General features: G+C 29.0%; 4 protein-coding genes across 4 annotated transcripts; 2 read left to right on the forward strand and 2 right to left on the reverse strand.

Annotated features, from left to right (window-relative positions):
* Positions 1–366: 366 nt before the first annotated feature.
* Positions 367–4,834, reverse strand: LOC123305445 (U2 small nuclear ribonucleoprotein auxiliary factor 35 kDa subunit-related protein 2; the record flags this gene model as incomplete). Its single annotated transcript, XM_044887159.1, has 4 exons — positions 367–702; positions 1,455–1,953; positions 3,669–4,139; positions 4,741–4,834. Coding segments are annotated over 4 exons (1,332 nt in total), but the record flags the coding sequence as incomplete, so codon positions are not given.
* A 1,957-nt stretch (positions 4,835–6,791) lies between these two features.
* On the forward strand, positions 6,792–21,828 carry LOC123294629 (maestro heat-like repeat-containing protein family member 1). The gene is made up of 12 exons (XM_044875764.1): positions 6,792–6,842; positions 8,405–8,757; positions 9,586–9,775; positions 10,736–11,352; positions 11,428–11,994; positions 13,150–13,526; positions 14,688–14,841; positions 15,587–16,087; positions 17,743–17,957; positions 19,422–19,755; positions 20,625–20,759; positions 21,439–21,828. Exons 1-12 carry the CDS (start codon positions 6,815–6,817, stop codon positions 21,712–21,714), a joined length of 3,747 nt encoding a protein of 1,248 aa, XP_044731699.1. The 5' UTR covers positions 6,792–6,814; the 3' UTR covers positions 21,715–21,828.
* Positions 21,829–28,245: 6,417 nt separating this feature from the next.
* LOC123304977 (zinc finger and SCAN domain-containing protein 2-like) lies at positions 28,246–35,016 on the forward strand. The gene is made up of 5 exons (XM_044886554.1): positions 28,246–28,403; positions 29,554–29,938; positions 31,825–32,710; positions 33,532–33,736; positions 34,384–35,016. Exons 1-5 carry the CDS (start codon positions 28,311–28,313, stop codon positions 34,996–34,998), a joined length of 2,184 nt encoding a protein of 727 aa, XP_044742489.1. The 5' UTR covers positions 28,246–28,310; the 3' UTR covers positions 34,999–35,016.
* Positions 35,017–39,512: 4,496 nt separating this feature from the next.
* Positions 39,513–50,969, reverse strand: LOC123294720 (transmembrane protein 26). Its single transcript, XM_044875883.1, is given in 10 exon segments — positions 39,513–39,609; positions 41,906–42,349; positions 42,503–42,513; positions 44,530–44,611; positions 44,673–44,766; positions 46,628–46,790; positions 46,860–47,013; positions 47,717–47,732; positions 50,776–50,797; positions 50,799–50,969. Coding segments are annotated over 10 exon segments (1,254 nt in total).
* Between the last annotated feature and the right edge of the window lie 7,183 nt (positions 50,970–58,152).

A 58,152-nucleotide genomic window follows, 5' to 3' on the forward strand; every position in this document is an offset into this window, starting at 1 on the left:
TATCGTGCTTTCGGGCGGACGGGCAAACGAAAATGGACTAATTAGATGATTTTATGAACACCTATATACCAAAAATTTGTTTGACCATCAATATTTCTAAGCGTTAAAAACTTGGGACTAAGCATAATGTACTTGATATATTTCATATGTACAAACGGTATAAAAATTAATACATACTCCCCATGCATCAAAAACTTACCCCCAAAAAATTACATTATTAATATTTTTATTCACAATTTCCTTTCACTTTTCTTCCAACGAAATGGCGCCCTTTACTCACCTTATTTTGATATTAAAGATTCCTTATTATATGAAAAAGCTGTACTTATTTATTATATCATGATGCATTTTTACATGGTCGGTAAATAATGAAAAAATATTTTTAATTAAAAGAATTATCAATACAAAAAATATATACAAAATGAAAAAGTAAGTCATCTTTTCTTCTTATTTCGATCGTTTCGTGATTTTGGGCTGTGACTTCTACTTCTACTACGACTTCGGCTTCTGCTACGACTTCGACTATGATTTCGATATTTTTTTGATTTACGTCTTTGATAATCACGTTCACTACGTTCCGTCGAATGTCTTGATCGTTCTGTGGAATGACGATTTCTTTCACGTGATCGATGGCGTTTTTTACTTTTAACTGTTCTATGGTGTTCTATTTCCATTTCTGGTGATTCGGACCATCGACAATGGCTGTAATACAAATTATTAGATGATAGTTTTTAAAAATTTTGGAGTATAAACTATGGAAATACTAAGTGATTGGTTGAATCGGGATATAAATTACGGACTATTAACTAGTAGAAAGAATCAAACAATGGTAATTAACTAAGAGAAACAAACTAGTTGGGGGTGACAAACATTTTTTGCTGGATTTTCGGACAAAGCAAATGAAGGAGAACACAAATATATATTAACTATTACAGTTCGGAGGCGAAATTCACCTCACCCATCGATTATTTCGTTAAAGATGATCTTATTACGGATATTGTGGCCTGAATTAAATAAACTGTTATAAAAATTTGTTCCGAAATTTGAAGTTCATAAATGAGTGTTATTGCAATTAGAAGTATTAGAATTTTTGCTGTGTATTTCCCACTAAGCTACTGTACCAAGCAAGTCAGGAATGAAGAGATCAAAAAGCTAATGAACTTGCTAATGGGACTTAAAAATAGGTTATAGATTTGTAACAGCCCACAAGTACACAAATCAGAAGACCAGTTATTCGTTGTATCACATTTCGTGACAAAGTCTTGTATTTTGTCTATACGCATACTTACGAGACGTAAAAAATGATAAACTAAATTATAAGCTTAGCGGATCAGGAGTTTAAGACTCGTTAACGCTAATTTTTTAGAAATGTCAAATAAATAAAAATATAGTATTCTAGATAAAATAAGGCAAACGACGTAAAAATAGATTCGCTAAATAAAAATTTACTATACCTTAAGGTTCGTGGAGCTGTAATATTACTCTCAAAATTATTTCGATTATTAAAATCAAACTTCTTAAAACGTTCCCCAGGATTTAAGAACACATGTAAAAAATTACAATTTCGACCTTTGGGGCATTTATTTTTGAAAAATAATCCACAAATAGCTGCTGTCCAACTCGGAATTGATGTAAATTCAACAGTTAATTGTTTTCCACCATACCAACGTCCATGAAACATACGATACGCTTTTAATGCACTTTGTAAATGTTCAAATTCCACGTAAACATTACCGCGTAAATGTTGCTCAAAATTTTTACACACACGAAAAGTAATAATAGGACCACATTTTGCAAATTCTGGATAAACATCGGAATAAAACTCTGTGAAATGTGCATAAGTATCGTCATCGTCGAATTCTAAACTAATATCAGCATCGTATTCATTTTGATTTGATTGTTCCATTCCGAAATGTGAATAGAAACTGTTTATTAATAGTATTCTACTGACACCTGCAAATCAAATTATAAGTGTTTAATATTAAATCATATTAAAAATTAAATTATCTTATGATTAACAGACTAATATTCCAGGAATGCCAGATTTCCGCCAGCCATTTCACTTCGTCTGATATGCTATACTATACTTTTATATTATGGTGCTGATTGAAAAATAAATTACCAAGAAAATAAAACTTGAGGAGAAATCAAAAAGACTTAGAATCAAGTTCCTTGGTGTTTTTTTTTTCGAGGCCCCATGCTCCCGTTTGGATAAGCACCGTGAGCGACAGCTGGCCCAGTATCAATTGGTTTTTGGTGATAGCCAGGCGCTAAATTGCGAAAAAGAAAAAAATTTAAGTCGACGAGCTATGTTAGGGACGTTCCCAAAAAAATCACGTTTTCTTAGGATCATTTTTAAATCGTGCATATGCATATATATAAGCAGGTAATTTTTTTTAATATCCCTTACGATGTCAAATTGAAAGATTTAAGCTGTTAAAGTTTGCGTTTTTAATATGTAAATCCTATATCGAATTATTTTTAAAAGTATGCTTTATTATGTAACAAGGCTAATTTTCCTACGATTAATTTGGAAAACTAATATTCATTAGTTAAAAGCATGACAAATATTTTCCCATAAAGAAAAGCGGTACTTGTTCTGTTCGGTAGTTTACTCTTAATTTTCGTCTAATTTTCCCAAGTTCTAACAGAATCCACCCTCAAAAATTGAAATGTAAGTATCAATATTTTCATACACTCATTTTTTTTGGGTACGTCTTTAAGTGGGATATCATTCATTGAATAGGTATTTGAAAATCCTAACAAAAAAGTGAAAAATAAAAAATTATTTTTTAATTAGAAAACTCAATAGCGTTAAATAAAAACAAGTCCTTTAATAGTCGGAATCCATTAAAATCATCCCTCCGGCTAAAATCATCCCCATACTGGGTTCCAACTGTTAAAGTCGCCATGTAAACTACTGTATTTGTTTTTTTCTTTTCAGTTTTAAATTTATTTTTTTATTACGTATTTTGAATAAAATAATTAAACAAAAAAAAAAAAAAAAAAAAAAAAAAAAAGCAGACTTCAATGCTTATCAATATATTCAAAAAAAATTTGTTTAGCGATTCTACCCCGGTTCACATGATACTTAAAAAAGATTAGATGACTATAAAGTGGTGATTTATGCATTGACTGTATATGAAAGTATGCAAAAAAGTTTAATGATTCCAACCCGATTGAAAATTGATAGTATAGGGGTTGACTTAATACTTGGCACATCAAATATAGTGAGCTGACTTTATGGTGAGGAAAAGGCCATCAGCTGACATGATAAAAATTATGATGTAAAACATCAGCAGTGACAGTAATTAAAATCATTTTGATTGAAAATTGATAGCAAAAGTCGTAAAGCCACCTTCAATGACCTGTAATTTAGAGTAGGATAAGCATAAGTATATACTAAATGATATATATTAAATCAAAAAGTGCAGCGCACTCGAATTTGGCAAGTATAATGTTTTCTTAAAGGATCATGAAAATACAGGCTTTCCCGAAACTATCGATATAGAAAAGCATAAAAGAAAGTTTCTTTACATGTTTTAGATTCAATGTACTACTAACGACCTAGAAACCGTGGATTATAAATGTAGTTTCAATATGCAATAGTTTCGGTTTCCTCGTATGCAGGTTGGTATGTTAGAAAATAATAATAAAATCTTATCAACCTGGTTTAATATGATTTCGTGAACAAGTATCGCTAAAACGACATACTCCCGTCTTCTTAAAAAATGGACAAATTTCCTTCGTCGGATTTGTCTCAAAATTTACGGTTAAACTTTCAGGTAATGCACCATCATTTTCAATAAAATCTTCAATTTGTTTTTCCAATTCTTTTTGTTTCTGTTGTGTAGCTTCTAATAAAGCTTCTTTCTCACGTTTTTTCTCTGCAATTAATTTTTGTTCTTTTTCCCATTCTTCACGAATAATTCGATCTTGTCGCTCTCTTTCGCTTCGTGCATTTTCTAATTTTTTTTGTAATTCTTCCCATTGTATTTGTGCTTCCCGTTCTCGTTCTAACCATTTTTGATGTTCTATTTCTGATTGTCTTTCTTGTTCCAACTGTTCCCATTGTTCGATTGCTTCCAATTCTTTTAAATGTTGAATATAGATTGGAGATTGTTCTAATCTCTTTTGTTCTATAAAAATGTTTCATGTTTAAAAAATTTTGGTTCATGCAGAATTGTCCTCGTCCTCATAAAATAACATAGATGTTTTTCAGAGCTTCATAATGGTAAACATTTAAATAAACCCATTGCTAGGTTTAGACAGGAATCGATTTAGGAGTAGGGTAAGATGACGGTTAATCAATTTTACCCTCAATCATTGCAAAACAGAGACAGATATTGAATACAAACACATTTATCTTTTTCTGATGAAATGGGTGCAAATTTTTACTTAAGACCAAAGACTTAATATTAAGCATAGACCAGAAAACAATACTCTGCTGTATATTATAAAAGTATCTCGTATATAAATCATTATAACATTATGATTCGTATGTTTATAATGTTATAAGCGATGGAAGATTTTTATTCAAAATAACAATCACATGCAAAATTGTCTGCAATATTTTTTTATGGTGTCAGTCTATATTTTTATATGTCTGTTATACTGACATAGAGTTTAGTCATTTAAATCTACGAACTTCGAATAATCAAAGTTGCTCCCGTCTACATACAACAATTATGTTAAACATCCGTTATTTTAGGAGAACAAGTACAAGTTGAATTAAAATACCCTCAGCTTCTTTAGCATCACGTTCTTTAGCTAAAGCCTGCCGAATTCGTTTACGTCGTGCTTTCTTTGCTAATCTCCGCCAAATACGATGTCTAATCACAAAAAATAATATTAAGGAACATATTTAAAAATAATATACAGAATGTCACCCAGAAATTTGTATTCATTACGAAAAAAAACTTCCAAGGCGCATTCTGTAGGTATATAACTATGAATTATGGTATATTTTTAATACAAAACTTTACTAACTTTCCCATTTATATTTAAAATTTATTTAAGGATACAAATATCAAAATTATTGCAGAAATTTCATTCGATTTCAAGAAAAATATTAATTTATTATTTTTATTTATCCGGCATGCATGCCTCTTCCATTTGACAGTTTGTTTATAACCTTAGTAATGCTCTAGCGGTACAATATTAAACCAAAGTTTTGACAGCGTTTAAAATAATGCTGAGCAGTATATGCAATGAAGTACAGAATTTATATTCCCGACTCTTTTTCTTAAAATATATATCCGAGTGAATCGTATCAATTTCCCCGAAATTTTTTTTATCGATTATAGTAATCGATCTAAATCTTTTTTATTCGTTTGGAAATCTCTTGATTTTTTTTTTATCTTGGTTGATTTATTTTGCTGTAATTGAAGACCAAGTTTTATGCAAGAAATCGAAATTTAAACTATTTTCAGCCAAGAAAATTTAAAACTTTCTTAGCCATTTTGATGATCTTCGCAACAGTTGACAAAAGCAACTGCCTTGATTTCTAACTCGGCAGTATTGACTGAGTACAGTCCAACAGACCGTTCGTTGGCACTATGCTAGAACCGGCAAATACCATAGGGAGCGTGCATAAACTACCCAGATCAATTCCAGCTTCTTTTGAATCCCTCGCTCCCTCTATGTAGTCCACCGTAACTTTTATTATGACCTCTCCCCCTCCAGATAGATAGTAACTTTTTTATTATCGCATCAAGGAGACATTTTGTATTTTCTGAAACACTGGCATTACGGCATTCTAAAAGTTTGACGTTCTTAAATATATATATAAATACATATAACGCAACTTAACTGCAAATTATTTTCATTGTATCAAAAAAATATACATCAAGAAAATTACGCAAATTGATTTCATTACCATCCTCCCCTGATGTAGCTCGGCGTATCTATTGAACTAATTAACTCCCGCTTTTGACTGTGCCAATCGGTTTAAGGATGTTCCCTTAAATACAATAGTATATTACACATTTAGGGAGCAAAAGTAAAGAATGTCTCAGATCTCGGCATCGCCTCGGGCAACAATGAACATGAGAGTTGAGACATTATTTACTTGCTCTCGTGGTGTGTATACTATTTTTCTCCCTGCCGGAAGCAGAAAGTGGCAACTTCGTTTTGAGCATAGGGACGAAAGATAACACTTTCCGCTCAAAGGTGAGAAAAATATTTTGTATGGGATGACGGTAACAGCTAAGTCCAGCCATAAGCACAGCTATTGTTAGGTACAGAAATATATAAACCAAGTTTGCGGTCAATATCTGTCTCTTCTATTCTTTAGATTTAGTCAAGTGAAGAATAAAGGACAGAAATTAACGGCGATTGCGATTTTTCGTTGATTCGTTTATGTATTAACCAATATTCTTCAAACTTATTATTTTGCTCAGATGTACATCGTCATGGAATGGAATGTCTAACAATAAATAATTTCGGAATGAATCATTTTTGAAAAGTAAAAATAAAATGCAATATTTGCACTTACAAGACAAAATATTGAACTGAATACATAAAACAAAATTATTTGCAAATATTCTAGATTCACGAAAAAATTCAAATAAATGCTTCATTGTATCTAATAAATAATTCACTAAAAATTTTCTTCTATTGTCATGTGTTCTTGAATGTTTATGTAAAACGTCATATCACTTTGACATTTCGTGACAAGTCATGTAAACTAAGACAAAAGTGATTAAAATGTTTATTATGATGTAAACTAATGCAATAATTAATCTGAATTATATTAAAACTTTAGTGTTGTGAATTTTTATTTAATTAATTGTAATTAGTGGAATAATTAAAAATGTCTATTACCGATACACATATTTTAAGTAAGTTAATTATAATTCGATAAGCTCGCTAGTATATAAATGTAATACCTGCTAAATATACGTGCAAAATTTTCAAAAATGTTAGGTTTTTATATCGCCACGTTAATGTGGTAATTTAAAACTACCATACTTTTAAAAAATGTAAAATTTTTTAAAATTTTCACATATTATAAATAGCTTTTATAGCTACAGGGTACTGAATATGTTGTATCTTAAAAACTTTAGAAATTTAATCTTTTTCTCTCTTCATTTCTAAAACTAATCTTCATGAAATAAAATATAAAGTACTTTTTCCGCCATATTATTCAGTCAAATTCCATGTCGTAATGTGAATAAAAAGTTGATTTGCTCATACACAGTTTGTACTGTATGGATCATCGTTAACAATAATAGCACTCATGAAAGCGTCGCTGCAAATTAACTAATCGTTAAGAAAATCTCCTAGTAGTAAGGAGTTGGATAAAAAAATATGTAAGATTGGTCAGATATCTCGTATGTACATATCTCGATAAACACGTAGGTTTTCTGTTCGGGTGAGGGTCCTCTAACACCACCATCTATCTCTTTCGGGTCATAAACATACCGAAGCGTATAGTAGCCTCTATTTGAATACCATGTATATATGTAATATATATCAAGGTATACTAAGTTTAGTCCCAAGTTTGTAACACTTAAAAATATTGATGCTGCCAACAAAATTTTGCTATAGGTTTTATATACACCTTCATTAGTCCATTTCCGGTTGTCTGTCTGTCTGTCCGTCTGACATCACGATAACTCAAAAACGAAAAGATATATCAAGTTAAAATTTTTATACCGTACTCAGGACGTAAAAAATGAGGTCGAGTTCGTATATAAGCAACATATGTCAATTGGGTCTTGGGTCCGTAGGACTAACCTTGTAAACCGTTAGAGATAAAACAAAATTAAAACGTAAAAAATATTCCTTATAAAAAAATAAACAAGTTTTGTTTGAAACATTTTTTCGTAAACATTACTGTTTACTCGTGAGGGCGCAAATTGTATAGTATTTATTACATGGGAATATTAGTTATGTATGTGTGACATGTATGTATGTGTAATGTGACAGTGTAACAAACAATTGACTGAGTTAATTGTTGAAATACCATGTATAAACAGTGTTGATTACTCTGTCACATTACACATACATACATGTCACACGTATATAACTGATATACACATGTAATACATACTATACAATTTGCGCTCTCACGGGTAAACAGTGATGTTTACGAAAAAATGTTTCAAACAAAAGTTGTTTATTTTTTATAAGGAATATGTTTTACATTTAAACTTTTATTCTACCTCTAACGGTTTACAAGATGGGTCCTATAAACTTAGTATACCTTAGTATATTTCATATACATGGTATAACAATTATTTTAATGTATGGTATGCAATATACAACATTGTAAACAACATTTCCGTTAAATATTGTATATCTTCTTTTTTTTCTATCGCTAGATAGAGTATTTCTTAGAATTAAAATCCCCTAGTAGTTTTAGAATTCAATTAATGAACTCGTTTTTAATTTTTTTTAGATGTAATACAAAATCTAATAGAATCGACGTCAGATATTAATGATAATGTAAAAAATGCTGTAAAATCTTCATTGTATAAATTATCTGATAGATACGCAAATGATATATTAAAAATCGCACATGAATATTATACAACACAAACAAAGCTACACCAAACACAACAGATATGTATTTTAGAAATTATAGCACATATTGTATTAGAGCAGACAAAATGTATTGATGGGGATGTTGTTCTAACGTTAATTGAATTCAGTGTGCATGAAATGATTAAACCAAATACAGTTTTACATAATGAAGAAGAAAAATTTGCATCAGATATATTGGTTGCTCTTGGAAAACATCATTGTATACAGGTAATTAATTTACCTAGTGATTGAGTAAACTAGAACCAATGCTGGTCACTGATGTCGCGAAAAACTGGCAAATTCGTCTCAAATCGAAAATTATCAGAATTTTTAATTGCACGGAAATTATTATGGAAACCTCATAAATCTAAGGAATAACCACAAATCTTGGAAACTATCCAATTCAGGTTTGCCCTTAAAAAAATTTGTTGTGTCCAATTTGATAAAACTTAGTTCTCACTTACACGGAGTAATTTCCAAAAATGCAAAATCCCAAAATTACAAAAATCGAGTTCGTAGGATGATTAAATAGATATTTCTGAGATACCGTTCAATGTCCTATACGAAGCGCAATTTCAGGTACATAATTATTTAAAAATATAAGTCTAGCAGTAAGTTGAACTAGATTTTCGTGACTTTGCAAAATTAATAAACTGAAACAAATTTTGTTTAATTTTATTTTTATTTTTTAAGTTTAGTGATTAAAACACGAAAAACCGAGTGCAAGTAAAATCGTAAAAATCACAAATTTGGTTTTCGTCATTCTGCGCCATCTAAACTTTTGTTTAACGTGTAGTTAATTCAGTCTCTGGCAAGTACGTGAAGGGATTAACAAGAGATTCAGATCATTTCCTTATGTTGTTTGACCCACAGAATCGATTTCTTATTTTGGATAAAATCTTCAAAATTGAATTATACGCTTCAAAAAACGTAGGAAATCGTCTGAATCTCTTGTTATTATTTTTATAACATTGCTGGAGTAACTGTACGTTAAAAAAATCTGTCACCATCTACATCTTCATTCTTATTGAATCATTTAAACTTTTTTGTAATTAGGTAATGGAAGGATTAATGAATAAAGTAGTAATTGGAACTATACCTCATTATATGATTGTACATACCGTTGGATCATTGGCGTTAACAAATTGTTATGGAACAATTCCATATGTAAAAAGTTTATTAACAAAATTATTACCAATTGCACCCATGTTAAAATTTGATCATCATAAACAAGCTTTTACGTATGGTTAGTATTTATTTAAATTTAGATCGATACCATGCGCGCTTTTTTTTTGTACAGCAACCAAAGGCAGTTCTTTATTTTTCCGCCCAAGCTTTTATTTCCTAGATCAATTATTGTATTATATAAATACGTATTTCGGCTACAATATAGTCATCATCAGTATGAATTAGGTAATCCGTAATTACTCTTATAGTTTATGTTACGCGTTACTAATTTACTGACAGTCGCATGCTGGTAGATTGGTACATAAATAATAAATATTTATATTATACTATAGTTGTCTATGGTTTGGTGTGTGCACAATTTATGTTTTTTTAGGTATCTAACAAATTGTACCGTCGACCAATCAGCTTCGATCCTAAATAGGCCAATTCTATTAGAGTATTTTACCACCTGACTTTGACACTTAAAATAAAAATTCAAATTACAAACCAAAATTGAATTATGAAAGTAAATTGTCTTTCAATTTCAAAATCCATTATTAATTCTTAAAATTCAACAATAACTTTGCAATTATTATTAAATCCGAATTATGAATAGATCCCCTATTCAAATTCATTGTTTCATTACCCTATTTTTGATTATAGATTCTTTCATAGGCTTCTAATTCGCTAGGGTTGGGTAATGATTTTAAAAGTTTAAATTTAGATTTTTATCGATTGTATGATTATTTTCGAAAAACAGTTTGTCGTCTGTTTTGGCCCACATATTTCTTCGAACAATTTTGATATCCAATAGATTCCCGCCGACTGTTCGTTATTTACTTCATCATTTGAATTTCTAAGAAAATAGCAAATTTTAAGCATTTCCAAGTTTGACAGAATTATTTTAGTATACAATATCATGATAATTAAATTACGAACCAGACTCGTTTCGAATTTCCCCAAAAGTCTTCATTAGGTCCAAAGTTATTGCGTTATTATGACGAGAATAAAGAATAATATAAGTATATATTTTTTTTAGTAATCGGTAGTATTAGTACTGGAATAATCGAATACATTTCAAATGTTCAAAAAGCACCAGATCCAACATTATCAAAAGAAACATTCTACAATGAATTATCGAAATTCTATGATATAATTGTACATTCGTGGCTACCCGCATCGCGAGAAATAAAAGTTATCATATGTATATTAAATGCAATAAGCTCACTAATTTATGTACTACCAGATTCAAAAATTAATGAACAACTACCAATAATTATACCACAACTATTAAATATTTACAAGAAATTACAAAATAAAATTGAATCACACTTTTTAACAAAATGTATTTATAGTTTAATCGTTTGTACACCACCAGATAAACGGAGCATTTTATTGGAACAACGTTTAAATGATATTGTTCATACTTTAGTCGATAATTTAACAGTAATTGAACCAGATTATAATAATATTGATTTATTGAAGAATCATACGGAAATCTTACGATGTATGGAAACATTATTTTCATATTTTCCATATCAAATGATTGATATTATAAAAACTGCCTTAAATAGCGATGTTAACAAGTTAAAAGCTTTAATTATTATCTGCCATATGATGAATACACAAGATGAAGCTTTAAAAGCTCAATTAAAAGCTTTTATAAATATTTTAAAGAATTTATTATCTTCTGATATTAATTTTCATAATCAATATGGAAATCGTGCAAAGAAAATTATGTTAAAAATTATTGTATTATTAATTTATCATCGATATCTTGAGAATGAGGATGATTTACGATTATTTATTGGTTATATTATTAAATTAACGTGCATCCAATCTGATACAGATAAAGAATTTAAAAGTGTTTGTGATAATTCTTTATATTTGATTACTTCCACAACGAGTTCTGTTGAATCTCTCTTATGGGAAATGTTAAATGATTGTTTAATTAATCTCGAATATCAAAATGGCGTTTGTAGTATTTTACGATGTTTAGCATTTTTATCTGCGAAATTTAAAAATGATAATGAGGAAATAAATTTATCAATTGAAAAATCTTCAAAAATATTTATACGTTGTTTAAGTTTATTATCACGCCCTTTGGTTAATTATCAAGGAACATATATATTAAATTATTTAAAAAATTTTGCACCGTTTATTAGTTCAAAATTAACTCAATTATGGGATAAACGTTGTAATGAAATTTTAAAGTACTTAGAATACACGTCCGATAATTTTAAAAGTGATGAATGGTGTACTATTTTATTACAATTTTGTTATGATACAACGATTATCGTACAAAATGAATCATGGATTTTTGATTTAATTACTGATTTACAGTCTACCAATTTAAATATAAATATTCAAAATGATGATAAACATTTTTTATTATTGACTCTAGCGACGATTTTATCAGCCACAAAAAAAGTTGAAATAACGATTGATGCTGTTCTAAATTTATTAAATTCTCAAAATATGGATGATTTAAAAACATGTACAAAAATGTTAAAAATTTTAGCAAAAAATAATGAAAAAGTAATTTTAACCAAATTAAAACAAGTTATCAAAATTCACGATGAAAAAACACAACACCGTGGTAGTAAAACTGCAAAATTTTTACTTAATTTTATCAATAAAGATTCTCGGGATCAAAATGAAATTTTTGAAAAATATAGAATTGGTATATTAATGTGTTTTAATGAATTATCGCAAATGTTAAGTGCACAGATTTTAATTGAATATGATATATTAAATTATGTTTTAAATGAATTAAAATTAAATGCTAATAAAAATTTACAAATATGTTCAATTGCTCTAACTACAATTACAAATATTATAACTACATTCAATCAAAATCGTAATAATATTATTATTAAAACCGTTATAATTGATGAATTTGATTTATTTACAATATTTGATCTTTTAAATAATGATGAATTAATTTTACAAGTTTTGGACGCAACAATTTCAATTATAAAATTTCAATCGAATGTTTTATTAAAACCAGAACAGAAAACACGTATTTTTAAAATTATTTTTGAAAATATTTTATCAACAAAAAATATGAATAATGATTTAATTATTGAAAAATTATTAGCACTGTTTAATGAAATTATTTTACAAGAAATTCAACCAAATATTTTAGAAGAAATGTTTTATTTATTACATCAAATGATTTTAAGTTCAAATGATACACAACGATTAATTGCATTAAAAATATTCAAAGAAATTTTATTACAGTATTTAGAAATGTTAAATGTTCAATCGCAATTAGTTAATTTTAAATTTGAGCTAACTGGATTTATTTGTGGATGTTTAATACCACGATTGTACGATACAATTATTGAAGTGCGAATTTTAACTATTTATTGTATTAATTATATTCTACAAATTGCATTAAAATATGAAAATAGTAATTTAATTGATAATAATACAAATAAAATGACGGTTATTATTGAAAATATACAACAAAATGATGATGCTTTAATTGAAGAGACAATTATTGATTATACATCATCGATAATTTGTGTGAATTTATCACATTTTCAATTAATGAATTTTATTGAAAGTTTGTTGAATGGTTTGTTAGATAGTAATTTGAATTGTGCGCGAGCGTGTACTTATGTTTTGAATACATTTATACAATATAAAGGTTTAGATATGTATCATTATGTTGATGATATTGTTGTTAAAATTATAACGATCGTGGAAAAAATACAAGATGCAAATGTGAAATTGTTAACGTTAAAATCAATTGGAATATTAGCATCGTTACATACAAAAGTTGTTATTAATATATTGTTAATACAACCATTAGGTTATGACACGTAAGTATTTTCTGTATATTTTCGTAGTTTAGGTACAGTAGTAGTTGCATAGCTCCCCATAATCAACTTTTACTTAAATCGTCCCTTTCCTTCTTTAGTAATAGACTTAATAGTTAGTGGAGGTAAATCAGGGATCGATCTAGAAATTTAGCCGCTCCAGGTAAAAATAATATTCGCCTAAGTCTACTTGTGTTTTTGAACAAGATACAAAAGTTGATGAGAGTATTTTTGTAAATATATATTATGCCTGATAAAGAGTTTCTCAAAAACTACTGGTTGAATTAAAATTCATTAATCCATCAAAGTCATTTCATGTCGAAAGAGTTGATTTCTTACTTTCTATTTAAATATTTCTTCTTCTTTTTTTCGGCTTGGCGTGCTTAAATGCTGTCTTATAATATTCGTAGGAGACAGCATTAAAAAAATTATGAGGCAAGTCAGCACCTAGATTATTGGCCTAGATTTACAGCGGTAAAAGTAGCATTTTTTACAGAAAAGTCTTAGAAAAACTACTTCTCCTATAAAGAAAACTGAGGACTTCTATTCTTATATAAATGCAGGGTGGCGCTGAGATGTCAGAGATGCTTCATATATAGATTCTATGACTAATTTTAAGCAAAAACAACAATTCACTTTCTCTGAAATCCTAACGCTTCTTAAAATAGTTCGAATGTATAAGTAATATAAGTGCCATCCATCATTAAAGCTGTTCAATATGACTTGTGCAATACATAATTATTATCGTTTGAAATTTTTGAAAAGTTAATAAAATCATTGTTGTTTAAAATTAGTCATTGGATCCGTATATGATGTACTTCGGATGCCTCGGCAATCACCCAGTATATTTAAATACTATTAATCAGATGTTCCTGTTCCTGGAATAAAAAGTGGCCCATATCAATTTCGGCAATTCAAATATCTCTTCAAAAATTTAACCAAAGAATTACGTTTCTTCGTTTTGACCTATCAGAAGTTCAAATAAACGATCTAATCCACTTTCACATTTAAGTTAATAATTGTAAACCAGGTGTTTCATGGTAAACTATTTATTTTGTTTTTTGAAAGGTTTAGATAATTTCCTATCCTACTACAATATGTACCTAAATTGTACGTAAGTTCTCAATAAATTGGGAAAATCACAAATTTAGTTTATGGTTTTAGTTGTATATCGGAATGTTGGAGAATTTTAACTAAAGATCCAGTATTGGCAACAACAATTTTATCCCATTTTATAAAATTAATATCTGGTACAGGAGTTTATGATGAACAAGTCAGCAGAGATCGCATGCGTATTGCAATACATCAACCATTAGCAGTAAGTATTTTTAAACCTTTGACAAATCTTGCCAAACACTTTCTTTTAAGAAATTAAAAAATGTGTGATCGATTTAAAGAAATAAGTACTTTGGAAGATACTTCCAAAAATTTATGGTTGTAGTAAATTGTTGCAGTTAAGATATGAGAGAAATTTTCCGAAAAAAATTGAGCATTATTGTTAGAATACTCGCTATTTTATTTCTCTTTACGCTTTTTTACATCATGGTTCTCCGGAGATGAAAATTTGAGCATTCTTGCTTGCTCTTTTTGTTACTATTTTTTTTAATAGTTAGTAAGTTTCTTTTGGCAATTTTTTTTTTTTATTTTTTTGTAAAGAGTACCAGTTAAATACTGTCCAGAATCAAGAACCTAATCTATGCAACAAATAATCTGTTTAATCTATCATAGGGTTAGTTTTTTTTTTGCCAATAGCTACCAATTAAATACTTTACAGATCCAAGAACCTTATTTATGCAAAAGATAATCTATCTAATCTATCATAGAATTTCAGAAATAATGTTATTTAGAATATTTTATCATTAATTTTGCAGATGTATCTAATCTATCATAGGGTTTCAGCAAAACATGTGTATTTATGTATCAAATTTATTTATACTTACAATCTATTTGTTAATGAAATTTTATTACTCTAATTTAGATAAGAGAATAAAAAAATTCTGACTTAGTTAGTTGAGACAAAATTTCTTGAAATTTGAATTTTGAATCTTGAATTTTATTTTTAGGCCATAAGTGCAATGTCAGATATATTTAGCTGTTCACATATGGAGGAATTAGCATCAAAAGAATTTACTGAAATTTTTTGTACATTATATATTTCGTTAGCATCGTATATTGATGTTTCTGCACCGATTGCAGTACCAACATCAACATCAGGAACTCGTGGTGCTACCAACATAAATAATGAATACAACAATAGCGCAAGTGATAAATTAACGAGTATAATTCCAAATCGTAATGCATATAAATTAAATCCGATAAAATTAGTTTTAAATGCATTTAAAACATTTTTAAAATGCTCAAAAAGTGAACATATATTAGAATGTATTAAAAAAATTGATACATTAGAAACAGTTCAACAATTTATTGATCTGGTACCAAAATTAATGTTTGCAATATGTACAACAATGTATCATATTTTACCAAAATTGTTAACACATTTAGCTAATTATCGCTCGTCTGTATATGAATTACAACGAATTGCTGTTTATACATTTTATTGTGAAGTAAGTACCTTTAATCTAGTTGGATAACGGGTGATTCATCGTGAGATCCAGGAAAATGTTGTTAACAAAAAATTGAAACCATTAATTTTTTTGAAAATTATTTCAAAGAAAGACTTGAAACATTAGCAAGTTTAGACTTTTCCAAACATTTCCAAAATGGCTTGGCACACAGTACGTGAAACTTCCAATTGATATACTTAACCTTTCGTCCACCGCGTTAAATTTCAGCACAGAGTTAGTCGCGTCGCGGCGATGTGCCGCAATGCTAATGTATTTACTGCGTTGTCACATTATGACAGTTTATAAGTGCGCTGATTAAACATAAACAATTACATCGTAAAAGTCGAAAAATTTTTTTTAATTGAATTATTTTATAAAAAATAAATAAACATCACATGTGAAAATTATAAATGTAATCCCTTAACATTACTCAAACATTAATTACATTGATAATATAACCTCAAAGTAGATTCATAATCACATTTTATAAAAAAAAACAAGTGAAAACAAACAATTGACTGAGTTAGTTGTCGAAATACCATGCATAAATAGTGTTGATTATCACATTGCACATACATATTTATGTAATATATACTATACAAATTACGCCTGATTTGCGCCCTCACGGGTAAACCGTGATGTTTACGAAAAAATTTTTCGAATAAAAGTTGTTATTTTTTGATAAGAAACATTTTTTACATTTAAACTTTTGTTCTATCTCTAACGGTTTACAAGATGGGTCCTACGGACCCATAGGTCAAGACCCAATTGACCTATGTTGCTCATTTACGAACTCGATCTCACTTTTTACGCCCTGAGTACGCTCTAAAAATTTCAGCTTGATATCTTCTTTCGTTTTTGAGTTATCGTGCTCACAGACGGACGGGCGGACAACCTGAAATGGACTAAGTAGGTGATTTTATGAACACCTATACAAAATTTTGTTCATAGCATCAATATTTTCAAGCGTTACAAACTTGGGACTAAACTTAGTATACCTTGCATATTACATACATGCATGGTGTAATAAAATACAGACAAATTTATTAGTTATAATTAGATATAGTTCAAATATAAAACGTAGATGGACCTAAGGCTTGCTTGACAACGCTGTACTCGAAATCAACTACCAGACTTTGGCCGTGTAATAGGCAGAGCGCCTTTTTTATTGTCTCAGTACATTGAAATGAAATTTGTTTTAATGAATACTAGAATATTTAAAATGTACTGCATTTATTGTGAGCTTCTGACGTTCAAAGCCATTTTATAATATTAGAGAAACTTTTAAATGTGTCGCCGCGCTTATCACGCGATGGATGAAGAGTTTACAAATAATCCGTTTCTATAGCGTAGTAGTGAATGTCTCTCCCAGATCTCAAATCTGGCAGTTTTGTTAGTCATAGTATTTAGTTGCTAAAATTGTGAGACGACTTGAGTTTCATATGCTTTAAAGTTTTGGAGTTCTGTTTTTCTATAATTATTCAATATCATTTCACAATGCAGTGATGGCTTTATCTTAAAAAGAATAAATTATAAATACCTCACAATGAACCACCAGAAAACCACAAGTGTGCAAGGCAGCAATGTCACTGTGACTGTTGAACAGATATTTTATTGTAGAGATCCTTCTTTAATAATTTTTTTTTTCTTTTAAGTATATACATCAACGATCACATATCGATGTAATATTATTAGAAAGTACAATAGCAGGTTTATTGGAAGGACAGAGTGATGCCAATGCAATTGTACGGCAATTAAGTTTACGTGGCCTTGGTTATATTGCATATCATACAGATACATTAATTACGCGCCATTCTTCGGCTGTTTTAAATGCATTTATGAATGGTTTAGATGAACATAAAATTGGAGGGTAATTATTTATTTATTTTTTTGTGTCCTGATTCATTCATAACGAAGCACTACAGAATATTTAAAATTAAATATTTATAAAGTTTTATAATACGAATTTAATGCGAACGAATTTTCTGTATTACACATCAAACAAAGTTTTAACCTTTCAAAGATTATTGTCCGTCTCTTACTTGCAAAACGAAGTTTTATATGAAGTCTGTAAATCGATACGTAGGCATAACGTCTTTTCTATTATATCTCCTTCTCTGTCTAATTAGGAGTCTTAAACGTTCATTTTGCGTATTTCAAAAGATTTTAAAAAGACCAAATACACTTTTCTGCTATACGTGAAATAAAAATTTTTCACCTAATGTGATAAAAAAAATTCAGTTATTATCCCTGTTATAATTGTTTTATATAAGCAAGCAGTTATACTTCTATAAGACAAGATCCCCACTCTATAATACGTACGTTGTTAGGCCCAGACCGATAATCATCCTTAAAATTGTCGGGCCAACAGCTTAATTATACCTCATCATCAACCTTAATGATATTATTTTTTATTACCAATTTAGACACGTAAAACATTGAAAAGGTCAATTAATCATAGAAAAATATTTTTTTTTTTTGTAAAATCTTTTTTAATTCAGTTTTCTATTATCGGCAGCTGCACGGAAATGAAAATGATTTTTAAAAATTTTGATCTCGTAGATAATTGAAAATTCTTAAACCTTAGATTTAAATATCAAATTAAAAAAAAAATGATACCTTAAAAAATTTTCTTGAAGTTTTCAATTTTTTAACAATTTTATAACCAATAGCTCCAAGGAAGGAAAAAATTTTCAGATTCATAGCAATTCATTTCAATTATTACACTTGCAATGTTCATGCTTAAGCACTAAAAAATTATTGTTCATTAATTCATCCAGTGCATGAATTTTTTTATTTCTTAATTTTCATATTTAATATGATTAAATAATTTCTAATGATTAAGTGTCTGAAGTTGACTTGTCTTGCCCAAGGCAGAGTACCCGTTTTCGGCCGTATTTTCACCCCCTGGTAAAATTGTAACATTGGTTTTAAAATTCCGGGTGTTGAAACATTTTCTTTAGAAAATCTCTTCTTTTTGAATCGTTTTATATATTTCTAAAATCTCTATTACTTTTTGAGATACTTGCAAAAAAATAATCCACCCAAACTTTTTTCACCAAATTGATTATAATAAATGCAATTTTTGCAAGCGGTACTTTATTTTTTCAAAAATTATCTACATGCTATTAGGAATCGAATGATACCTTGTTCATTATTTCCTAGATTCTTTAAAAAAGTTGAACAAAAAAGCACTTGTTGACTATACTATTAAGAAAACCAGCTTGACATTGAATTTGCATTGGACTACTTTTATTGAACAGTGTGTATATCCCCTTAAGATGCAAAATTAAAATATGATTATAAGTATAAATGTTTTATTTTGAATATATAGATACACAACAATAAAAGACTCAACAATGAACAATGATACAACAATAAATATTCCCTTAGAATCATTAAAAGGTTTATATAACATGTTACCAACATTAGACGATGAACAATTCAATGGTATACAAGTGAATATGAGTATACGTATTAAACCATTCTTTGAAAGTGATGATCCTGAATTACGAGCACATGCTATACAATTATTTGGTAAATTGGTTGCATACAGTAAAATTTCATCAAAAAATAAACAAGAAATATGTCCACTACGTGAACAAGTTAATCATAATTTAATATGCTTTTTATTACATTTGAGTGATCCAAATTTGGAAGTAGTTAAGGTCAGTATTTAAAAATATTTTTTTAATTGGAATTTTCTTTATTTTCGTACATGAAAAATCTTTAATTAAATATATATAATAAAAAAACTTAGGAAATAATTTTTTTTAAATAATTATTCGTGTTCGATATTTTGGTTAAGAAGAACATAATTTGGAAAATCAACTTTGCAATGATATCTACAACCCTTGGATGATGAATCCGGTCCTACTTTCAAGAAGTGTAATCCCACTTTTTGGAAATTGAAGACACAGGCGAGGTTTCTATCTCCTCCTTAAGTTCTCTCATGTTATCAGAGGCGACATAATTTTATAGAGTTCCAACTTACATAGATTATAGTTCAGTAAACCACATCCATCCAGGCATCACCGTTCATAGCTATGACTTCGTCAAACTTAACCAAACGGCTTATGGTTATTATCTCAGTCACTCTCTGATTTGAAATATTATCGAAACTTTTGCTACGGAAATTCCTGAATATCTATCTCGTATCAGTGAGCTTACTCAGCTTAACTCAGCTGTTTCAATCTTTTTACGCTAGCTCAACTCGATACTCAGATGGTTCAGTTCTCAGAAGCAGTCAAATCTGGATCGGTTAGTCCTAAAGATTGCAATCAGGTGTCTGGCTATCAACTAACGAACAGTTAAATGTTTATATTTTATCATGGATTTCCGAAAAAAAGTTATTTTCGGGTATCTATGAATTTTATTCAAATACGATTAATATGCATTATTTTTCATCATAAGATGGTAGATCGGTTGATACCCATATATACCACAAATATTTGCCCTAGTCTAAAACAATTCACGATTAGTAATCGAAGAACCTGAAGATAATTTAAAAAAAAATATAATCTTTATATTTTTCTAGGCTTGTAATTCAGCATTACGTGATGTAGTTCCAGTACTAAATACAAAAAAATTTAATGCATTAATTCAAGATCATTTAATTGATGAAGCGAAATTAAACTATAATACATTTATGCCAGCGTTAATTAAAATAATGGTAAGTTGAAATAAAATTTCAATAATTAACTGTTTTCTAATGTCAGTGGCAGAGTCGCAACCAGAGTTAAAGGGGCCCCGGGGCCAGGCTAAGTTCGGAGCCCTATTTCTCTATTGAGTTTGTCAGCTCAATTTTTTCGAATTTTTGTAAAAAAAGAAACAAGGCATTATTATTTCTATTCATAAATTATTAGTTCGATAAGTTTTTCTGTTTTTGTCCTTCGCTCCGGGGCATCGCCCCATTGTAATTTCGGTCTTGGTCAGTGAAATAAAATTTCATCTTATTAATCGTTTTCTAATGTCAGTCGGTTTATAAAAAATATTGTGAGAATATAACATGACATGCTTGTACGCCAAAAGGGAGAGATGCATATAACTAGTTACAACAATCCTAAATACAAAATTTTAACATTCTACGGCTAATCAAGAAATGCAAGATATGTACACACGTAACTTCCAAAATTATAAAAAATGAATTCAAGTAATTCAGCATCAAAAATCGATATTTTGGTTGAAATTTTAAATTTAAAATTTTTCGAAATTATAAAAATCCCTTTACAAGTAAAAAAATGTTAAATTCCCACATTTTAAGTGTATACCAGAAGTCACTGACAAAGTTTGGCTAAACCATGCTGAAACTGTGTCCATGATTATAATTATTATTCCATTTTTTTTTTCAGGCAACAGAAATACCAGAAACATTTTCATATTTGTTAATGAGTTCCTTAACATATTTAAAATCAAAATGTCCTGTAATACGTGCAAATACAGCATTCGTAATTGGTTTATTATGTAATAATTTAAAATTAAACGATAATCAATTGAATAACAATGAAAAATTATTGGAAACAAATAAAAAATCATTAGAAACAGTTACAAATCGTTTGATAACATTATTAAAAGATAATGATTCTAATGTTCGTACACAAACAGCATATGCATTTAGTTATTTATGAATGTCCTTCTTGCGATATGATGCTGTGTTTAATGTCGTTAATGGATGATCTACGAGAAATTCATTCTTTTTTATTGATACACCATATGCTGTGACTGGTTTATAGCCACCATAACCAAATTTATACGTTACATGTGGTAAACGTATTTTATCTGTTTTTATTAAGTCTGTAATTTGATTTATTCGATCTGATGTTAATTTTCTTTCATGTTCATGTGATAATTCTTTTCCTCTAGAAATAAAACATATTTTATTTTACTTAATTAAATTTTATTTTTCCTTAGTCATTAATTTTGCGTCTGTTGTAGAAGAATTGAAAATGGTCGTGATTCTATTGTTGTATAAAAATATATTTATATAAATCATTATATATATAGAATGTCCCAAAAAAATGTATATACTGATCAAGTTCCGACAAGAGTTACCAACGAGATACACAATGACTTATTTACGATATTGGTTTTGGAGAAGAAAGAACAGTCCAAAGTATTAGTAATCTCCTAGAAAATTATTTTTCCAATGTTTATAGCCCGCTACAATCAGTAAGATAAAAGCGGTCATAGGAAATAAATGTGCCCAAATACCATTAAAACGATTAAAAAAATTTTTGATTTCATTGGTCAGCGTTATCGCCTGTGCCTGGACAACAATGGCCACCAATCTGAATACTTTCGATAAATGGCTATTTCTACACTCTTTAACATTATTTTGAATTTTAAAATTTTCCGCATCATAATAATTATAAATGTTACAGACGTAAAAGAGTGTATCCATTTTTTTTTTTTTTTTTTGACACACTGTGCCTATATACCATAGACATAAAGGTATCTTTATATTCCTAGGATATCCTTATATGTCTATGATATACACTTAATCATTGGTGCGTTTGTTAGTACACGTATAATTCCAAACGACTTGGCCAATTAATGTAATATTTACACAATTTATTTGTTTGGCCAGGGCACCAATTCATAGCCTTGTGAAGATTTGATATGTGGCTCTGCGGTCGAATTATTAAAGTGGAAGTATATACCTCTAATACATATTAAGTTTAGAGTATATTTAGCATGAGTCATTATCTGACGGACCAGCTAATATTATTAAAAAAATATTTTGATTTAGATTATTCCTTTTTGCAAACCTAAACTATGCTAAAGTCGAAATGTTTTATTAAGCAGTGCATTTGAACTACTTTACACAATAAAATAAAATTGTTACTTTATTACTTAACTGTTGTTTTTCGTAATATTTATCCCAAAAGAATTTATTACGGTCACTTAACCAACGTGCATTTCTATCATCCCAATCTTTTGCCATTTCTATATATTTTGTTGGAAGTGCCCCATATACTTCTCTATTAAATTTTATCTAAAAATGTTAGAAATATTATTTTATATTATAAACATATGCGGAGCAGCTTTTAAATTCAAAAAGTTTATTACCCTCTCTTACATCGTTTTACGGTTGAGAAATACTGAAGGACAGAAAAAACAGAATATTTATTTGATGCTTTAAAGTCAGTAGAAACAAGAAACTCTTTTGTCGAGTAGGGAACATTTAATTATGTCAAAATGTGATATTATTCAATCACTGATTTTCAGTAAGTTAATTCTATTGTTTCAGAAATGGCTGCATATACAGGAATTTATTGTTGGCTCCCTCAACCAGCTCCCCACCCCCATCGTGCTCACGGGGCTGTTAATTAGTCGGGGCCCGTAAGTCACGGGCCTGTTAAGTTATGTAATATAAATAATTTTAAATATAAATTACAGGATTTGATGTTTGATAAAAACATGAATCGCTATTGAGACGTGGTTGACATAATTTTTCAACATCCTTGTCTGCTTTAAATTTCGTTGAAAGATACATATTTTTAACAATTGTTTCATATGTGTTCTCATCTGAAGTTTCTTCTGGTGGCGTACACGGTGATAAAACGGTTGTCATTTTTACCTTATTTTTTTGTTTTTTTGGTGGATCCTATTAATACAAAAAAATTTTATACATCTACTTTGCCACAACTATTTTAAATGGCACGTTTGAATTTGTATGCAACTCATAAACGCCCATTATTTGATCTTTAATAATTAAATGAGAAACGGTGCTATTATATTGTAATTGGTATTATTTATGTCACAGTTGTGTGTAAACAGTAGTGTATTTTTAATATCGTCTTGGATGATTTAATGTCGAAATCGTTGATCATTTTTGTTAAATCCAACATTTTCATTTGAATTGGCTTATTATACAAGGAAAAAATCAGCTCTTAAAAATTGAAAGTGTATTATAGATTATAAACATTGATTAATATTAAAATTTCTTAGAAAACAAATTTCGAAAATTAAATCTGCTAGAACTCTGCGAGATAAACTTTAAGTATCAACAAATATTGATATTGGTTGATAGATAAATATGCCTGAATAAATTTAAATTTAATACTTTTAGTTTTCAAGAAATACAATAGATGAACCACTTTATGAACCATTTTCATAAAAGCATCGCGATTACGATATTCGTGCCGCCACGATTTGACGATGGAATATTATTAAATATAATATAATAAAGCAACAATGAAGAGTATCAATGTTTAACTTTCGGCTTGATTTTCAAGTAATCGAAGCCTAATGTGAAATTTGAAATCATATATTAAAAGGAAATTTTTCTGTTGAATTTGTATGTATGTACCCTTGGAAACCAATAATTCATGTATTACTTACTCAACAGCGTTAAAGGCATGGTCAACCCGTGGATAAGTGAATGAACGCAACCATACGGCTAACCGAAAAGCCAAAAAACCCGCAAACCCTTGCTAACTCGGTCCCATTAAAGGCATGTACTCCATGGTTGTTTACTGAAGTAAAGAAAGATTAAACCTCAATTCTTTTCTATAGCTCCGATTGGCATACAAATTTGACATTAAGAAGACTCCAAGAAACAAAAGTTATACCGTGTCGAGTGGTGCTTTTTCCCAGGGGATGGTAGCCCTCCCTTCTAGAGGATGGAAAATGGTTATAGTGAAAATGACACTAGACATCGAATATCTAAACAAAAAGTGTCATCTATGCATGTTTCGAAAAGTCAATACTTTCCGAGCTATTGGCGATTGAACATCGCCGTTTTTCATTGAAAAAATTACGTTTTTCATCAGTTTTTGTCAAACTACGAAAAAAACTTTGTACAGAAAATCTAGTTTATAAATAGAGGAAAATATACTGTACTATTTCATCCGTTTTCGTGGAATATTTGTTGAGATACAGCTAGTTAAAGACAACTGCGATTTCGCCGGCAACAACTATAAAAAACCTTCAAAGTGAAAAAGTTTCAATTGTCATTTGCGCGAAATTTAACGGAGTTATAATGTAAAGAAAGTGGCTCGTACCTTTTTTTTTATGTTTTATTCAGTACAAAAACTGATGAATTTGCCACAACATGCTCAAAAAGTTTTAGCAGTTTCGGATATTATATTTTTTGAAATATTACAATTTAAATGCAACAAAGATTTTCGAGAAAAACAAACAAAATGCCTGTATCGTTAAATAACTCGAAAAATAATAAAGAGCCAAATATAAACCAATATAAACCAATATTCCACTGAAAATATCATTCCCAATATTTTGTGCAATTCAAAAAATGGTAATATTGTAAGAATGTGATTTGAAAGAATGTTTACAAACATATTTAAATAATTTATAACTCGGTGATTGTCCAACAATTGGTTTTGGTGTCCAAAATAAATCAAATGGTACGTGCGCATTACGATTGACTTGATATGGTGTTAATGACGATACATCAATAGTTACACTTGTTGCTGGTTCGACCAATTTCACTTCTGGTATGATTACTGGTTTACATTTTGTTATTACTGGTTTTGGGGGCTTAAATGATTCTTTGTAGATGGTTTCATCGGCTTGCATCATTTTTTTACAATATGTTCTTCTTTTATTAAACCCTTTCGGGTTTGCTAACAATTTTTTATTTAATTAAATATGAAATTTACTATTTTATAAAAATAAAAATAAAAATGAAGCAAAGTTGTAAATATTTATCAAAATTTGAAATTCAATCTTTCTACAATAAAATTTCGTTCGTTGCTAAGCATTTTCTAAAATATAGAATTTTCCAATAAGATCTGTGGGTTGAGATCGCAGTTAACTATCATCTATAACCATAGAGATAATATCATAAAGCTGCAAAGTCGCCACCAACCCGGTTTATCTCATTTATAGAGAAAAACAGATAAAGTAAGGCGCCATAGTCTCTTATACGTGCTATAACCATAATAGTATACTGTATACACCACGTTTTATTCACACTTACGCATAGTGCATCCTACGAGTGTGAGAGAGTACACACATATGTATACATTAAACAATGTGTATAAGAAAGATATATTATTATAGATATGTTTTCTTGCATGTGTTGTAGCTTCAGTTCTCCATAAGTCGATACAGACGATTATATTATTACAGACACATAGCATAGTAGTGAACCGTCATACAACCGTCACTCTTTCTTATACATCATTGTTTAATGCATACATATATATGATGTACTCTCATACTTGTGGGGTGCATTTGCGAAAATGTGAATCAAACGCACAGTATACAAAACATGTGTTGTCGCCCCGCGCCAGCTATAATAGTATATACAAAACATGAAAAGTTTTATTTTTCATTAGAACTATTTTTATTCATTGGAATGGTTTGGGAAGGTTTAGGAATATCATTTTATAATTAAGGACTGATAAGTTTTCGTGTAATTAATTTGTTTTTTAAGCGTATAGTCAGCAGATCAGAAATTAAATCTATTAAAACTAATTTAAGGGCTTTTTGTTAAATCAAAATCGGTTCATTATCAAAAATAGTTAGTGCTAAAAACATTCATTGACTGCACTATTATGTCGATACCGTCCATTTTAAGCTGTTATAAAGACAATATGACAATGACCAATAATTTATTAATAAAGTAAAAGAAAAGTTGCTTCTACTTTCTTTAATGCTAGTCGGTCAGCGTGCAGAGGGTGACGTCGTGTGGGATTGTGGGAAGAGGCAAATAACCATTAAAATCATGTTAAGATGTTAAGCAACAGAGACAAAGTTGTGGCATCCGTTAGTGAAGAATAGAGGCAAAATAATAAATAATCTACCTATATAGGTACACAAATCCAAAAATATATTTAAGCGTGTCAATCTATTACAAAATATGTAGCTGGTGGTTCATTGAATTTTAAATTTAAGTCAGGTTGATATCTCGAGAATCATAATTCAGAACAGATTTTAAGCAATAGCATCGTTTTTAGTAAACAGTGGTTTACGAAAAAATGTTTCAAACAAAAGCTTAAAATTTTGTTCTCTAAGGGTTTACAAGATGGGATCTATGGACCCACGACCTTGGCCTATGTTGCTCACTTTTTACGTCCTGGGCACGCTATAAAAATTTCAGCTTCGTATCTCTTTTCGTTTTCAAGTTATCGTATCCACAACCGGAAATGGACTATTTAGGTGATTTTGTGAACACCTATACCCAAATTTTGTTCGTAGCATCAATATTTTTAAGCTTTACAAACTTAGGACTAAACTTAGTATACCTTGATATATTTCATATATACATGGTATTAATTAAAATTCTACAACTTTACGTTGAGAAACTGCTCGTTTCAGGATACACTAGCAACCAATTGCCCCAATTGTATTTACTGGGACTATTATAGTATTATTTTTATGAAGGAATACAGAAATTTTTCAAATGGAGGATGTTTACCAAACGTTTCAATGTAATGAAAACCATAATAAAATCTTGTATTGAAAGAAATTAATGCCAATTCATTACTTATGTGTGAAATTAACTTTAAATTAAGTTGGTAAAACTAAATAGTTTCGCGGAAACGTTTCCGGAGACTAGTTTTCTTGAGCCCCGGAATTGTTACATTTTCAATCGGAAATTTAGCCGAAACTATCCAACTCTAGTATAAAACAAAATTTTCGCTGTCTTTTTATAAGTTTATGCAATACATATGCATTTATGTAATTGATATTACATAACTAGATTAATAAATGAAATAAAAAATTAAAATTAATCTTGCGAAAATGTCCTTCTGATTTACCACTTATTATAAATCCCAATGTTAGTATCATGAAAATTTATTCCATAAATAAAGTACGTAAAGCACCTTTTGTTAAAATTTTCTTAAATAAAAAGAAGTTATAGTTTATTTTATAGAAGTTATAGTTTATAGTTTTATTTGACAGTTAAAAAAATTGAAAGTGATTGCTTCGATCTGTTTTCTCTCTCTTATAAATCCTATGTGTTAAACAGCGATAACAAATACATATTTTCTGAAAATAACACAGTTAACATAAACATATACAAAAGAGCATCATTTCTTTTGTCACAATCGACCAGTGGAACAATCTGTTTTAATTATCGCCATTTGCAATTTGGTTGTATAGAATTTTGTTTTTTTTGTTTGTTTTTGAATATTTGTTTACTTTTTAACTGAACGTAGTGATAAATTTTGATATTATGGAAATAATAAAAGACAATCGAAATTTTGATATAAATAAAATTTGTAGAGCATGTTTATCTGAAAAAGATGAAATGCGTTCAGTTTTTTTAACACATGAAGATGTTAACCAGCAACATAGTTTACGTTCATTAGCTGAAATGCTTATGGGATTTACGACAGTTCAAGTAAATACAAAATAAATATTATTTCCTTAAAAGAACACTATGATCCTTAAATAAAATCCTTAATTATATAAAATTTTTGCTTGATCAAAGGGTCAAAGGAGTATTTAGTTACAAAACTTGATTTAAACTAATCCATTAATGTGAAACCTCTAGATTTAAAATCGTTTTATTACAATATTAAATTAACTCTCTAATTTTTAATAAAGCTATTTGGAACATTTGCAAACGGTGTTGATTTGGGCTTTACGTGCAGGTTTTTGGTAGCACAAATCACAAGAACCCATCTAATATCCCCCTTTAATTTGATTTATGTATTTGCAAATATGAGTATTAACCTTTTGGTCGCAGCTAGTGCATCTGGGGTATCATGTCTTTACGATTTTGAATAATACCATAGAAAATCTATGACCAATAGTCAATTAAACCCGTTTTCTTGTATTTATAGCGTCAAAATAACATTATATATACCGACTTTTATCAAATTCCAAATTAAAAAGTTGTCCCTTAAAGTCCCTGTAAGAAAATGGCAAAAAATTTAGAAAAATTTTGTTTACTTCAATTTCGATAAAACTTAGTATATAGGTTAATTCTGAGAGTAAAAAATTAGGTTCATTTGTCGGTTGGATGTATAGTTTTTGAGATATCGTCCAAAATCTCATACGTAAATCAATTTCCCACATCAATTTCTTTGAACATTTCTTTTTTTTTAATGACTTTTGGGTGTTAATTACTTTAGAAAATCTTAAAACAAGTAAAGTCGTAAAAATTAATTAAACATTTAACGCGCAGTTTTCGAAATATGTACTATGATAAACAATACAAAATTAAAGTTTATTTGTCAAAAATTTATACCTTTTAACAACGTTAAACTTCAGTGTGAATTTAATCTATATGAATTTCTAAAAATAAATCACAGAAAAGTATCATAAATTTTACATACTAGATCGAAAATCATCATGAAATTTCGAAAGTTTATTATAGTGCCCATGATTAAATTTTATACATAAATTATATCATTTGCGTATTGCGTATATTGTTATATAAAGCATACTTATTGTGTAATTTTGCTACCTTGCGCTGAAATACAGGTTCCCGAAAAATAGTGCTATCTCGGCTAAAAGACACTAAATATCTAATAAATGATTTACAGATTGCAGCTGGCGATGGCTTACCAGAATTAATATGTATCCAGTGTGTAGACCAAGTAACTCGTGTGTTCACATTTAAACAGCTATGTGAACGATCTGAAGCGACATTACGTCATTATTTAGGCAAACCCATTTTAATTACACAACAGCAAGATATTCGGCAAATTAATCAACAAACTCAACTTCAATCACAGCAACATCAACAACAAAGTAACAGTGGATGTAAATCTGAAATGGTTCCTTTTAAAGTTGAAGATAACGAAGTACAAACAAATGATTACGAAAGTTTAGTACAAATGTCGATGATCGATAGTTTTGGTTTGGACGATGACGATTTGGACGAAGAGGAAGATGAATTGGATATAAAAACAGAAATTTTATTAAATGGTGACTATTATTTACTATAGTCCAAGATAATTGTGGCGACTTTTCCGTAAAATAACTAATTTATCAATTTTTTTTGTACGGTAGAAGCTAGTTTCGGAGAAATGATTCAGGAAACCTCGAGCTACTAAATTTCATAATTTAGTTTCCATAAATTTCCTTCGAAATTATAATAGATAAAACCTTTCCATTTGATAGGTAGGCTGGAGGTATTATTATAATCGCAGGGGTGGCGAACCTTTATATAACAATGTGTCTTTTTTCTAAAGAAATGTTTAATGCATTGGCTTTATATACGTAGGCTAAGCATTACCTATCTTTCCATACAGTGAGAAGCGTGTCAACATCTGAAGTAATTCCTTAGGTCAGCTAGGGACATTTATCAAACAATTATATTTATCAAAAGAATATAGGAACATTTATCAGAAAAATATACATTGAATATAGCGACATTTATCAAAAAACATACATTGAATGTTAAATTTTCATATCACAAAATGTTTTACATAAAACATCGTGATTACACTGAACTTTTTCGCTTTTACATTTTTCTTGCGAATCTACAATAGTTTCTAAGACCTAAGCAATTACCTTAGATGTTGGCACACTTAAAATCGTTTGACACTCAGTCCATATAATGTAATGTCAATGGTTTAATGGGACCATAATCGTGCCCAAATAATTTTGACTTCCTGATTATTGGGAAAATAATAATACTAAATAATTCGCGTAATTCAAATATAAGTACATGGAAAATTCATGTAAATAATTTTATTGGCAAATATAGATCAACGTTTGCTATAATGTCATGTTACTAAGATTTTTTTTTATCTTCATGTGGTTTATAATATTTACAAAATCCAATATAATAGAATGAATATTTGATACAAATATACTAATAGTTACGATTCTATAATATATTTACTAAACTTTTTATTTCCTTTGATAGATACTATGTTCTCCTATTCATATTTTAAGTATCAAAATTGGTACCCAATTTTTGTTCATAAAAATAAATATTACTAATCAAAAAACAGTGTTAGTAATGGCAAATGAAGTGAAATTTTATAACGAAATAGTGTTTGTTTTTAAAATTGCATTTGCCCAGCAAAGCGGGTGAAGTAACCGCTAGTAACTTTTATTAGGGATGTAAGATGCTACTTTTACCAGAATGCATGCTGAACTGGAGTCATATGTTAAAAGATTTTTAAGCGAGTCTTTAATATTATTTATCTCTGAAAATAATGACTTCCAGGCGTAGGTAGATGAAAATATTGCTAAAATAGCACGAGCCAGCTTCTTCAAACAGATAAAGCGCGCGTTAATATGATTACACGCGATCGTTGGTAATATAATAATTCGTAGCGAACTTTTTGATCGAAGGCGTGCCCAAAATATTGGGTCACGTGCCCTAGATTAGCCATTTCTTTTATAGTGCATATTTTTTACCAATCCGATTTGATAATGTTGAAGGTGAAAGGGGATGAAATTCAATTTCTCTAAAAAACCCTGACAAAAAACGTTTTTAAAAGATAGAAGGTTGCAAATTTTTTGTAGTAACTCAACATCGATGTTTTCGATGCATCTACAATCGATTCATCGACTTCGAATTGACATTTATCTCTATAAGAAATGAAGAAATGAAACGAAGTTTAAAAAATGAAGCATGTGATAGTAAAAAACACAAATTGAATCAACTCATATCTTGCGTTGATTTAATCACAAGAATCGCTTATTCGAAACTTAGCAAACTCTAAAAATAAAAATTTACAATGAAAATACATTAAATGTAATTTTATGCAGCGTTTAGAATGAAATTATACCGACCATATTCCTAAAATAAGTTTGCTGATATCGTGTAAAAAATTTAACTTTTCTTCTTGTTACAGGAACACATATATCCTCAGAATTGGAAGGTACCGACGAAAAATCAATTGCTCAACGACAATTAATACGTATTGGACAAATCCATAAAAATCGTGTAAATGCAAAGAAAAAATTATTAGCCGGTAAATTATCAAAAAAACAAGCGAAAAAATTAATAAAAAAGAAACCAAAAAATGTGTGCGATGTATGTAAAAAAACATTTATCAATTTACAATCATTTCGTAAACATTTACGTACACATATCGAAGATCGGCCATTTAAATGTAAAATATGCCCACGTGGCTTTACCGAAGAGAATTATTTAAATAATCATATGCGTACACATTTACCAGAAGATCAAAAACCACATGAGTGTCATGTATGCCAAAAACGTTTTATCCATATGACTCTGTTAACAAAACATTTGGTTAAACATTCGGGAGAAAAACCGTTTGTCTGCAAAATTTGTAATAAAGGTTGTTACGCAGAAAATAGTTTACTCAAGCATATGAAAATTCATGAGAAGAAAGACGGTGAAACGTTGAAACATGTATGCGATTATTGTAAACGTGAATTTCCCGATGCGAATTCATTAGCTGTACATATTAAACAACATTCAGGAGATAGGCCGTTTTTATGTACTTCTTGTGGTAAATGTTTCCCACAACGTTTTAATTTAGAATTACATTTACGTACGCATACCGGAGAGCGACCATTTTCCTGTGAAATTTGTAAGAATGGTTATGTATCAAAAGCTAGTTTAAAAATTCATATGCGCACGCATACAAATGAAAGACCGTTTGCGTGTAATTTCTGTGGTAAAGCATTTCGACAATCTGGCGATTTAACTAGTCATAAACGATTACATGGAACTGAGAAACCAATTGAATGTAATGTTTGTCTGAAAAGGTAAGAAACATTTTTTATTAGGGGCTAATTTATTATAATATTCGCTTCGAATCACAATACTTAACTGTCATTTCAGTATTGATATATACACGCTTTGCGCGCAAGAGGTTTGGTAGATTATACAGAATTCCGCGTCGAATGCAAAAAAACGCATCTTTATAGCACGCCTAGAAGTGCCTTAGAATTTGTATCAGTATTTCAGTGAGTAAGCTTCAAATGGGGCTATATAGTATTTTAGACTCGCTTTGCTCGAAAGGGGGTTCCTCCTTGACCTCGATGGCGGTCTTCGGCTTTAACTCTGCTTCACAGAAAATAATATTCCATGAATGTATGCTTAGTTAAAAAAATCCCCCCTTCAAAATATAACCCTCTTTAAAAATAATTTTTCGCCAATAAAATCTCCCCTTTAAAAAATTTCATATTTTGAGTCTGCGAGCCTTGAAGTAGAAGTTGTTCCCCTATATCCCTACTCACGATGAAAAAAATTAATAAGGAGGTTCATAAAAATATACAATAAACAAACTTTGCTTATTGCCTTCAATTTTCTTAATTTATTAATACCTGAATCCAAAAAAAGGGTGTTATAAGTTTGACCGCTATGTGTGTCTGTCTGTCTGTGGCATCGTAGCGCCTAAACGGATCAACCGATTTGAATTTTTTTAATTTCGCTTGAAAAGTAATTTAATGGAGAGTGTTCTTAGCTATGTTTCAAACTTTCAATTGCGAAATTAGGGTTTCGTACCGGAAAAATTGGTCGGGGGTGTTTTAAATTTTGTAAATTTCACTTGTATATTTAAATGTTTTTTTATACTTCTCTTCAGATTTACAACAGTAATGAAATTAAAATATCATATGCGAAATCACACTGGAGAACGTCCTTATGTATGTAATATATGTAATCGAGGTTTTACTGTAAACACAATATTATTAAGGCATATGCGTGTACATTCTGGCGAACGGCCTTATGTTTGTGTTACATGTGGTAAAGCATTTTCACAATCTAGTACATTAAATACACATATGAAGGTAAGTTATTTATAAATTTATATTTTTAAGAGTTGGACTCTTGTCGGAAGAGTTCGTATTTTATTAAAATTATGTTCACAAATTTATATTAGATTTAGGAACAAATAGACTGCAAGAGATAGACACAATACTGATAACTGTTCCTTTTTTAATCGGATGGTGGAACATTAAAAGAAGGGTGTAAATTAATCTTACCAAATCATTTTCTATTTCGAAACTATTGAAGAGTTCACACTTCAATACGCTAACCACCTGCTTAAATAATATCTAATCTAAGAATCAAATTTTCATAGCATAAAAAATATAATAAGTATAAATAAGAAACACACCTGTTATAAAATGAATACAGGAATTTAAAATCCACCATATTTTGAATTACTATTATTTGTAAACAAATTTGGATTTTAAAGTTTTTCTGTACAAACAATATTTATTTTGGGTATCTGGTTCATCAATTATTTGTTCAATAATCTATATAATTTTTTTTTTGTTATTTGTTTTAACCAAACTTAGAGATGAAAAACGAACACTATTTTAGAGGCAATATTTTTTACAAGTTGAATACTTAGAATTTACACCTAAAAACAAAACGTGCAATAAGTTTTATCTTTAAAAAATTCTTAAAAAATAAATGATTTTTTTTGCAGCTACATTCAACAATGCGATCGCCTAAATATAAACCTCAACCAGAACCAACAAAATATGCAACAATGCGTTCACCTAAATATGAGAATCTAATAGAACCATCAAAATATCGTTTAGTAACTCTACCGGATGAAACTGATAAATATTGCCAACAACAACAACAGCCACATGAACAACAACAACAACCTCAGCAACAACTACAACAGCAACAACAACAGCAGCAGCAGCAACAACAGCAACAGCAACAGCAACAGCAACAACATTATCATCAACAACCTGATACAAGATTATTGACAAATGAAACACGATTATTAATTAGTGAACCTTTAATATTACCAAGTGATAATAATATTATAAATGGTGTGATTACAACAACAACAACAACATTAGCAGCAACACCACGAATTGTTGGTGGGGGTAATATTTTATTACAAGATAGCAATACAAGACATTTACATTTAGACCATCAACAACAGCAACAACAACAACAACAACAACAACAACAACAACATCAACGGCAACAGCAACAACAATTATCAGTTGAGAATAGTACACGTTTATTAGCTGATAAATATCTAGTAAATTATGATGCATATCATCATCGAGGACATTTATAAAAATATATATTTTTAATTTATTTTTTATAAGTATAGTTTCCCAAAACTATGGCATTAGAAGTGTTTTAAATTTTACTCTTATTTCCGATATAAAGAGTAAAATTTAAAATAGCGAAGAGAGTTTCTTTGCAGTTTTTGAAACTGATGTACCATCAATTAGATAGAGGTTAATAATCGTTTGGAATTTTTAGAATTTCGATTAATATTAGTCAAATTGAAACGTTCCTAATAAGTTGTAGAAAATAAAATTTACTAAAATTTATCTTCGTATCATTTTTGCTCTAAGTTTGGTATATGCGGAGATATTTATGTCGTTTGATTTAATATAATTAAATTTATTTTTGAAAAATTTCAAATTTTGTATTTTAGAACATTCAACATAATGTAATAATAACTCCGTAAATATGAAACTAAGGGGAAATCTAAAAATTATAAATGATAATTATCCTATCTCGTTAATAGTACAACGAATTCAAAAAACTGCAAGAGGCTTTTCTCCTAAACTTGCAAGTTCCATACCCCTTTGCTCGTCTAATGCGATAATTTTGGAATACCTTGTATTTATTTAATTTTATTTTAATTTTCATGACAAAATATTATGGCTTTGAAATCACTAATAGTAAAAGAAAAACATTAAAGTTTGAACACTTCGTTCCAGCTGTTGGTATTACTGAGCAACAATGGATTAATTTTTTCCTTCAAAATCCACCCTAAGATGTCAACTTTGAAATCGAATTATAAAAACTCAAAAAAAGATCAATCAAGCATTAATAGAAAAAGGTATGAAGGCTTGGAGATAAGCAGAATCATCTTAAATAGGAGTTAAAGTAAAAAAAGTGTCAAGCTGAAATCCGAAAATTACAGTTCTAAAATTGAACAGAATGGTGCTTTGTGTTGCATAAAGTGTTTGATGTGTACTTCTCTATCCGTCTCTAACAACTTGTTTAGATCTTTACCTTACTCTTATTACTTTGTGTTTGACGTGAGCTTCTCTATCCTTCTTTAACAACTTGTTTCAAACATAATCTTACTCTTATTACTTTCTTTTAAAACTTACATTTTTGCTACAACAGCGCTACCAATTTTCTGCTGTTCGGTGGAAACTTTTTATATACACAGATGGTCCTCCTTATCTCTACGCTCCATAACAAAAAGTAAGACTGACCAATATTTGACTAAAAGCATTCACCAAAGGATGGATAAACAAACAAAAATCTATTTTGATTAAGGGAACATAAGTTTTAATTCAATCGTAACTGTTACTACAGGTAATAGGGAAGGGCGTTACTCTTGTCTATAAAGCACTAAATTACAGGAGTTATTTTAAAAAAATTGGTTATGTTTCACGTACTTAATATAAATGCATAAAATCCTAACAAATTCGGAGAGCGAAAGTTCGGCCATTTTGAGAAAAATCGTTTTGGGATATATCTCCGAAACTGTGCACTTTAGACCATAAATGGCAGTGAAGACTAGGTTGTAGATAATTAAATTTTCTATCTTTTTTGTAAAATACATTGTTTTAATCACTGACTTACTCGAATTTTAGGTCTAAAGTAGACGGTTACGGAGATCCAAACGGTTTTCCTCAAAATGGTGGTACTTCCGTCCTTCAAATTTGTAAGAATTTTGTGCATTTACATTCAGTACGTAATATTGAAACTATTTTTAAACAAGTGAAAACAAACAATTGACTGAGTTAATTGTTGAAATACCATGCATAAACAGTGTTGATTACTCTATCACATTACACATACATACATGTCACACATACATAACTAATATAACTGATATTCTCATATAATACATACTATAAAATTTACGCCTAATTTGCGCCCTCGCGGGTAAACAGTGATGTTTACGAAAAAATGTATCCAACAAAAGCTGTTTTGTTTTTCATAAGGAACATTTTTTACATTTAAACTTTTGTTCTATCTCTAATGGTTTACTAAATGAGTCCTACGGACCTAAGACCCAATTGATCTATGTTGCTCATTTACGAACTCGACCTCACTTTTTACGTCCTCAGTACGCTGTAAAAATATCATCTTGATATCTCTTCGTGTTACCGTGTTGACAGACAGACGGAAGAAAACCGGAAATGGACTAAAAATAACACCTGTAATTTAGTGTAAGACAAAATTCTCTATTGTCTGTGGTATGTAGTATGAATAAGATTTAAAGGTGTAACTCAAAGTTTGCGCATGCAAAATGGAATTTTATGAAACAGTGTCCTCAATTTTTTTTTGATATGTGCGTTGACTTTCATACCATTTGTTTGATATTTGATTACGAAATGTAAAAGTTTAAGTTTAACAATTATTTTTATTCGTGATTTTATAATTTGTGCATCATAAATACATATTTTAAAAAAATTTTAAAGCTACATTTTGTAAAATTATTTTGTGCGTTTACAATATTTTTTTACATTACACATTTGATATTATTAATTTATAATATTTTATTTATAAAATATGAAGACTATAAAAATACATCCTACATCACAATATTTGTAAATATTAATATTAATTATTATTGTTAATTAGTTTTTCTAATTTAAGTAAAACAAATTAAACTGATGATTATTATATTCATATCAATCTAGATATTAAGCATTAAAAAATATTTATATATTATATCTATTAAGAAAAAAATTATATATTTGCTATTTTGTATTATTTTTCAAAAGAATAAAATGGCGGCCATATACCCTCGATTTTAAAAAAATTGCTGTGTACTTTTTAAATTTATTCCTTTAAGTATTTAGAAATTAAAATAACAGTGTGTTGATTTGCTAGACATACTTCATACAAAAAGAAAGAAGGCTAGTCAATATTTTAACATCAGAGAAGTTTTTTTGCAATATCGAAGATTTCTTATGTAATCGAGATGAAATGGATAATCAGGTAGAATTAGATAATAAGAGTTGGTTTCGGACAGCAAAAAGTTGCAAGGAAGCTACTTATATGGTTATTATTTAATGGACATAACTACTAAATTTAAACCGATATCATAAAGTCTGGAATGAGAACTTCCTAAAAAATGTATAATGCCATACAAAGTATGTGAACGAGAAGTGTTTTGAATAGAGAAGAGAGATAAAACTATATAGAACTACAATGCCGTTCTAAATTCGGTGCGAGTGCTGCTGGTATAAAAGACCAAATTTTGTTAAGGTTTTTCCAAAAAACGAATCATCCTCACTGTATATTATAATTAAAGACATACAGGGTAGGACTGTGGTCTAAGCCAACAACGCTATGACGTAGGAGCGGTAAATTTTTGGTTAGAGGGCTCTCGTTAGTTCAAGGGGCGGAAAAAGCTAATTAGACTGTATCGTGTAGAAATGAATGGGACATAAAATAAATTATACAATTTCTTATCCAAGCAATTTTTTTTATCTTTTTCTATCTTACATAAACGTTCTTTTTATTTTCATTGGAGACTTACACTTCTCTCGACAAATATATTATTTTAGTCTAAAAATCGTCAATCTTTATTGTTTTCAGGTAAAAATCAACCAAATTATAAGAATTAAGAAGACAATTTGAGCCAACGTTCCGCGTATGCTTTTTAACGCAACTTTGTAATCAAACTAAAAAGTTAATCTTTATTTTCAGTTAATTTTTTGTTGTTGTTAAGCATTCGTTTAAGCTCATTGGGTCACAAAAACAAAATTTTAAGAAATCTTCAAAATTTTTAACCTAAAAAAATTAAAAGCCTAATGTTGCTAAAATTTGAAGACAAGTTACTTCGCTTAACGTTAGATAATTGCAATGAAAAATGACATTTTCAACACACGTAGCATGAGAGAAGCGTGTGAACATGGCAATCTTTTTAATTTTTCCAGTAAAAGAAACTAATATTTGGAAGAATACTATAATATTTCGAATTATTTAAAAAAAAAATGAAGATAATTCACCAGTTTAGTTTCTATAATATACTAAATTAAATTTTACATTTAGAGGATTATTATAGCATATATGTGCATTCATTCCTAATATTGTGTGAGGCTGTAGTGGTAACAGTAAAAGAACTTTGTTTTCAACCTTAGTTATGAGTAAACGTATAGTATGCTAATAATTTTTGACTGGGCTGCTGAGAAAGAACTACCTTAATGTTTTGTAATCTAATTTTTCAAATAATTATCGTTTTTTATTTTCGAGACAAAACGAGCCCTTGAAAATATCAAGTGGGTCATTTTATGATCCGCTAGTTAGATTGCCTAAGTCTACTAAGTATATCATCTGTTTAATGCCTATATCATGCTGTGGAAAAAATTCAGTGTTAGATTGGAGTTTAATCAACTGGCGTTATAAATAATAACTTTTTAAAACAATTTCCCTACTTTATACGTTAAAAAATGATTGGAGTTACATGCCAATGTTCACATTTTTTATTCTTATGCGGACTTTTGGTTCTTTGACTTATTTTTCAATGACTAACTTCAATAATGAAAACATTTTTGCATCATTAGTTGAAAATTATATGTTGTAATTACTATAAGTTGATAATTACATTTTAGTCGATTGATTTTCCGTTTTATTCTTACGATTTACTTTCAATATTTTACGATTTCGTGTCAAAACAATTCCCTCTTGATTGATACCACTGTATATGAACAACATACTACATATAAGTATTACAAAGAATAAACAAAATATAGCCATTATGGCCAGTTGATGGCGTCAGTCGTCGGATGATATGGATGAAAATTGTTTTTTTGTACGTGTTTGATGATCGTTATTAATTTTACTTTTAAAATTTATTTCAATCGATGAATCCGAATCAGAAAACGTTAGATTTAAACTATTATTTTCACTTTCTTCCTCCGAAAACATATCGATTTCCATTTGTGGCTTTATAATTTTTGAATGGCTGGTAGTGTTACGTATTTTTGAAGATTTAATTTTTGGATTTGATGGATGGCTTTTCATTTTAATTTTCGATGGTGTTATTAAATTTTTGTTTGTATTTTTTGGTGTTTGAATGCAACTTGTTGTATGGGAACTGGCTGTCGAGTATCCGGTATCTTTTCTAGTATTTTTTATTTCTCTGAAATGATAAACATTTTCAATCAATTTTTGAAGGCAATGTAAATAATATCGTTTATGCTTCATGCTTGTGTGAAAATACTACAAATGTTGCCATTAAAATTTAAAAATGCTTGTGAATCATTTTTCAAAGATAATAGGCAATATGTTTTAAATCCATGTTAATGTTAACTTTAAGTCTTCAGATTTTTAATTATCTTACGAAATGGTCCAGCTTTATCCGGTGATTTTTGTTAGAAAAATAGAGTGTTAGAAAACAGTCTACCCTATTGAATACCAAAAATAAGGTAGAAAGCAAATTTATATGTTGAATTCTGACATGGGCATTTCAATAATGACAATAATCGAATAAAACCACTCCCTACACCATCCGACAATAAGTTTGGCATATGTGTCTCATTTTTCGGAATACACCTTTTTTTTTTAGTTGAAATAATCCGAAATACACCTGTTGAAAAGCTCCGTATAGTTTGATCATTGAGAGTCGAATACAACTATCCCCTACTCCATCGAAGCCATTATAGTGTGGTCTCGGAGAAATATTGTTCTGTTTTTGTTACAATGATCGAACGACTCCCCATGGCCAAAATATACGGATTTCATGACGGTTTATGGATTACATTTCCAATTTTTGAAAATTAATTAATATTTTCCGAACAAAGTTTGTCGCAGCTACTATGGATCACCGATGTGACCGAATTTCGGATTTCATTTTATAATTTCTGAAAACTACATGCAAAGTTTTAGAGCTGTACCTAAAAACGTAGTATCAAAAATTATTCCAACCGCACTATTTACCCGACTGTCAAGGAGTGGTTTTTCGCGTGTATCTTGTATCACTACATATTATAAAACAAAGTCGCTTTTTCTGTCCCTATGTCCCTATGTCCCTTTGTACGCTTAAATCTTTGAAACTACGCAACGGATTTTGATGCGGTTTTTTTTAATAGATAGAGTGATTCAAGCGGAAGGTTTTTATGTATAATACATCCATATTATAGTAGAGTAAGGGGTTGAAATAGGGGTTGAAAGGGATATGCTTCAAAAACTAAAAAAGTTGTGCATCGATTAAGCTCAAATATTGACACGAAATACAACCAGCTTCAAAGATCTATTGTTTTTATCTACTTGTAACCTTCGGAGGGTAGAAAGGTGTAGCGAGAAAGTGGGAAGGAATTATCGAATATTTACAAATATACCTAAGTGGGGTATCAAATAAAAGAGCATGACGTGTACATTACAAAACTGTTATCCCACGCAAGGAAATGTGGAGGGAGGGGTGCAAGTGGGGATGTTGCCCAGCAAAGCGGGTAGTTCACAGCTATTATATGTATATTTGTAAAATTCTTTATTAGCTCGTATCTTCCAAACAGCTCGATGGATTTCGACAGTTAAGTTATATTCGTCTTAAAAACCCCAATGTCCTTAGATAAGTATTTAACAAGAATACGTTAATAAAAATTAACCAAACCTATCGAGTAGGGTATCCAAATAAAGGAAATTAAAAGGTCATTACAAAAATATATATACGTTATTTTAAATTTAGGAATAATAAATTGGTTTAAAAAGTTTTAATATAGTATAATAAAAGGGTTTTTTAGCGCCAGGACACTAGAAATACTAAATTAAAATAAATAATTAAATAAAAAAGTCAAAAACAAATGAATGCGTTAAATAAAATCTGAAAAGAAAGAAACAAGTCCAGTTACAAAGCGAATTCAACAGTCGGGGTCCATTATTGGGTAGATTTGAGCCGGTCTAGATTTTATTTAACGCAAGTGGGTTGTTGATTTCTTTTAATTACTTAATGTCATTGCATACCAAATTGCATTGCTGCTATTAAAAATAATTACCTTCTAGACCGGCCTTTATGTATTTGGCTACGTTTCTCGTAACCACTTGATTTATCTGATTCAATAATATAATTTTTAATTGCACGTATTGCATCTTTATCAGCGATTACACGTTGTTTATTAACACGTTTACAATGTGGATTGTTACCAATGTTACTATCCAAATGTGATTTAGCAATAATTGATATTGTTGATAATTCAAAATCACGTTTAGATCGTTGTTTGGAGGATTTTGGTTGATGATTTTCGCTGTATACAACATATAAACGATATAATTGTAATAATATAACAAGTGTATTTTTACATGTAAAAAATACATTCATGTAACTGATTATCTCATAATGGATGATGATTAATAATCGAAACGCTAAAAATGGTGCATCCTGTAGAATTATATTCAATGCTATACCCCATACATCGATGTTACAACAGCAACAATTCGCACTGAAAAGAATAATTAGATAAATGGTTATAAAATTTATTTATTAAGAATGAGTGAAGTAAATATAATAGCTGCTGGGGATTAAACAACCGGAAGATCCTCTTGCATATTATGTCAACAAATGTTTGACCTTAAAAGTCACATATGGTCTGCACATTTCAGCGTTCTTAGATATTCAAAGTCAAAGGTCACAAAAAACAGTTTTTGAGAATATCTCGTTTTCTTTGCCTTCAATTGTATTTAAAAGTATAAAAGTTGTAGAGGATGTAAATCCGTACAAAATTTTGTCTTAAACATTATTTTTTATGTTGAACTTTCGCAAAACCGTTTTTGCGGCCTCTATTTCATGAATCGCTTTGACCGACCTTGTAAGAATAGTGAGTAAAATGATCCCATTGTGTTTTTTATCAAACAGTTCACATAAAATATGAATTGTTCTTTTACATTGCATCAACGATTAGTATGAAAACAAAAATCACTGGTAAAATCTAAATCAACACATTCAAGACCCGTCATATGATGGGGATTATTTTGCCCATGGTAGTTCTAGATTTATCAAGATTTTGCCTGTGATAATTTTACACACAAAATAGCGTTCATTATAGCGTTTATAAAGGCGATCATTTTACTCGTAACGACATATTTGAATATCGTCATAAAAACGGACTTTAAAATTTATTATACTCCTATCAAAATATGTTATATAACATTATTAGAAATCAACAAAAGCCAATAATAAAACAACCAGCGGAGAAATTTTAGGTTGAAATCTGTCATACCATCATAAAGTAATACCTAAAATTAATATTTGTGCTACGAAACACAAATTAGCTAACACGTCACCACCATATAAATCTTTGTTGAGCAATTAATTTGATCGCGCGAGAGTCCATCTATCGATAAATATATACACTACTAGAGATAGCTTTCTTCAGTAGTTCACTTGAAACAACGAGGGTTTATTTTTACCCAGAGGGGATCATCATCATTTAGAGACCACAGACCACTTTCCTCTAATTATAAAATGTAACATTATTATGATGTGTATAATTAAATTTTAAAAATATATTTTTCTTTTGCACAATAAAATGTTTGAAACGCCAGGTGATCATAATGGCTCGTCTCCAGGTATTACCATGACCAAGTACTTGTTAACTGTTGGAGGGGTTTGTCTTGATGAGCTGGCAAACAAGAAGCTACTCTCGAAAACCACAGTAAATTAATCCACAATTAATAATAATCAGCCTAAGGACAACCTAAGCCATTATGTTCACCTGGTGTTTAACGTGATGGTAATGCATTAATAATTTATACTATGATGGTCAACATACTGTTAGTGAGAGGACTATAAAATCTTAATTGTTGAAATACCATGCATAGTCAGTGTTGATTTCTTTATCACATTACACATACAAACATGTGACACATACATAACTAATAAAGTATAGTACATATGTAAATGACTTTATAGGTTTCTGCATTACCGACCGACATTTAGTGTATAGTTTGTACACATATTATAAAATTTCCGCCTAATTGGCGCCCTCACGGGTAAACAGTGATGTTTACGAAAAAATGTTTCAAACAAAAGTTTTTTATTTTTTTATAAGGAACATTTTTTACATTTAAACTTTTGATCTATCTCTAACGGTTTACAAGATGGGTCCTACAGACCCAAGACCGAATTGACCTATAATGCTCATTTACGAACTTGACCTCACTTTTTACGTCCTGAGTACGCTGTAAAAATTTCAGCTCGATATATTTTTTCGTTTTTGAGTTATCGTGACCACAGACGGACGGGCGGACGGACGGATGGACGGACAACCGGAAATGGACTAATTAGGTGATTTTATGAACAGCTATGACAAAATTTTTTTCCTAGCATCATTATTTTTAAGCGTTACAAACTTGGGACTAAACTTAATGCATGGTATAACAAGAGTATCTAGCTTCTATATAACCTGTATTAAATGTGATTTTAAGTTTGAATCTAAATTATTTAACCACATATTTTAATCCAGAAAGTTATTTACAAAGAGTTAATTGTGAAAGTTTTAAAACATAAAATTCCAAAAAAGAGCGGAGTATTTATTTTTTATTAAACGGACATACAAAAATTTATTTTAATCAAGCATACGTAATCAATAATCAAGTCAAAGAATAATTAATACCTTTTAACCATTGCACCATTAGAACTTAAACGTGATTTCCTTGACTTTGTTGCAGTTAAAACCACTGTAAATTGCATTAAGCTCCAAGACCTAAAAAAATAGTTATGATTGTTTTAGATCAGAATACAAAAATTTAAAAACTTACTATTACCAAATTCCTAATGTTAACATAACCAAGAGTTGCTCAGATGCGATTTTTTCGTCTTTAAATGAATCGAAAAATTCGATAATATCTGCTGCTGTACCTGCAAATCCATAAATTGTTGAATATTTTTGCCAGAATTTTGTATTGGCTGATTAAACTGGGATTATAATTTGAAATTAGAATAATTTGTAATTTGTAATCAAAATAAAGCTGCATGAGATATCAATATGATTCCTTTTTAATTTTAGAAATTGGATCATTTGATTTATTTAAAAATTTTTTCATCTTAATTAACGCCTCTTCGCAGAATTTATTATACCATGTATATATGAAATATACATAGTATATTAAGTTTAGTCCCAAGTTTGTAACGCTTAAAAATATTGATGCAATGAAAAAATTTTTGGTATAGGTGTTCATAGAATCATCTTATTAGTCCATTTCCGGTTGTCCGTCCGTCCGTCCGTCCGTTTGTGGACACGATAACTCAAACGAAAAATGATATCAAGCTGAAATTTTTACAGCGTACTCAGAACGTTAAAAGTGAGGTCGAGTTCGTAAATGAGCAACATTGGTCAATTGGGTCTTGACCTATGGGTCCGTAGGACCCATCTTGTAAACCGTTAGAGATAGAACAAAAGTTTAAATGTAAAAAATGTTCCTTATCAAAATATAAACAACTTTTGTTTGAAACATTTTTTTGTAAACATCATTGTTTACCCGTGAGGGCGCAAATTAGGCGTAAATTGTATAGTATGTATTATATAAATTGTATATGTATGTGCAATGTGATAGAGTAATCAACACTATTTATGCATGGTATTTCAACAATTAACTCAGTCAATTGTTTGTTTTCACATGTTTTTTTATAATTTTAATTCATTGTTTACACCGTTATAACAAAGTAAAAAATATAAATACTGCTTAAAAATGCTGTATATAAGTGTATGTAATATTTAATTATAATTTTGAGATATTTAAACGCAGTTTTTTGGCGCTCTCTGTTGATGACGTATAAGTACGTGATCTGTCAATTGGTGACAGTTCAATGTATAATTTACACTTTAAAAAAATGAACAGCCGAACCACTTTAATAAGTATTCACTTATTAATACGTAATCTGTATAAATTTCAAGTCAATTCTCTGTATAGTTTACGATAAATTAATTTACTTCAATAAAACATGGTATGAAGAATTGGTAATAACTGTTAATTTTTTAATCAATAAGTTTTTTAAAAACTGTTTCACCATATTTACATAAAAAAGTTTTATCAATATTCCTTCAAGTTTTAAGCTTCAAAATCATACCAAAATTATGAACTGTGCATAAAAATGAAAAACTTGTTTTCGTAAAAACACTGCGTTTGATAGTTAATTTCTCCTAAACCGTACAAAGAATCGACATGAATTTTTCAAAAAAGACGTATAAACGAATGATTAATTGATAATTAAAATTTCAAATCTTTCTTTGTTATCATTTTCAATTTACGGTATCGAAATACCTTAAAAAGTTGAAATGAAAATGACAATATTAATTTAAAATTTTATTTATCATCCTTTTATCCGTCCGAATTAATCATCCTTTTATCCGTCTGTTGTGACAAATTCACATCGATTCTCTGTACGGTTTATGAGAAATGTGTCCATTTTTTGGTAAAAAAACTGACTTTGATAGTTAAGTTCTCCTAAACCGTTCATAAAATCGATATGAATTTTCCACAAAATACGTATAAAAAGATTATTTATTAACCAATAAAATTTCCAATTTTGTGGATCATTTTCATTTTTTCGGTGTCGAAATATCTTAAACTGACCAATATTTAAATAAGTCATTTTTTTTGGGAACATTGATGAATTTGCTAATTTATTATTGAAACGAGAAATTTTTGCACAAACATTTATAATTACGTCGTGGTGAAAAAAATTTACAAATTATTTCGTAAAAAAGTATAATAAGTACCTATGTAAACTAACAGTAATTGACTTAATTGATCACGTGTTAAGTCACCTTTCGGAAGCATCCATCGTCCAATAATTAATATAAGCATTAAAAATTGTTCAATTAATGTGACCCATGTTTCAGTATTTAAATTAATTTCAGGAAATTTTACCGGAAATTGTACCTGAAATTTTAAATAATAAGGAAATAAAGATCATGTTTAGCTATTTGCAAAAAAAAAAAATTATCTTACACCAAGTAATTTATGAAGTTCTTTTAAGTCTGCAGTCGCTGTTAAATTTAAAGTTTCCTCACGGATTTGTAAACGTTTATCCACTTTATCCAATTCTAATAGCCATATTGCAGGTACAACACTGCTTAAGTATAAAAATACTGATGGGCAAAACCTAAATTACATTCATTAAATGAAAATTATATTTTAGCATTATGTTAAGGATGTATGAGCGTGTATGATCAAGTAATTTCAGGTACACAAATTAAAAAAAAATATTTTTTCAATTTTGATGGTGAATCATGATATAAATTGAGGATATAAGGCGAAAAGTAAGAATAAAATTTTTCGATATCTATCGTAATTTTCAAAATATTGAAAATTTTCTTGAATTATTCTGCTTTCGATACTTCGAAAACCAAGGCAGATTTTCTACATTCATATCTTGCCTGCTCGTACATCCCTTTATGGAGAGAGACACTTGGTTTTTTTCTTTTCTATGTCATATCTAATAAATTCTATTAAATAGTTTTTTAACTTCCCACTATTGTAATGGGTCCGATTTTCGAATTCGAAATTTTCAACATATCTTTACGTTTCACGGTTAGGATAAGGCATTAACACTAATTTGGAGAAGAAGTGTGTGTGTGTGTGCGTACGTCAGTAAACATTTTTTTCGTCGTCGATATCATGCGAACAGAAAATGATATCGACTTCGTTGAGGTGTCGATCGATACGTATTAAAGGAAATATGACCCGAAAAGAATTTCATAACATTCGAACGAGTCGTTTCGAGTCTTTCGAGTTAATCTTTTTTTAAATTTTTATAACTTTTTATTATACTGAGAAGTTCTTCATGTGTACCTCAAGGGTCTCACCAGACTTTATCCACGGCTTGTTTAAAATAAAAAATTTAAAGAAATCCCCAACATAAAATCAGGTCTGATTGATTTGTTTGTGGTATCGCAGTTCCTAAGCGGATAAACCGATTTTAATTTTGTTTGTTTGTTTGAAAAATAATTTTTTTAGTTATGTTTCAAGAAAATCTACTCTGCTGTTCGAAAATCATCGCCTCTTTTTAGTTGCTTCGGGAATCGAAACCCTAGCACTTGAAACAGAACTAAGAATGTTCTCGATCAAATTACCTTTAAAAAACCCAAAATCGGTTCACCAAAATTGATAGAGCTCACAGACAAACGAACATATAGAAAATACGTTAAACTTATAACACCCTTCTTTTTAGTTGAGGGATAATAAATGTACAGGTAGGTGGAATCTGTTTTTGAGTTTTTAAATTGGAAAAAAATATTCTTTTAATCAGAGAAAATTGAAAATCTATATTGATAATTGAAAGGTGATTTACAACTGACTATGCTATTTATGAATAAAAAATAATATCTGTCGTTCAAATATCAAACATGACTATCTACGGGCTATAATTCACCTTTGGTTTCAACCAAAATCATGGGATTTGAGATTATTATTGAACAATTTTGGTAAATAGTAAAATATCAATAAAAGTTTTCTTATATCAATTTTGTTTCAAGTATAATATTTGTGCTTTATATTCTAGTTATCGTTTTAATAACTAGACAAATCATCATAAAATCTTTTGTTTAATGATGAGAATTTATCCTTGAAACCTAAAAACACTTAAACCTTTTTAAAATGTTATATTGATTTTCTTATGCAAAAAAATGCAAGTAAAGACTATTGACATAAATCGGAAATTACAATTAAAGTGGATATATTCACTTTTCCGGAAATACATTAATATAACAATAAATTCGATTTAATGGTTATTAAGTACCGGATAGAAAGATATACATGTAGGAATATTCATGACTGAAAATTTAGAAAATTTTGCTTGTTTAAAAAAAAATCGGAATGATTATTCACATAATTTAATTTTAGTTCATTTATGTGATAAACTATCAAAGCAATGATATCTTTTTGTCAAATTATTTTCGCTAAAATTTGAATCATTTATCTCTTGAATAAATTTTTTGGAGCATTTTTTCTGACATTGAGATACGTCAAAAAGCTATATGATTATAAAATTTAACAATCAGTGGATTGAGTCTGGTGCGATCCTTGAGGTCCACATGAAAAACACACCATAATAAAAGCTTATAAAAAATTTAAAAAAATAAAAACTCGACCGACTCGACTAAGCCGAATGTTATGAAATTCTTTTCGGATCATATTATCATTCATACTCTTCGAACGGCACCTCAACGAAGTCGATATCATTTTTTGTTCACGCGATATTGATAAGAAAATAATTTAAGAAAAAATTCGCCCGATTCGAAATTACTCGACCGAATGTTATGAAATTCTTTTCGGGTCATATTGCCGTTAATTCGCGTTGATCGACATTTCAACGAAGTCGATATCATTTTTTGCTCGCGCGTTATTGATTTGCTAAGAATTTAAAAAAAAACTTCCCCGACTAGAAGCGACTCGACCAAATGTTGATGATATTTCTGTTAATACGCTTCAATCGACACCTCAACGAAGTCGAAATCACTTTTTTTAGCGATGACGATAAAAATAACCACAAACATACGTAAGTACACATACACACATACTTCTTCTGTTAAAAATTTCAAGTTCGAAAATCAGATCCATTACAATAACTTCCTATTCTAGGAAGTTAATAAACAATTAATGCCTTTCAACTTTTGTATTAAGTACCGACTATTTATTTTTCACCAATTTTCGTTATTATTGGTAGATAGTGTTCTAATTATTTATAGTGTTATTATTTCAAAACACTTATTCTTTAAAAGTTGATTATGAACAAATCGTTTGAGATTATAAAAAATATTAAAAGCTCCGGCAATTAAATTATTTTTTAGTAATATAACTCTGACATAAAGTGTAGCACAAAATCAATTAAAGGATGTGTTTCAAAAATTTAAAAAGTTAAGCTCAAATTTTGACACGAAATACAACCAGCTTCAAGGATTGTTTTTATCTATTTTAAACCGGGAGGGGGGGGGTGTAAATGTGGTGCGTGAATGTGGGGATGAACAATCGAATATTTTCAAATGCGTGAAAGAATGGTATCAAATAAAAGAGCATGACGTGTAAATTACAAAACTTCCCGACGCAAGGGTTTATGGGGGGAATGAACGATTGAATATTTTAAAATATATCCAAGTTTGATATCAAATAAAAGGGCATAGTGTGTACATTAAAAAAACTGTAAGTTATATGAAAGTCAGTTTAACTATTTAAAATTTGTGAATTCTTTTCTTGGGGGTTTATCGAACTTCATAAAATTTACTTGATACTTCTCATCTATTTCTATGCAACCAAAATGTCTCACAGCGAAACGTAGCTGAGGCTTTTTCCCTAAAATTTATGTTCCGCACCGAAATAATAAAATCGAGGAAATTATGAACAAAAGGAGGATAAGTGACGGCATATAAAGTGAACAATAATCTTTGTATTTAAAATTGAAGTTGCCCAGCGAAACGGGTAGTTCACAGCTAGTATACTATAAATTTCCTAATTATTTTGAAAATTATTTGCTTTTTACAAGTAAAAATCATTTTTAAACCTTTTATTTACTTATTTCTATTGGGAAAAAATATTAATTCTAATATAATTTCATGACCTGGCTCATTCTATTCTGATCCTGTAGTTTTTCTTAACCCATTTTTATTTATTGATTTGTATGGAGGAAAAAATAAAAAACAAATGATAAATTTTTATGCTAGTCATCAAGTTGATTTGCTAAATTGACTGTAAATTGTTAGAGGATATGTTATCCTAATTGGATACTCAAATTTACATATATATCACTTAAAGATACCTATCCCATAAAAACAAGGCCACTATTTACATTCTTATTAAACTAATAAATTTTTATAAAAAATAAAACTAACTATTATAATTTTAATAATTATTATTATTATGATTTTCTTACCATTTCCATTCTTGATTTTCTTTAATTGTTAATGTAAATATTCCTTCGAAAAACAACAATAACATTGGTGTACTTAAATACCAATATAATGGATTCTTTTTAAAATAAGTCACTTGCCATATTGCCACAAAACCATGTCCACCGAATACTAAACGTGTAATTATAGCTTTAATTGTATCAATACAATTTGCCATAATTTTTGTGTGTTTTTTACAACACATACAATTTACATTTGAAATAAACTTGGCGGGTATTTATTTTACCTTTTACTTATATTTTCATGTATTGATTATATTTAAATTTGCAAGGACATCTTTTGGTGAAAATATTAACAAAGAAAATTTGTTTGAATCTCTGATGTATACTATTTTACAAGATTGGAGTATATATTTTTAGAGGGCAAACAAAATTTCACACTTATACCATGTATGTATGAAATATACATAGTATATAAAGTTTAGTCTCAAGTTTGTAACGCTTAAAAATATTGATGCTACGAAAAAAATTTTGGTATAAGTGTTAATAGAATCATCTAATTAGTCCATTTACGGTTGTCCATCCGCCCGTCTGTCAACAAGATTAGTCAAAAACGAAAAAAGACCCATCTTGTAAACGGTTACAGATAGAACAAAAGTTTAAATGTAAAAAATGTTCCTTATAAAAAAATAAACAACTTTTTTTTGATATTTTTTTGTTTATATTCTTTATATTTATATTTTTTAGTATGTATTAATATGGGATTATCAGTTACGTATGTGTGACATGTATAGGTATATGTGTAATGCGATAGAGTAATCAACACTGTCTATACATGGTATTTCAACAATTAACTAAGTCAATTGTTTGCTTTCACTTGTTTATTTTATGCCGACGTTCCCATCCTTGCTTAAAGAATGAGAAAATATTTTACTGATTTTTATTGGTTATGCTTTAAACTTAACTTTGGTTATGCTTTAAACTTAACTTTAGATTACATTAGAGTCTAGATAGATTATGATAGATTAGAGTTTAGATATGTCTAATGATTAGACATATCCATACCAAAGGTAATTCAAATTTACTTATAACTATATTAATTTTATATGCTTTTATTTGGAAATTTTTCCGAATTAGGGGAGGGGCGACTCCATCAAGTTTTGAAGGTGATCTAACGTTTTAAAAAAACTGAAAATTCGTTACACTTTTATGGCCTCATTATAACGATATATGATGCGAAGGTACTTGACAAAAAATAAATACAGGTAATAATTGATTTCATATAATTATGATGAGAAGCTGGATAAAAGGGTATGTTTAATGTAATTAATTACCTGCGTTTCCACCGTTCCTAAAATAATGTTCAAACTAAGAACTTCTCTCATATGTCATTGGGTCAATGCATTATTCAAATTTCGGAGATAAAACGCGAGATTCAAAAAAATGCGAGAACACGTTCTTCTGCAAATTTTCAACATTTAATTGAAAACTTTTTTCTTAATCTTCAGTTTTCAGTACCCTATTTATTTCAATACTATATTATTTTTCAATACTAGTGTATTAAAAACGTAAGATATAATATCTCAGATTTTAAAATAATTCTCTATCCTTTTTCAATACTAGTGCAGTAAATACGTAAGATATAATATCTCAGATTTTAAAATAGTTATCTTGTACGGTTTTTCAACAGCATGTTCAGAAAGAAAATAGTAGTTTTTAAGAAAACATACTTTGGGAAAAATGGGTTGGAAGTTGTTTAAAATAAATCAAAAAGGTGTGAACTGTTTTTCTTAAAAATGAAACAAACAAAAAATGACACTAGCTAAAGGCAAATACTTTCGAAACTTTACGAGAAAACTCGGTTCAATCGCGAAAATTTCGCACCTTTTTTGCATTTTCACAAATTGTTCGGAAACATTTATTATTTTGCAATGAAATTTCATACGAGTCATGAAAGCTGAAAAAATAAAAGGGGAAAAACGCGAGTAAATTTCGCCATAAAATCGTGCTTTCTCGTAAAGTTTCTTTTTTTGTAGCTCTAGAACCCTTTATTTTTTGTTTTTAATCAAAATCTGTTTGTTGTTTTTACAATAAACCTGTTTTTAGCACCTTTCTGATTTTAAAACAAACTTCCTATACTCCAAAGGTACCTATGTTTTCTTTCAAACTACTATTTTTCTCATTTTTATCCCGTTGAAAATACGGAAAAGCGACTTATTTTAAATTCTTTTGCTTAGACTATACAGCGTTATATAGTTTGAAAGTAAAAGTATGATAACAGTAAGTTAATTTTTTTGCACATAAGGCCATATAAACACCCCAAAACTTTTCATTCTCGAGATATACAGGGTGGGTCATTTTAATATATAATGGCTAAAAACTGTAGAGTTTTATGGGGGACATGATGTTCTGATATCAGATTGGACCTAGCTCTTCGGGATACTTTAGTAGCCACTTTAAATTATATGCGGTAAGAGATAGAATAACACTTTAAGTTGGAAAAGTTGATACTCATAAAAAAACTAACAATTTTTGTTTAAAACATTTTTTCGAAAAACGTTAGCTTTCGGAGGAAATGCGACTTAAAAGTATGTCATTATTGCATTTAATAGAAAGAAAATACGCTTGAAGTTTATCGATAATTGTAGGTCAAAGTCATGGATACAGGCAAATGTCCTCTATTGCCCTGGACAACTTTTTTCTAAAGAATTTTTCCGTAGTTAGCGTTTTTTCTTTCGACTAAATGCAATAATAACATATTTTTAAGTCGCATTTCCTCCGAAATTTAACGTTTTTCGAAAAAATTGTTCGTTTTTTTAAGAGGATCAAATTTCTAGCTTGAAGTGTTATTCTTTCTCATGTTTTTTAGGATCTATGAAGGATTAAGTCCAATCCGTTGTCCCCCATCAAACTCTGCAACTTTTGTTCAAGTTATTTTTTGATTGGTTAACTACAAAATACTACTTTATAATTAAATATTTCGAAAATGAAAAATCTTTGATAACATGTTTGAGCAACCATTTCTTGTTATTTTTGCGTAGTCTCAAAAAAATTAACCTACCTGTATAATACATTTATTTCCTTCAGAAGTTTGTTGATATATTTATGCCCTTTATTTATATGATGCCCATGATTAACAGTTAAGTTTTTGTAATATTGCTTTTCTTGATAAGAATATTATAAGAATCAAAATGTAGTAAAATTCTTCGTTTTCTCTACCGAAATTTAAGGTAAAAGGGTGGAAAATAAATGAATTAAAAAATCATACAAATTTTTGTTTGTTTTAATTTTTATTATTTTTTTATAGTTTTTATTTATAGACGATTAATTATTATAGAATAAGAATAATTAATAATATTAATATAATATACATTTTTTTCCCATAAAATCAAAAATTAAAAATATTACAAAATAATTAATTATTATATAGATTAGTAGTTTAGTGTGTATAATATTATATCGTCCATATTTTTTTTTTTATAGTTATAGGAAATTAGCACATAAATTTATTTACATTATATAAGTAAGATCATTATATAACTGAGTGTACTAAAAATTTAGCTAAAAACCAATATTTCCTTAACTCTAACGTAAAGAGACTAAAATCTGGGGAGTATAAGTTTTTGAGCTGTAGAATTTTAACTATATAGTTTTTTTCGTTTTACAAAGATTTTTATTTTTTTCTTAAATTCAACCTCATATGCTATTATTACTATTCATGGCTACATCCCATTTTGGTTAAAATTTTCTGTCAATATATTAATGAATTTTCTGTCATTTTAATTAAGTCTTCTCCAAATACTTTAAAAAAAAATACTAGCACTTTTTTTCTAAATTGACCGACATCTGTCAATATAATCGTTTTTAGTAGCTGGTAAAATCAGTATATCTGATTAATGATTTTTCTTACTATTAACAAATATTTCTGGATAAGCTACACTTCGCGACCTTTTTCATCCCGTATTCTTGGAAAACTGACTTAATAGTTTCGAAGTGTATGTATATATATATTAACTTGAAATTTAGCCAATACACGTCAAAATGGAAGATAAGCCGGGGAAAATAAAAAATACCTCGTCAAAGTTATTCTAAAGTCAATTTGATGCTCTTTGTTTCTTCTCTCCGAAACAGTCAATAGAGAACACTATTTAGCTGCGTCGAAGTGTTAATTGTGGGCTTTAAAGGCAGCAAACACCAACTACCAAACTCATCGGGTTCAAGTTCGGCACCGTTTGACCTTCCTTTTTCCCAAAACTATAAATGCTACGTTTTAGTGAAACGAAAGTAAATTGCCGCCACGTGGTGTCGCTTGAGTTAATCGAGTTAATAAAGCACTTTTTGAAGGAGATGGATATCGAAAAGATTGAATAAGTCTTATTTAATAATTTCCGGTACTATTTTTGACGTAGTAATCAGTATATAAAAAATACAGCTTTTAGTTTATCACTTCATATAATATCAAAAATATATAAAAGTTTTTTAAATCATAACATTTATATTTGAATAAAATAAAATCACCTTGGAATCTAACCTCGGAACTTAGCTTTCACCTCGGAATCTAACGCAATAAGCTGAATACTGAGTACATACCTTTATTTTGATAGAATAAATCTTTTCTCAAAAGTTACATATGGTCAAGTATTAGCGTTACTAGATATTCAAAGGTAGTCAAAGATAGCAAAAATAAGTTTTTTGAGAATATCTCGCTTTCTTTGCCTTCAGTCGTATTTACATTTATTATAAAAGTTATAGAGAATAAAATTCTCTACAAACTTTGTTTGAAACCTTTTTTTATACGTTGTACCACTTTTGAATAAATAGAGGGCGCAGAATATGAAGCGCTCAACTATACGTACCTTAGTACAGGGTCAATCGTGAATTCTAATCTATTATACTTCATGAATTTCAGTCTATTATACTTCATGATCTTCTTATATACTTTCTATACTTCCTTTCATGCATGAGTAACGTTTCCGGCTTGATAAAACCTTTCCTTTTGGAGATGGTATTGGCAGTTATGCCGGTAGGATACCTGATCTTTTGTACTTCCAAAGTATCTTCTCATTCTTCTGCTCTATTTCAAAAAAGGTTCAACGTATAAAAAAGCTGCAGAAAAAATTGTAGAAACTTTTATCTTCTACAACTTTTATGATAAAACTAAATACAATTCAAGGTAAAAGAAGCAACATATTATCAAATAACTGATTTTTGCGACCTTTCACTTTGAATATCTAAGGAAGGTAACGCATGACCATATGTGACTTTTGAAACAACATTTTTAGTATCAAAATAAAGGTTTGTACAAATATTCAATTTATTCCGTTAGACTCCGAGTTTGATCCCTTTTTTGAATGAGATGAGGGGATTATAAATGTGAGTAGAATTTAGATATATATTTCCTGGGCTACAGCTGAGTTAAAAACGACTCATAGAATGTTAAAGTTACATATGTGGCGCAATCTTCGGTGAACCAATTCCAGTTTATTGGACAGTTTTGTCGATAAAAGCGTGTCGTTGATTGTGCGTCGCTTTAGTGTGAATTTACCGGTCTTAAAAAAGATGGCACAATACAAAGACTTTAATACTCTTTTCAGAAAAAATTCTTATTTACTTGAAAAATTTCCCTTGTTTTCTTTAGTCTGTCAACTATTTTTTATGTTAAGGAAATAAAGCTTCTTAACTAAAATTTGAGACACCCTATATTACGATGAATAAATAACATTATTTTTAATAGTTTTTTTTTTCTTTTCTTTTTTATTTATTTATTCAGTAAAATATGTTTTTATTTAGTACACGACTGATGATTATTATTATAATTTATCTCCTCCATCACTTAAAAGTAAATTATCATCTGTTAATAATGTCGGAAAATAATACTGCATTGCATTTTGTTTTAATGAACCATATAATAAATTTCTCACCACCAGAGATACGTGCTCAAATTTTATGAATATAAATTTTTATATTATTACAAATATTTTCGCTAAAAGTTTTCTTCTCTTTTATAAGAAAGTTTTTAATTACACTAATTCGGTAGAAATAATGTTTAATTAGCTTCAAAGTAAAAAAAGAAAACTTAATAATTTTTATGTATACACAGAAATCGTAAATCTTATCAGAGATGTCACCCATCTTTGGTGTGAAATACAGAGTGTTCGTTGGTGAACAGATGGGAGTTTGTTAATGAAAACAGAAGTACACCATTAAAAAAAATAGTCTCTTTTAATAGTTGCGTCAATTGATAGGGAAAATAAATTCCCAGTATCAGTTTTTTCACGTGTTTCAATTTAAATCAAATGTTTAAGTTAAAAGTTATATACTTTAAAGCAGATTCGTTTTCCTGGGTAAAAAATAAGAAATTTTACATAAATTAATAAATTAAGAATTTTGAATAATTTTTTTAAAATCGATTTTTACAAACTTTAGAGAATATTTGTTTAATGAAACTTCTGAGTTTTTGATTTTCATGCAAAATAATCATTTAAAGATTTTCTCTAAAAATCGATTAATGAGGTATTCAAAATTAATTATTTTATTTTATATTTGTATCGTAAAATTTAAATGTAGAAAAAAATTATTTCAAACAAAATTTGCATATTTTTTAATCAAAAGAAAATAACAAATCTGCTTGCAAAGTAGGGATATCTATTAAAAGAAAAATACATAAAAACCTTGCACGTTCGTAGAAACATTTCGTTGAAACTAGTCAAATTCGTTTCAGGGATCCTTACACTTTGTCCGGAAACCTTCATTGGCAAACAAAGTCATATAAATAATGGTATTCCTCTTCAAATGAAACAGTTTTTGTAAAAGAAATTTTCTTCCTTTTTCAAAAAATTTCCGCATCTCTTAAAATAGAACACTCTATATATAAATTAAATTTCATTTTGCAGTATTTTTCCTGGATGAATTTTCTAATTGTATTTTTTTTTCAATTCATTTTTTTGTTTGTTTTCTTGATATGACATAAAATATATATATCTTCTTTTTTTTTTTCATAACATAACAATTTATAGATATATTAACAATTTTTTAAAATTTTTTACAAAAGAATTTTTAAAGAAGTAGATATTTTTTCGATGCTTCATTAAAATGTGAGAGAAATGTAGCTAATTTTTCATCATTGAAGTACATTTAAGTTACTATAGCTGGTTTTTATTAAAACTATATATTAATGAGCATTTTTTACAATAGTTTTTAAATAGTTCTAAAAAAATTTGATAGTAAATTGATCATTATTCGACAGTCGTCTAGGCAAATTTATATAAGCAACTTAATTAAAAACAATTAAAAATTAACTAGGAAGTATTACAATTGGGGTACATCATTTTTTTTACAGATAATTTTTTACACAAAGAAAAAACAATTACAAAAATTTATCAATTTCACACTATCAAAAAT

The sequence above is a fragment of the Chrysoperla carnea genome, chromosome 1 (genome assembly GCF_905475395.1).
Source record: "Chrysoperla carnea chromosome 1, inChrCarn1.1, whole genome shotgun sequence".
Lineage (NCBI taxonomy): Eukaryota > Metazoa > Arthropoda > Insecta > Neuroptera > Chrysopidae > Chrysoperla > Chrysoperla carnea.

Excerpts from the sequence above, each read along its gene's own strand:
- LOC123294629 (XM_044875764.1), top strand. The coding sequence starts at position 6,815 with ATGTCTATTACCGATACACATATTTTAA. Across the intron at positions 13,527-14,687 it reads CAACCATTAGGTTATGACAC|TTGTATATCGGAATGTTGGA; the intron begins GTAAGTATTTTC and ends TTATGGTTTTAG. Across the intron at positions 14,842-15,586 it reads CAATACATCAACCATTAGCA|GCCATAAGTGCAATGTCAGA; the intron begins GTAAGTATTTTT and ends TTTTATTTTTAG.
- LOC123304977 (XM_044886554.1), top strand. The coding sequence starts at position 28,311 with ATGCGTTCAGTTTTTTTAACACATGAAGATGTTAACCAGCAACATAGT. Across the intron at positions 29,939-31,824 it reads AACAGAAATTTTATTAAATG|GAACACATATATCCTCAGAA; the intron begins GTGACTATTATT and ends TTCTTGTTACAG. Across the intron at positions 32,711-33,531 it reads TGTAATGTTTGTCTGAAAAG|ATTTACAACAGTAATGAAAT; the intron begins GTAAGAAACATT and ends ACTTCTCTTCAG.